The 72,089-nt window shown below is 38.5% G+C and overlaps 1 protein-coding gene across 3 annotated transcripts; it reads right to left on the bottom strand.

Moving 5' to 3' along the window:
* Window positions 1-37,141: 37,141 nt before the first annotated feature.
* pias2 (protein inhibitor of activated STAT, 2) lies at window positions 37,142-55,757 on the bottom strand. Of its 3 annotated transcripts, none has more exons than XM_083783897.1 (15): window positions 55,721-55,757; window positions 52,437-52,522; window positions 51,156-51,588; window positions 50,508-50,595; window positions 49,880-49,930; window positions 48,068-48,158; window positions 47,803-47,937; window positions 47,580-47,685; window positions 46,764-46,837; window positions 45,417-45,577; window positions 44,998-45,131; window positions 43,836-44,019; window positions 42,067-42,200; window positions 41,624-41,661; window positions 37,142-41,005 (listed from the first exon to the last, which is right to left on the bottom strand). In XM_083783897.1, the coding sequence occupies exons 3-15, from the start codon at window positions 51,583-51,585 to the stop codon at window positions 40,772-40,774; spliced, it is 1,860 nt and encodes a 619-aa protein (XP_083640023.1). In that variant the 5' UTR covers window positions 51,586-51,588; window positions 52,437-52,522; window positions 55,721-55,757; the 3' UTR covers window positions 37,142-40,771. The 3 variants fall into 3 exon arrangements, with proteins under 3 accessions (XP_083640023.1, XP_083640024.1, XP_083640022.1); XM_083783898.1 differs by lacking the exon at window positions 55,721-55,757 and adding an exon at window positions 55,302-55,685; XM_083783896.1 differs by lacking the exon at window positions 52,437-52,522.
* Between the last annotated feature and the right edge of the window lie 16,332 nt (window positions 55,758-72,089).

The following is a 72,089-nucleotide window of genomic DNA, read 5'->3' as shown; positions in this document are numbered from 1 at the left end:
TCGTTTTTTTCATTTTTTCATTTTTTTCAAATCCTCAAAAATTATGAAAAACGGCGTGCTATAGTATGCCGTACGATATGGGCTATAGGCCATGGTCCAAAATGATGAAAAACGAGGATTATTCTTTTTTCAAAAATTCAAAAAACTATGGGCTATAACCCATCGTTTTTTTTATTTTTTCATTTTTTTCAAATCCTCAAAAGTGATGAAAAACGGCGTGCTATATTATGCCGTACGATATGGGCTATAGCCCATGGTCCAAAATGATGAAAAACGAGGATATTTCTTTTTTCAAAAATTCAAAAAACGATGGGCTATAACCCATCGTTTTTTTCATTTTTTTTTTTTTTCCAAATCCTCAAAAATGATGAAAAATGGCGTGCTATAGTATGCCTACGATATGGGCTATAGCCCATGGTCCAAAATGATGAAAAACGAGGATAATTCTTTTTTCAAAAATTCAAAAGACGATGGGCTATAACCCATCGTTTTTTTCATTTTTTATTTTTTTTCAAATCCTCAAAAATGATGAAAAACGGCGTGCTATAGTATGCCGTACGATATGGGCGCCCATGGTCCAAAATGATGAAAAATGAGGATAAAAAAAAGATGGGCTATAACTCATCGTTTTTTTCATTTTTTCATTTTTTTCAAATTCTCAAAAATGATGAAAAACGGCGTGCTATAGTATGCCGTACGATATGGGCTATAGCCCATGGTCAAAAATGATGAAAAACGAGGATATTTTCCTTTCTTCAAAAACTAAAAAAACTATGGGCTATAACCCATCGTTTTTTCATTTTTTTCAAATCCTCAAAAATGATGAAAAACCGCGTGCTATAGTATGCCGTACGATATGGGCTATAGCCCATGGTCCAAAATGATGAAAAACGAGGATAATTTTTTTTTCAAAAATTCAAAAAACGATGGGCTATAACCCATCGTTTTTTTTCATTTTTTTTTTCATTTTCAAATCCTCAAAAATGATGAAAAACGGCGTGCTATAGTATGCCTACGATATGGGCTATAGCCCATGGTCCAAAATGATGAAAAATGAGGATAAAAAAAAAGATGGGCTATAACTCATCGTTTTTTTCATTTTTTCATTTTTTTCAAATTCTCAAAAATGATGAAAAACGGCGTGCTATAGTATGCCGTACGATATGGGCTATAGCCCATGGTCAAAAATGATGAAAAACGAGGATATTTTCCTTTCTTCAAAAACTAAAAAAAACGATGGGCTATAACCCATCGTTTTTTTCATTTTTTCATTTTTTTCAAATCCTCAAAAATGATGAAAAACCGCGTGCTATAGTATGCCGTACGATATGGGCTATAGCCCATGGTCCAAAATGATGAAAAACGAGGATATTTTTTTTTTCAAAAATTCAAAAAACGATGGGCTATAACCCATCGTTTTTTTTATTTTTTCATTTTTTTCAAATCCTCAAAAATGATGAAAAACGGCGTGCTATAGTATGCCGTACGATATAGGCTATAGCCCATGGTCCAAAATGATGAAAAATGAGGATAAAAAAAAAGATGGGCTATAACTCATCGTTTTTTTCATTTTTTCATTTTTTTCAAATTCTCAAAAATGATGAAAAACGGCGTGCTATAGTATGCCGTACGATATGGGCTATAGCCCATGGTCAAAAATGATGAAAAACGAGGATATTTTCCTTTCTTCAAAAACTAAAAAAAACGATGGGCTATAACCCATCGTTTTTTTCATTTTTTCATTTTTTTCAAATCCTCAAAAATGATGAAAAACCGCGTGCTATAGTATGCCGTACGATATGGGCTATAGCCCATGGTCCAAAATGATGAAAAACGAGGATATTTTTTTTTTCAAAAATTCAAAAAACGATGGGCTATAACCCATCGTTTTTTTCATTTTTTCATTTTTTTCAAATCCTCAAAAATTATGAAAAACGGCGTGCTATAGTATGCCGTACGATATGGGCTATAGGCCATGGTCCAAAATGATGAAAAACGAGGATAATTCTTTTTTCAAAAATTCAAAAAACTATGGGCTATAACCCATCGTTTTTTTCATTTTTTCATTTTTTTCAAATCCTCAAAAATGATGAAAAACGGCGTGCTATATTATGCCGTACGATATGGGCTATAGCCCATGGTCCAAAATGATGAAAAACAAGGATAATTATTTTTTCAAAAATTCAAAAAACGATGGGCTATAACCCATCGTTTTTTTCATTTTTTCATTTTTTCAAATCCTCAAAAATGATGAAAAACGGCGTGCTATATTATGCCGTACGATATGGGCTATAGCCCATGGTCCAAAATGATGAAAAACGAGGATATTGTTTTTTCAAAAATTCTAAAAACGATGGGCTGTAACCGATCGTTTTTTTCATTTTTTCATTTTTTTCAAATCCTCAAAAATGATGAAAAACGGCGTGCTATAGTATGCCGTACGATATGGGCTATAGCCCATGGTCCAAAATGATGAAAAACGAGGAAAATTATTTTTTCAAAAAATCAAAAAACGATGGGCTATAACCCATCGTTTTTTTCATTTTTTTCAAATCCTCAAAAATGATGAAAAACGGCGTGCTATAGTATGCCGTACGATATGGGCTATAGCCCATGGTCCAAAATGATGAAAAATGAGGATAAAAAAAAAGATGGGCTATAACTCATCGTTTTTTTCATTTTTTCATTTTTTTCAAATTCTCAAACATGATGAAAAACGGCGTGCTATAGTATGCCGTACGATATGGGCTATAGCCCATGGTCAAAAATGATGAAAAACGAGGGTATTTTCCTTTCTTCAAAAACAAAAAAAACGATGGGCTATAACCCATCGTTTTTTTCTTTTTTTCATTTTTTTCAAATCCTCAAAAATGATGAAAAACCGCGTGCTATAGTATGCCGTACGATATGGGCTATAGCCCATGGTCCAAAATGATGAAAAACGAGGATAATTATTTTTTCAAAACTTCAAAAAACGATGGGCTATAACCCATCGTTTTTTTAATTTTTTAATTTCTTTCAAATCCTCAAAAATGATGAAAAACGGCGTGCTATATTATGCCGTACGATATGGGCTATAGCCCATGGTCCAAAATGATGAAAAACGAGGATAATTTTTTTTTCAAAAATTAAAAAAACGATGGGCTATAACCCATCGTTTTTTTCATTTTTTCATTTTTTCCAAATCCTCAAAAATGATGAAAAACGGCGTGCTATAGTATGCCGTACGATATGGGCTATAGCCCATGGTCCAAAATGATGAAAAACGAGGATAATTATTTTTTCAAAACTTCAAAAAACGATGGGCTATAACCCATCGTTTTTTAAATTTTTAATTTTTTTTCAAATCCTCAAAAATTATGAAAAACGGCGTGCTATATTATGCCGTACGATATGGGCTATAGCCCATGGTCCAAAATGATGAAAAACGAGGATATTTTTTTTTTCAAAAATTAAAAAAACGATGGGCTATAACCCATCGTTTTTTCCATTTTTTCATTTTTTCCAAATCCTCAAAAATGATGAAAAACGGCGTGCTATAGTATGCCGTACGATATGGGCTATAGCCCATGGTCCAAAATGATGAAAAATGAGGATAATTATTTTTTAAAAAATTCAAAAAACGATGGGCTATAACCCATCGTTTTTTTAATTCTTTTCAAATCCTCAAAAATGATGAAAAACGGCGTGCTATAGTATGCCGTACGATATGGGCTATAGCCCATGGTCCAAAATGATGAAAAACGAGGATATTTTTTTTTTCAAAAATTCAAAAAACGATGGGCTATAACCCATCGTTTTTTTCATTTTTTCATTTTTTTCAAATCCTCAAAAATTATGAAAAACGGCGTGCTATAGTATGCCGTACGATATGGGCTATAGGCCATGGTCCAAAATGATGAAAAACGAGGATAATTCTTTTTTCAAAAATTCAAAAAACTATGGGCTATAACCCATCGTTTTTTTCATTTTTTCATTTTTTTCAAATCCTCAAAAATGATGAAAAACGGCGTGCTATATTATGCCGTACGATATGGGCTATAGCCCATGGTCCAAAATGATGAAAAACAAGGATAATTATTTTTTCAAAAATTCAAAAAACGATGGGCTATAACCCATCGTTTTTTTCATTTTTTCATTTTTTCAAATCCTCAAAAATGATGAAAAACGGCGTGCTATATTATGCCGTACGATATGGGCTATATCCCATGGTCCAAAATGATGAAAAACGAGGATATTGTTTTTTCAAAAATTCTAAAAACGATGGGCTGTAACCGATCGTTTTTTTCATTTTTTCATTTTTTTCAAATCCTCAAAAATGATGAAAAACGGCGTGCTATAGTATGCCGTACGATATGGGCTATAGCCCATGGTCCAAAATGATGAAAAACGAGGAAAATTATTTTTTCAAAAAATCAAAAAACGATGGGCTATAACCCATCGTTTTTTTCATTTTTTTCAAATCCTCAAAAATGATGAAAAACGGCGTGCTATAGTATGCCGTACGATATGGGCTATAGCCCATGGTCCAAAATGATGAAAAATGAGGATAAAAAAAAAGATGGGCTATAACTCATCGTTTTTTTTATTTTTTCATTTTTTTCAAATTCTCAAACATGATGAAAAACGGCGTGCTATAGTATGCCGTACGATATGGGCTATAGCCCATGGTCAAAAATGATGAAAAACGAGGGTATTTTCCTTTCTTCAAAAACAAAAAAAACGATGGGCTATAACCCATCGTTTTTTTCTTTTTTTCATTTTTTTCAAATCCTCAAAAATGATGAAAAACCGCGTGCTATAGTATGCCGTACGATATGGGCTATAGCCCATGGTCCAAAATGATGAAAAACGAGGATAATTATTTTTTCAAAACTTCAAAAAACGATGGGCTATAACCCATCGTTTTTTTAATTTTTTAATTTCTTTCAAATCCTCAAAAATGATGAAAAACGGCGTGCTATATTATGCCGTACGATATGGGCTATAGCCCATGGTCCAAAATGATGAAAAACGAGGATAATTTTTTTTTCAAAAATTAAAAAAACGATGGGCTATAACCCATCGTTTTTTTCATTTTTTCATTTTTTCCAAATCCTCAAAAATGATGAAAAACGGCGTGCTATAGTATGCCGTACGATATGGGCTATAGCCCATGGTCCAAAATGATGAAAAACGAGGATAATTATTTTTTCAAAACTTCAAAAAACGATGGGCTATAACCCATCGTTTTTTAAATTTTTACATTTTTTTCAAATCCTCAAAAATTATGAAAAACGGCGTGCTATATTATGCCGTACGATATGGGCTATAGCCCATGGTCCAAAATGATGAAAAACGAGGATATTTTTTTTTTCAAAAATTAAAAAAACGATGGGCTATAACCCATCGTTTTTTTCATTTTTTCCAAATCCTCAAAAATGATGAAAAACGGCGTGCTATAGTATGCCGTACGATATGGGCTATAGCCCATGGTCCAAAATGATGAAAAATGAGGATAATTATTTTTTCAAAAATTCAAAAAACGATGGGCTATAACCCATCGTTTTTTTAATTCTTTTCAAATCCTCAAAAATGATGAAAAACGGCGTGCTATAGTATGCCGTACGATATGCGCTATAGCCCATGGTACAAAATGAAGAAAAATGAGGATAAAAATAAATCAAAAATTAAAAAAAAGATGGGCTATAACTCATCGTTTTTTTCATTTTTTCCAAATTCTCAAAAATGATGAAAAACGGCGTGCTATAGTATGCCGTACGATATGGGCTATAGCCCATGGTCAAAAATGATGAAAAACGAGGATATTTTCTTTTCTTCAAAAATTAAAAAAACGATGGGCTATAACCCATCGTTTTTTTAATTCTTTTCAAATCCTCAAAAATGATGAAAAACGGCGTGCTATAGTATGCCGTACGATATGCGCTATAGCCCATGGTACAAAATGATGAAAAATGAGGATAATTTTTTTTTCAAAAATTCAAAAAACGATGGGCTATAACCCATCGTTTTTTTCATTTTTTCATTTTTTTCAAATCCTCAAAAATGATGAAAAACGGCGTGCTATAGTATGCCGTACGATATGGGCTATAGCCCATGGTCCAAAATGATGAAAAATGAGGATAATTATTTTTTCAAAAATTCAAAAAACGATGGGCTATAACCCATCGTTTTTTTCATGTTTTCATTTTTTTCAAATCCTAAAAAATGATGAAAAACGGCGTGCTATAGTATGCCGTACGATATGGGCTATAGCCCATGGTCCAAAATGATGAAAAACGAGGTTAATTCTTTTTTCAAAAATTCAAAAAAGGATGGGCTATAACCCATCGTTTTTTTCATTTTTTTCAAATCCTCAAAAATGATGAAAAACGGCGTGCTATAGTATGCCGTACGATATGGGCTATAGCCCATGGTCCAAAATGATGAAAAATGAGGATAAAAAAAAAGATGGGCTATAACTCATCGTTTTTTTCATTTTTTTCAAATTCTCAAAAATGATGAAAAACGGCGTGCTATAGTATGCCGTACGATATGGGCTATAGCCCATGGTCAAAAATGATGAAAAACGAGGATATTTTCCTTTCTTCAAAAACTAAAAAAAACGATGGGCTATAACCCATTGTTTTTCTCATTTTTTCATTTTTTTCAAATCCTCAAAAATGATGAAAAACCGCGTGCTATAGTATGCCGTACGATATGGGCTATAGCCCATGGTCCAAAATGATGAAAAACGAGGATAATTATTTTTTCAAAACTTCAAAAAACGATGGGCTATAACCCATCGTTTTTTTTAATTTTTACATTTTTTTCAAATCCTCAAAAATGATGAAAAACGGCGTGCTATAGTATGCCGTACGATATGGGCTATAGCCCATGGTCCAAAATGATGAAAAACGAGGATAATTCTTTTTTCAAAAATTCAAAAAACTATGGGCTATAACCCATTGTTTTTTTCATTTTTTTCAAATCCTCAAAAATGATGAAAAACGGCGTGCTATAGTATGCCGTACGATATGGGCTATAGCCCATGGTCCAAAATTATGAAAAATTAGGATAATTATTTTTTCAAAAATTCAAAAAACGATGGGCTATAACCCATCGTTTTTTTCATTTTTTCATTTTTTCCAAATCCTCAAAAATGATGAAAAACGGCGTGCTATAGTATGCCGTACGATATGGGCTATAGCCCATGGTCCAAAATGATGAAAAACGAGGATAATTCTTTTTTCAAAAATTCAAAAAACTATGGGCTATAACCCATTGTTTTTTTCATTTTTTTCAAATCCTCAAAAATGATGAAAAACGGCGTGCTATAGTATGCCGTACGATATGGGCTATAGCCCATGGTCCAAAATTATGAAAAATTAGGATAATTATTTTTTCAAAAATTCAAAAAACGATGGGCTATAACCCATCGTTTTTTTCATTTTTTCATTTTTTCCAAATCCTCAAAAATGATGAAAAACGGCGTGCTATAGTATGACGTACGATATGGGCTATAGCCCATGGTCCAAAATGATGAAAAACGAGGATAATTCTTTTTTCAAAAATTCAAAAAACTATGGGCTATAACCCATCGTTTTTTTCATTCTTTCATTTTTTTCAAATCCTCAAAAATGATGAAAAAAGGCGTGCTATAGTATGCCGTACGATATGGGCTATAACCCATGGTCCAAAATGATGAAAAATTAGGATAATTATCTTTTCAAAAATTCAAAAAACGATGGGCTATAACCCATCGTTTTTTTTCATTTTTTCATTTTTTTCAAATCCTCAAAAATGATGAAAAACAGCGTGCTATAGTATGCCGTACGATATGGGCTATAGCCCATGGTCCAAAATTATGAAAAATTAGGATAATTATTTTTTCAAAAATTCAAAAAACGATGGGCTATAACCCATCGTTTTTTTCATTTTTTCATTTTTTTCAAATCCTCAAAAATGATGAAAAACGGCGTGCTATAGTATGCCTTACGATATGGGCTATAGCCCATGGTCCAAAATGATGAAAAACGAGGATAATTCTTTTTTCAAAAATTCAAAAAACTATGGGCTATAACCCATCGTTTTTTTCATTCTTTCATTTTTTTCAAATCCTCAAAAATGATGAAAAAAGGCGTGCTATAGTATGCCGTACGATATGGGCTATAACCCATGGTCCAAAATGATGAAAAATTAGGATAATTATCTTTTCAAAAATTCAAAAAACGATGGGCTATAACCCATCGTTTTTTTTCATTTTTTCATTTTTTTCAAATCCTCAAAAATGATGAAAAACAGCGTGCTATAGTGTGCCGTACGATATGGGCTATAGCCCATGGTCCAAAATTATGAAAAATTAGGATAATTATTTTTTCAAAAATTCAAAAAACGATGGGCTATAACCCATCGTTTTTTTCATTTTTTCATTTTTTTCAAATCCTCAAAAATGATGAAAAACGGCGTGCTATAGTATGCCTTACGATATGGGCTATAGCCCATGGTCCAAAATGATGAAAAACGAGGATAATTCTTTTTTCAAAAATTCAAAAAACTATGGGCTATAACCCATCGTTTTTTTCATTTTTTCATTTTTTTCAAATCCTCAAAAATGATGAAAAACGGCGTGCTATAGTATGCCGTACGATATGGGCTATAGCCCATGGTCAAAAATGATGAAAAACGAGGATAATTCTTTTTCCAAAAATTCAAAAAACGATGGGCTATAACCCATCGTTTTTTTCATTTTTTCATTTTTTTCAAATCCTCAAAAATGATGAAAAACAGCGTGCTATAGTATGCCGTACGATATGGGCTATAGCCCATGGTCCAAAATTATGAAAAATGAGGATAATTATTTTTTCAAAAATTCAAAAAACGATGGGCTATAACCATAGACTGTAAAAAATATGGACAAAGCGTTCGCCGGGTCTAACATGGACGTAAAATGAAGCCTGTTATTCCTGCACTGTAAGTCGCCATCTTTCTAGATCCGTTTGGTACCAGCTGGCCATTGGCTGGCTCCGTTTTGGACCAGCTGGCCATTGGCTGCCCAGACAACGAGGCGGGACTTCCCCCCTTCTTCTCCGTTGGTTTTTATTTTGACTCGAGTGGGAGGGGAATCCCGATCATAGACTGTAACGGTAGCCACGCCCCTCAGAACATACGCGATGGTTTTTTTTCTTTATGGTCATTTTTTTAATTAATGGGACCATAATTTTCCAAAAAGAATATTATGACATTAGAAATGAGACTTTAAACTAGTGACTGGAAGAAGAAAGTATTCATGACCATGTTTATTAAGGTAATACAGTCTAGGTGAAGTTGGGCCAAAATACATGGGCCTCTATGGAGCTATGGGGCTTTTTGGGTCCAGTCCAGCGCCACAACAGGCCATTATAATGAACTACCGATTTCAAATGAGGCTTCACGAAATATCTGGCTGACTGCCCCCCTGGCTATAACCCATCGTTTTTTTCATTTTCTCATTTTTTTCAAATCCTCAAAAATGATGAAAAACGGCGTGCTATAGTATGCCGTACGATATGGGCTATAGCCCATGGTCAAAAATGATGAAAAACGAGGATACTTCTTTTTTCAAAAATTCAAAAAAACGATGGGCTATAACCCATCGTTTTTAAATTTTTTTTTTTTTTTTTTAATCCTCAAAAATGATGAAAAACGGCGTGCTATAGTATGCCGTACGATATGGGCTATAGCCCATGGTCCAAAATGATGAAAAACGAGGATAATTCTTTTTTCAAAAATTCAAAAAACTATGGGCTATAACCCATCGTTTTTTTCATTTTTTCATTTTTTTCAAATCCTCAAAAATGATGAAAAACGGCGTGCTATAGTATGCCGTACGATATGGGCTATAGCCCATGGTAAAAAATGATGAAAAACGAGGATATTTTCTTTTCTTCAAAAATTAAAAAAACGATTGGCTATAACCCATCGATTTTTTCATTTTTTCATTTTTTTCAAATCCTCAAAAATGATGAAAAACGGCGTGCTATAGTATGCCTTACGATATGGGCTATAGCCCATGGTCCAAAATGATGAAAAACGAGGATAATTCTTTTTTCAAAAATTCAAAAAACTATGGGCTATAACCCATCGTTTTTTTCATTTTTTCATTTTTTTCAAATCCTCAAAAATGATGAAAAACTGCGTGCTATAGTATGCCGTACGATATGGGCTATAGCCCATGGTCCAAAATGATGAAAAATGAGGATAATTATTTTTTCAAAAATTCAAAAAACGATGGGCTATAACCCATCGTTTTTTTCATTTTTTTCATTTTTTTCAAATCCTCAAAAATGATGAAAAACGGCGTGCTATAGTATGCCGTACGATATGGGCTATAGCCCATGGTCAAAAATGATGAAAAACGAGGATAATTCTTTTTCCAAAAATTCAAAAAACGATGGGCTATAACCCATCGTTTTTTTCATTTTTTAATTTTTTTCAAATCCTCAAAAATGATGAAACACGGCGTGCTATAGTATGCCGTACGATATGGGCTATAGCCCATGGTCCAAAATGATGAAAAACGAGGATAATTATTTTTTCAAAAATTCAAAAAACGATGGGCTATAACCCATCGTTTTTTTTTTTTTTTTTTTTCTTTTTAAATCCTCAAAAATGATGAAAAACTGCGTGCTATAGTATGCCGTACGATATGGGCTATAGCCCATGGTCCAAAATGATGAAAAACGAGGATAATTATTTTTGCAAAAATTAAAAAAACGATGGGCTATAACCCATCTTTTTTTTTTTTTTTTTTTTTTTTTAAATCCTCAAAAATGATGAAAAGCGGCGTGCTATAGTATGCCGTACGATATGGGCTATAGCCCATGGTCCAAAATGATGAAAAACAAGGATAATTCTTTTTTCAAAAATTCAAAAAACGATGGGCTATAACCCATCGTTTTTTTCATTTTTTTCAAATCCTCAAAAATGATGAAAAACGGCGTGCTATAGTATGCCGTACGATATGGGCTATAGCCCATGGTCAAAAATGATGAAAAACGAGGATAATTCTTTTTCCAAAAATTCAAAAAACGATGGGCTATAACCCATCGTTTTTTTAATTTTTTAATTTTTTTCAAATCCTCAAAAATGATGAAACACGGCGTGCTATAGTATGCCGTACGATATGGGCTATAGCCCATGGTCCAGAATGATGAAAAACGAGGATAATTATTTTTTCAAAAATTCAAAAAACGATGGGCTATAACCCATCGTTTTTTTTTTTTTTTTTTTTCTTTTTAAATCCTCAAAAATGATGAAAAACTGCGTGCTATAGTATGCCGTACGATATGGGCTATAGCCCATGGTCCAAAATGATGAAAAACGAGGATAATTATTTTTGCAAAAATTAAAAAAACGATGGGCTATAACCCATCTTTTTTTTTTTTTTTTTTTTTTTTTAAATCCTCAAAAATGATGAAAAGCGGCGTGCTATAGTATGCCGTACGATATGGGCTATAGCCCATGGTCCAAAATGATGAAAAACAAGGATAATTCTTTTTTCAAAAATTCAAAAAACGATGGGCTATAACCCATCGTTTTTTTCATTTTTTTCAAATCCTCAAAAATGATGAAAAACGGCGTGCTATAGTATGCCGTACGATATGGGCTATAGCCCATGGTCCAAAATGATGAAAAATGAGGATAAAAAAAAAATCTAAAATAAAAAAAAAGATGGGCTATAACTCATCGTTTTTTTTTCATTTTTTCATTTTTTTCAAATCCTCAAAAATGATGAAAAACGGCGTGCTATAGTATGCCGTACGATATGGGCTATAGCCCATGGTCCAAAATGATGAAAAATGAGGATAATTATTTTTTCAAAAATTCAAAAAACGATGGGCTATAACCCATCGTTTTTTTCATTTTTTCATTTTTTTCAAATCCTCAAAAATGATGAAAAACGGCGTGCTATAGTATGCCGTACGATATGGGCTATAGCCCATGGTCCAAAATGATGAAAAACGAGGATATTTTTTTTTCAAAAATTCTAAAAACGATGGGCTGTAACCCATCGTTTTTTTCATTTTTTCATTTTTTTCAAATCCTCAAAAATGATGAAAAACGGCGTGCTATAGTATGCCGTACGATATGGGCTATAGCCCATGGTCCAAAATGATGAAAAACGAGGAAAATTATTTTTTCAAAAAATCAAAAAACGATGGGCTATAACCCATCGTTTTTTTCATTTTTTTCAAATCCTCGAAAATGATGAAAAACGGCGTGCTATAGTATGCCGTACGATATGGGCTATAGCCCATGGTCCAAAATGATGAAAAATGAGGATAAAAAAAAAGATGGGCTATAACTCATCGTTTTTTTCATTTTTTCATTTTTTTCAAATTCTCAAACATGATGAAAAACGGCGTGCTATAGTATGCCGTACGATATGGGCTATAGCCCATGGTCAAAAATGATGAAAAACGAGGATATTTTCCTTTCTTCAAAAACAAAAAAAACGATGGGCTATAACCCATCGTTTTTTTCTTTTTTTCATTTTTTTCAAATCCTCAAAAATGATGAAAAACCGCGTGCTATAGTATGCCGTACGATATGGGCTATAGCCCATGGTCCAAAATGATGAAAAACGAGGATAATTATTTTTTCAAAACTTCAAAAAACGATGGGCTATAACCCATCGTTTTTTTAATTTTTTAATTTCTTTCAAATCCTCAAAAATGATGAAAAACGGCGTGCTATATTATGCCGTACGATATGGGCTATAGCCCATGGTCCAAAATGATGAAAAACGAGGATAATTTTTTTTTCAAAAATTAAAAAAACGATGGGCTATAACCCATCGTTTTTTTCATTTTTTCATTTTTTTCAAATCCTCAAAAATGATGAAAAACGGCGTGCTATAGTATGCCGTACGATATGGGCTATAGCCCATGGTCCAAAATGATGAAAAATGAGGATAATTATTTTTTCAAAAATTCAAAAAACGATGGGCTATAACCCATCGTTTTTTTCATGTTTTCATTTTTTTCAAATCCTAAAAAATGATGAAAAACGGCGTGCTATAGTATGCCGTACGATATGGGCTATAGCCCATGGTCCAAAATGATGAAAAACGAGGTTAATTCTTTTTTCAAAAATTCAAAAAAGGATGGGCTATAACCCATCGTTTTTTTCATTTTTTTCAAATCCTCAAAAATGATGAAAAACGGCGTGCTATAGTATGCCGTACGATATGGGCTATAGCCCATGGTCCAAAATGATGAAAAATGAGGATAAAAAAAAAGATGGGCTATAACTCATCGTTTTTTTCATTTTTTTCAAATTCTCAAAAATGATGAAAAACGGCGTGCTATAGTATGCCGTACGATATGGGCTATAGCCCATGGTCAAAAATGATGAAAAACGAGGATATTTTCCTTTCTTCAAAAACTAAAAAAAACGATGGGCTATAACCCATCGTTTTTCTCATTTTTTCATTTTTTTCAAATCCTCAAAAATGATGAAAAACCGCGTGCTATAGTATGCCGTACGATATGGGCTATAGCCCATGGTCCAAAATGATGAAAAACGAGGATAATTATTTTTTCAAAACTTCAAAAAACGATGGGCTATAACCCATCGTTTTTTTTAATTTTTACATTTTTTTCAAATCCTCAAAAATGATGAAAAACGGCGTGCTATAGTATGCCGTACGATATGGGCTATAGCCCATGGTCCAAAATGATGAAAAACGAGGATAATTCTTTTTTCAAAAATTCAAAAAACTATGGGCTATAACCCATTGTTTTTTTCATTTTTTTCAAATCCTCAAAAATGATGAAAAACTGCGTGCTATAGTATGCCGTACGATATGGGCTATAGCCCATGGTCCAAAATGATGAAAAACGAGGATAATTATTTTTGCAAAAATTAAAAAAACGATGGGCTATAACCCATCTTTTTTTTTTTTTTTTTTTTTTTTTAAATCCTCAAAAATGATGAAAAGCGGCGTGCTATAGTATGCCGTACGATATGGGCTATAGCCCATGGTCCAAAATGATGAAAAACAAGGATAATTCTTTTTTCAAAAATTCAAAAAACGATGGGCTATAACCCATCGTTTTTTTCATTTTTTTCAAATCCTCAAAAATGATGAAAAACGGCGTGCTATAGTATGCCGTACGATATGGGCTATAGCCCATGGTCCAAAATGATGAAAAATGAGGATAAAAAAAAAATCTAAAATAAAAAAAAAGATGGGCTATAACTCATCGTTTTTTTTCATTTTTTCATTTTTTTCAAATCCTCAAAAATGATGAAAAACGGCGTGCTATAGTATGCCGTACGATATGGGCTATAGCCCATGGTCCAAAATGATGAAAAATGAGGATAATTATTTTTTCAAAGATTCAAAAAACGATGGGCTATAACCCATCGTTTTTTTCATTTTTTCATTTTTTTCAAATCCTCAAAAATGATGAAAAACGGCGTGCTATAGTATGCCGTACGATATGGGCTATAGCCCATGGTCCAAAATGATGAAAAACGAGGATATTTTTTTTTCAAAAATTCTAAAAACGATGGGCTGTAACCCATCGTTTTTTTCATTTTTTCATTTTTTTCAAATCCTCAAAAATGATGAAAAACGGCGTGCTATAGTATGCCGTACGATATGGGCTATAGCCCATGGTCCAAAATGATGAAAAACGAGGAAAATTATTTTTTCAAAAAATCAAAAAACGATGGGCTATAACCCATCGTTTTTTTCATTTTTTTCAAATCCTCGAAAATGATGAAAAACGGCGTGCTATAGTATGCCGTACGATATGGGCTATAGCCCATGGTCCAAAATGATGAAAAATGAGGATAAAAAAAAAGATGGGCTATAACTCATCGTTTTTTTCATTTTTTCATTTTTTTCAAATTCTCAAACATGATGAAAAACGGCGTGCTATAGTATGCCGTACGATATGGGCTATAGCCCATGGTCCAAAATGATGAAATGGGCTATAACTATAGCCCATGGTCCAAAATGATGAAATGGGCTATAACTCATCGTTTTTTTCATTTTTTTCAAATTCTCAAAAATGATGAAAAACGGCGTGCTATAGTATGCCGTACGATATGGGCTATAGCCCATGGTCAAAAATGATGAAAAACGAGGATATTTTCCTTTCTTCAAAAACTAAAAAAAACGATGGGCTATAACCCATCGTTTTTCTCATTTTTTCATTTTTTTCAAATCCTCAAAAATGATGAAAAACCGCGTGCTATAGTATGCCGTACGATATGGGCTATAGCCCATGGTCCAAAATGATGAAAAACGAGGATAATTATTTTTTCAAAACTTCAAAAAACGATGGGCTATAACCCATCGTTTTTTTTAATTTTTACATTTTTTTCAAATCCTCAAAAATGATGAAAAACGGCGTGCTATAGTATGCCGTACGATATGGGCTATAGCCCATGGTCCAAAATGATGAAAAACGAGGATAATTCTTTTTTCAAAAATTCAAAAAACTATGGGCTATAACCCATTGTTTTTTTCATTTTTTTCAAATCCTCAAAAATGATGAAAAACGGCGTGCTATAGTATGCCGTACGATATGGGCTATAGCCCATGGTCCAAAATTATGAAAAATTAGGATAATTATTTTTTCAAAAATTCAAAAAACGATGGGCTATAACCCATCGTTTTTTTCATTTTTTCATTTTTTCCAAATCCTCAAAAATGATGAAAAACGGCGTGCTATAGTATGCCGTACGATATGGGCTATAGCCCATGGTCCAAAATGATGAAAAACGAGGATAATTCTTTTTTCAAAAATTCAAAAAACTATGGGCTATAACCCATTGTTTTTTTCATTTTTTTCAAATCCTCAAAAATGATGAAAAACGGCGTGCTATAGTATGCCGTACGATATGGGCTATAGCCCATGGTCCAAAATTATGAAAAATTAGGATAATTATTTTTTCAAAAATTCAAAAAACGATGGGCTATAACCCATCGTTTTTTTCATTTTTTCATTTTTTCCAAATCCTCAAAAATGATGAAAAACGGCGTGCTATAGTATGACGTACGATATGGGCTATAGCCCATGGTCCAAAATGATGAAAAACGAGGATAATTCTTTTTTCAAAAATTCAAAAAACTATGGGCTATAACCCATCGTTTTTTTCATTCTTTCATTTTTTTCAAATCCTCAAAAATGATGAAAAAAGGCGTGCTATAGTATGCCGTACGATATGGGCTATAACCCATGGTCCAAAATGATGAAAAATTAGGATAATTATCTTTTCAAAAATTCAAAAAACGATGGGCTATAACCCATCGTTTTTTTTCATTTTTTCATTTTTTTCAAATCCTCAAAAATGATGAAAAACAGCGTGCTATAGTATGCCGTACGATATGGGCTATAGCCCATGGTCCAAAATTATGAAAAATTAGGATAATTATTTTTTCAAAAATTCAAAAAACGATGGGCTATAACCCATCGTTTTTTTCATTTTTTCATTTTTTTCAAATCCTCAAAAATGATGAAAAACGGCGTGCTATAGTATGCCTTACGATATGGGCTATAGCCCATGGTCCAAAATGATGAAAAACGAGGATAATTCTTTTTTCAAAAATTCAAAAAACTATGGGCTATAACCCATCGTTTTTTTCATTTTTTCATTTTTTTCAAATCCTCAAAAATGATGAAAAACGGCGTGCTATAGTATGCCGTACGATATGGGCTATAGCCCATGGTCAAAAATGATGAAAAACGAGGATAATTCTTTTTCCAAAAATTCAAAAAACGATGGGCTATAACCCATCGTTTTTTTCATTTTTTCATTTTTTTCAAATCCTCAAAAATGATGAAAAACAGCGTGCTATAGTATGCCGTACGATATGGGCTATAGCCCATGGTCCAAAATTATGAAAAATGAGGATAATTATTTTTTCAAAAATTCAAAAAACGATGGGCTATAACCATAGACTGTAAAAAATATGGACAAAGCGTTCGCCGGGTCTAACATGGACGTAAAATGAAGCCTGTTATTCCTGCACTGTAAGTCGCCATCTTTCTAGATCCGTTTGGTACCAGCTGGCCATTGGCTGGCTCCGTTTTGGACCAGCTGGCCATTGGCTGCCCAGACAACGAGGCGGGACTTCCCCCCTTCTTCTCCGTTGGTTTTTATTTTGACTCGAGTGGGAGGGGAATCCCGATCATAGACTGTAACGGTAGCCACGCCCCTCAGAACATACGCGATGTTTTTTTTTCTTTATGGTCATTTTTTTAATTAATGGGACCATAATTTTCCAAAAAGAATATTATGACATTAGAAATGAGACTTTAAACTAGTGACTGGAAGAAGAAAGTATTCATGACCATGTTTATTAAGGTAATACAGTCTAGGTGAAGTTGGGCCAAAATACATGGGCCTCTATGGAGCTATGGGGCTTTTTGGGTCCAGTCCAGCGCCACAACAGGCCATTATAATGAACTACCGATTTCAAATGAGGCTTCACGAAATATCTGGCTGACTGCCCCCCTGGCTATAACCCATCGTTTTTTTCATTTTCTCATTTTTTTCAAATCCTCAAAAATGATGAAAAACGGCGTGCTATAGTATGCCGTACGATATGGGCTATAGCCCATGGTCAAAAATGATGAAAAACGAGGATACTTCTTTTTTCAAAAATTAAAAAAAACGATGGGCTATAACCCATCGTTTTTTTAATTTTTTTTTTTTTTTTTGAATCCTCAAAAATGATGAAAAACGGCGTGCTATAGTATGCCGTACGATATGGGCTATAGCCCATGGTCCAAAATGATGAAAAACGAGGATAATTCTTTTTTCAAAAATTCAAAAAACTATGGGCTATAACCCATCGTTTTTTTCATTTTTTCATTTTTTTCAAATCCTCAAAAATGATGAAAAACGGCGTGCTATAGTATGCCGTACGATATGGGCTATAGCCCATGGTAAAAAATGATGAAAAACGAGGATATTTTCTTTTCTTCAAAAATTAAAAAAACGATGGGCTATAACCCATCGTTTTTTTCATTTTTTCATTTTTTTCAAATCCTCAAAAATGATGAAAAACGGCGTGCTATAGTATGCCTTACGATATGGGCTATAGCCCATGGTCCAAAATGATGAAAAACGAGGATAATTCTTTTTTTAAAAATTCAAAAAACTATGGGCTATAACCCATCGTTTTTTTCATTCTTTCATTTTTTTCAAATCCTCAAAAATGATGAAAAACGGCGTGCTATAGTATGCCGTACGATATGGGCTATAGCCCATGGTCCAAAATTATGAAAAATGAGGATAATTATTTTTTCAAAAATTCAAAAAACGATGGGCTATAACCCATCGTTTTTTTTCATTCTTTCATTTTTTTCAAATCCTCAAAAATGATGAAAAACGGCGTGCTATAGTATGCCGTACGATATGGGCTATAGCCCATGGTCAAAAATGATGAAAAACGAGGATAATTCTTTTTTCAAAAATTCAAAAAACGATGGGCTATAACCCATCGTTTTTTTCATTTTTTCATTTTTTTCAAATCCTCAAAAATGATGAAAAACGGCGTGCTATAGTATGCCGTACGATATGGGCTATAGCCCATGGTCCAAAATGATGAAAAATGAGGATAATTATTTTTTCAAAAATTCAAAAAACGATGGGCTATAACCCATCGTTTTTTTCATTTTTTTCATTTTTTTCAAATCCTCAAAAATGATGAAAAACGGCGTGCTATAGTATGCCGTACGATATGGGCTATAGCCCATGGTCAAAAATGATGAAAAACGAGGATAATTCTTTTTCCAAAAATTCAAAAAACGATGGGCTATAACCCATCGTTTTTTTAATTTTTTAATTTTTTTCAAATCCTCAAAAATGATGAAACACGGCGTGCTATAGTATGCCGTACGATATGGGCTATAGCCCATGGTCCAAAATGATGAAAAACGAGGATAATTCTTTTTTCAAAAATTCAAAAAACGATGGGCTATAACCCATCGTTTTTTTTTTTTTTTTTTTTTTTTAAATCCTCAAAAATGATGAAAAACTGCGTGCTATAGTATGCCGTACGATATGGGCTATAGCCCATGGTCCAAAATGATGAAAAACGAGGATAATTATTTTTGCAAAAATTAAAAAAACGATGGGCTATAACCCATCTTTTTTTCTTTTTTTTTTTTTTTTTTTAAATCCTCAAAAATGATGAAAAGCGGCGTGCTATAGTATGCCGTACGATATGGGCTATAGCCCATGGTCCAAAATGATGAAAAACAAGGATAATTCTTTTTTCAAAAATTCAAAAAACGATGGGCTATAACCCATCGTTTTTTTCATTTTTTTCAAATCCTCAAAAATGATGAAAAACGGCGTGCTATAGTATGCCGTACGATATGGGCTATAGCCCATGGTCCAAAATGATGAAAAATGAGGATAAAAAAAAAATCTAAAATAAAAAAAAAGATGGGCTATAACTCATCGTTTTTTTTCATTTTTTCATTTTTTTCAAATCCTCAAAAATGATGAAAAACGGCGTGCTATAGTATGCCTTACGATATGGGCTATAGCCCATGGTCCAAAATGATGAAAAACAAGGATAATTCTTTTTTCAAAAATTCAAAAAACGATGGGCTATAACCCATCGTTTTTTTCATTTTTTTCAAATCCTCAAAAATGATGAAAAACGGCGTGCTATAGTATGCCGTACGATATGGGCTATAGCCCATGGTCCAAAATGATGAAAAATGAGGATAAAAAAAAATCTAAAATTAAAAAAAAGATGGGCTATAACTCATCGTTTTTTTTCATTTTTTCATTTTTTTCAAATCCTCAAAAATGATGAAAAACGGCGTGCTATAGTATGCCTTACGATATGGGCTATAGCCCATGGTCCAAAATGATGAAAAACGAGGATAATTCTTTTTTTAAAAATTAAAAAAACTATGGGCTATAACCCATCGTTTTTTTCATTCTTTCATTTTTTTCAAATCCTCAAAAATGATGAAAAACGGCGTGCTATAGTATGCCGTACGATATGGGCTATAGCCCATGGTCCAAAATTATGAAAAATGAGGATAATTATTTTTTCAAAAATTCAAAAAACGATGGGCTATAACCCATCGTTTTTTTTCATTCTTTCATTTTTTTCAAATCCTCAAAAATGATGAAAAACGGCGTGCTATAGTATGCCGTACGATATGGGCTATAGCCCATGGTCAAAAATGATGAAAAACGAGGATAATTCTTTTTTCAAAAATTCAAAAAACGATGGGCTATAACCCATCGTTTTTTTCATTTTTTCATTTTTTTCAAATCCTCAAAAATGATGAAAAACGGCGTGCTATAGTATGCCGTACGATATGGGCTATAGCCCATGGTCAAAAATGATGAAAAACGAGGATATTTTCTTTTCTTCAAAAATTAAAAAAACGATGGGCTATAACCCATCATTTTTTTCATTTTTTCATTTTTTTTAAAATCCTCAAAAATGATGAAAAACGGCGTGCTATAGTATGCCGTACGATATGGGCTATAGCCCATGGTCCAAAATGATGAAAAACAAGGATAATTCTTTTTTCAAAAATTCAAAAAACGATGGGCTATAACCCATCGTTTTTTTCATTTTTTTCAAATCCTCAAAAATGATGAAAAACGGCGTGCTATAGTATGCCGTACGATATGGGCTATAGCCCATGGTCCAAAATGATGAAAAATGAGGATTAAAAAAAAATCTAAAATTAAAAAAAAGATGGGCTATAACTCATCGTTTTTTTTTCATTTTTTCATTTTTTTCAAATCCTCAAAAATGATGAAAAACGGCGTGCTATAGTATGCCTTACGATATGGGCTATAGCCCATGGTCCAAAATGATGAAAAACAAGGATAATTCTTTTTTCAAAAATTCAAAAAACGATGGGCTATAACCCATCGTTTTTTTCATTTTTTTCAAATCCTCAAAAATGATGAAAAACGGCGTGCTATAGTATGCCTTACGATATGGGCTATAGCCCATGGTCCAAAATGATGAAAAACGAGGATAATTCTTTTTTCAAAAATTCAAAAAACTATGGGCTATAACCCATCGTTTTTTTCATTCTTTCATTTTTTTCAAATCCTCAAAAATGATGAAAAACGGCGTGCTATAGTATGCCGTACGATATGGGCTATAGCCCATGGTCAAAAATGATGAAAAACGAGGATATTTTCTTTTCTTCAAAAATTAAAAAAACGATGGGCTATAACCCATCGTTTTTTTTCATTCTTTCATTTTTTTCAAATCCTCAAAAATGATGAAAAACGGCGTGCTATAGTATGCCGTACGATATGGGCTATAGCCCATGGTCAAAAATGATGAAAAACGAGGATAATTCTTTTTTCAAAAATTCAAAAAACGATGGGCTATAACCCATCGTTTTTTTCATTTTTTTCAAATCCTCAAAAATGATGAAAAACGGCGTGCTATAGTATGCCGTACGATATGGGCTATAGCCCATGGTCCAAAATGATGAAAAATGAGGATAAAAAAAAATCTAAAATTAAAAAAAAGATGGGCTATAACTCATCGTTTTTTTTCATTTTTTCATTTTTTTCAAATCCTCAAAAATGATGAAAAACGGCGTGCTATAGTATGCCTTACGATATGGGCTATAGCCCATGGTCCAAAATGATGAAAAACGAGGATAATTCTTTTTTTAAAAATTCAAAAAACTATGGGCTATAACCCATCGTTTTTTTCATTCTTTCATTTTTTTCAAATCCTCAAAAATGATGAAAAACGGCGTGCTATAGTATGCCGTACGATATGGGCTATAGCCCATGGTCCAAAATTATGAAAAATGAGGATAATTATTTTTTCAAAAATTCAAAAAACGATGGGCTATAACCCATCGTTTTTTTTCATTCTTTCATTTTTTTCAAATCCTCAAAAATGATGAAAAACGGCGTGCTATAGTATGCCGTACGATATGGGCTATAGCCCATGGTCAAAAATGATGAAAAACGAGGATAATTCTTTTTTCAAAAATTCAAAAAACGATGGGCTATAACCCATCGTTTTTTTCATTTTTTCATTTTTTTCAAATCCTCAAAAATGATGAAAAACGGCGTGCTATAGTATGCCGTACGATATGGGCTATAGCCCATGGTCAAAAATGATGAAAAACGAGGATATTTTCTTTTCTTCAAAAATTAAAAAAACGATGGGCTATAACCCATCATTTTTTTCATTTTTTCATTTTTTTTAAAATCCTCAAAAATGATGAAAAACGGCGTGCTATAGTATGCCGTACGATATGGGCTATAGCCCATGGTCCAAAATGATGAAAAACAAGGATAATTCTTTTTTTTTAAATTCAAAAAACTATGGGCTATAACCCATCGTTTTTTTCATTCTTTCATTTTTTTCAAATCCTCAAAAATGATGAAAAACGGCGTGCTATAGTATGCCGTACGATATGGGCTATAGCCCATGGTCCAAAATTATGAAAAATGAGGATAATTATTTTTTCAAAAATTCTAAAAACGATGGGCTATAACCCATCGTTTTTTTTCATTCTTTCATTTTTTTCAAATCCTCAAAAATGATGAAAAACGGCGTGCTATAGTATGCCGTACGATATGGGCTATAGCCCATGGTCAAAAATGATGAAAAACGAGGATAATTCTTTTTTCAAAAATTCAAAAAACGATGGGCTATAACCCATCGTTTTTTTCATTTTTTCATTTTTTTCAAATCCTCAAAAATGATGAAAAACGGCGTGCTATAGTATGCCGTACGATATGGGCTATAGCCCATGGTCAAAAATGATGAAAAACGAGGATATTTTCTTTTCTTCAAAAATTAAAAAAACGATGGGCTATAACCCATCATTTTTTTCATTTTTTCATTTTTTTTAAAATCCTCAAAAATGATGAAAAACGGCGTGCTATAGTATGCCGTACGATATGGGCTATAGCCCATGGTCCAAAATGATGAAAAACAAGGATAATTCTTTTTTCAAAAATTCAAAAAACGATGGGCTATAACCCATCGTTTTTTTCATTTTTTTCAAATCCTCAAAAATGATGAAAAGCGGCGTGCTATAGTATGCCGTACGATATGGGCTATAGCCCATGGTCCAAAATGATGAAAAATGAGGATTAAAAAAAAATCTAAAATTAAAAAAAAGATGGGCTATAACTCATCGTTTTTTTTTCATTTTTTCATTTTTTTCAAATCCTCAAAAATGATGAAAAACGGCGTGCTATAGTATGCCGTACGATATGGGCTATAGCCCATGGTCCAAAATGATGAAAAATGAGGATAAAAAAAAAATCTAAAATAAAAAAAAAGATGGGCTATAACTCATCGTTTTTTTTCATTTTTTCATTTTTTTCAAATCCTCAAAAATGATGAAAAACGGCGTGCTATAGTATGCCTTACGATATGGGCTATAGCCCATGGTCCAAAATGATGAAAAACAAGGATAATTCTTTTTTCAAAAATTCAAAAAACGATGGGCTATAACCCATCGTTTTTTTCATTTTTTTCAAATCCTCAAAAATGATGAAAAACGGCGTGCTATAGTATGCCGTACGATATGGGCTATAGCCCATGGTCCAAAATGATGAAAAATGAGGATAAAAAAAAATCTAAAATTAAAAAAAAGATGGGCTATAACTCATCGTTTTTTTTCATTTTTTCATTTTTTTCAAATCCTCAAAAATGATGAAAAACGGCGTGCTATAGTATGCCTTACGATATGGGCTATAGCCCATGGTCCAAAATGATGAAAAACGAGGATAATTCTTTTTTTAAAAATTCAAAAAACTATGGGCTATAACCCATCGTTTTTTTCATTCTTTCATTTTTTTCAAATCCTCAAAAATGATGAAAAACGGCGTGCTATAGTATGCCGTACGATATGGGCTATAGCCCATGGTCCAAAATTATGAAAAATGAGGATAATTATTTTTTCAAAAATTCAAAAAACGATGGGCTATAACCCATCGTTTTTTTTCATTCTTTCATTTTTTTCAAATCCTCAAAAATGATGAAAAACGGCGTGCTATAGTATGCCGTACGATATGGGCTATAGCCCATGGTCAAAAATGATGAAAAACGAGGATAATTCTTTTTTCAAAAATTCAAAAAACGATGGGCTATAACCCATCGTTTTTTTCATTTTTTCATTTTTTTCAAATCCTCAAAAATGATGAAAAACGGCGTGCTATAGTATGCCGTACGATATGGGCTATAGCCCATGGTCAAAAATGATGAAAAACGAGGATATTTTCTTTTCTTCAAAAATTAAAAAAACGATGGGCTATAACCCATCATTTTTTTCATTTTTTCATTTTTTTTAAAATCCTCAAAAATGATGAAAAACGGCGTGCTATAGTATGCCGTACGATATGGGCTATAGCCCATGGTCCAAAATGATGAAAAACAAGGATAATTCTTTTTTCAAAAATTCAAAAAACGATGGGCTATAACCCATCGTTTTTTTCATTTTTTTCAAATCCTCAAAAATGATGAAAAACGGCGTGCTATAGTATGCCGTACGATATGGGCTATAGCCCATGGTCCAAAATGATGAAAAATGAGGATTAAAAAAAAATCTAAAATTAAAAAAAAGATGGGCTATAACTCATCGTTTTTTTTTCATTTTTTCATTTTTTTCAAATCCTCAAAAATGATGAAAAACGGCGTGCTATAGTATGCCTTACGATATGGGCTATAGCCCATGGTCCAAAATGATGAAAAACAAGGATAATTCTTTTTTCAAAAATTCAAAAAACGATGGGCTATAACCCATCGTTTTTTTCATTTTTTTCAAATCCTCAAAAATGATGAAAAACGGCGTGCTATAGTATGCCTTACGATATGGGCTATAGCCCATGGTCCAAAATGATGAAAAACGAGGATAATTCTTTTTTCAAAAATTCAAAAAACTATGGGCTATAACCCATCGTTTTTTTCATTCTTTCATTTTTTTCAAATCCTCAAAAATGATGAAAAACGGCGTGCTATAGTATGCCGTACGATATGGGCTATAGCCCATGGTCAAAAATGATGAAAAACGAGGATATTTTCTTTTCTTCAAAAATTAAAAAAACGATGGGCTATAACCCATCGTTTTTTTTCATTCTTTCATTTTTTTCAAATCCTCAAAAATGATGAAAAACGGCGTGCTATAGTATGCCGTACGATATGGGCTATAGCCCATGGTCAAAAATGATGAAAAACGAGGATAATTCTTTTTTCAAAAATTCAAAAAACGATGGGCTATAACCCATCGTTTTTTTCATTTTTTTCAAATCCTCAAAAATGATGAAAAACGGCGTGCTATAGTATGCCGTACGATATGGGCTATAGCCCATGGTCCAAAATGATGAAAAATGAGGATAAAAAAAAATCTAAAATTAAAAAAAAGATGGGCTATAACTCATCGTTTTTTTTCATTTTTTCATTTTTTTCAAATCCTCAAAAATGATGAAAAACGGCGTGCTATAGTATGCCTTACGATATGGGCTATAGCCCATGGTCCAAAATGATGAAAAACGAGGATAATTCTTTTTTTAAAAATTCAAAAAACTATGGGCTATAACCCATCGTTTTTTTCATTCTTTCATTTTTTTCAAATCCTCAAAAATGATGAAAAACGGCGTGCTATAGTATGCCGTACGATATGGGCTATAGCCCATGGTCCAAAATTATGAAAAATGAGGATAATTATTTTTTCAAAAATTCAAAAAACGATGGGCTATAACCCATCGTTTTTTTTCATTCTTTCATTTTTTTCAAATCCTCAAAAATGATGAAAAACGGCGTGCTATAGTATGCCGTACGATATGGGCTATAGCCCATGGTCAAAAATGATGAAAAACGAGGATAATTCTTTTTTCAAAAATTCAAAAAACGATGGGCTATAACCCATCGTTTTTTTCATTTTTTTCAAATCCTCAAAAATGATGAAAAACGGCGTGCTATAGTATGCCGTACGATATGGGCTATAGCCCATGGTCAAAAATGATGAAAAACGAGGATATTTTCTTTTCTTCAAAAATTAAAAAAACGATGGGCTATAACCCATCATTTTTTTCATTTTTTCATTTTTTTTAAAATCCTCAAAAATGATGAAAAACGGCGTGCTATAGTATGCCGTACGATATGGGCTATAGCCCATGGTCCAAAATGATGAAAAACAAGGATAATTCTTTTTTTTTAAATTCAAAAAACTATGGGCTATAACCCATCGTTTTTTTCATTCTTTCATTTTTTTCAAATCCTCAAAAATGATGAAAAACGGCGTGCTATAGTATGCCGTACGATATGGGCTATAGCCCATGGTCCAAAATTATGAAAAATGAGGATAATTATTTTTTCAAAAATTCTAAAAACGATGGGCTATAACCCATCGTTTTTTTTCATTCTTTCATTTTTTTCAAATCCTCAAAAATGATGAAAAACGGCGTGCTATAGTATGCCGTACGATATGGGCTATAGCCCATGGTCAAAAATGATGAAAAACGAGGATAATTCTTTTTTCAAAAATTCAAAAAACGATGGGCTATAACCCATCGTTTTTTTCATTTTTTCATTTTTTTCAAATCCTCAAAAATGATGAAAAACGGCGTGCTATAGTATGCCGTACGATATGGGCTATAGCCCATGGTCAAAAATGATGAAAAACGAGGATATTTTCTTTTCTTCAAAAATTAAAAAAACGATGGGCTATAACCCATCATTTTTTTCATTTTTTTTTAAAATCCTCAAAAATGATGAAAAACGGCGTGCTATAGTATGCCGTACGATATGGGCTATAGCCCATGGTCCAAAATGATGAAAAACAAGGATAATTCTTTTTTCAAAAATTCAAAAAACGATGGGCTATAACCCATCGTTTTTTTCATTTTTTTCAAATCCTCAAAAATGATGAAAAGCGGCGTGCTATAGTATGCCGTACGATATGGGCTATAGCCCATGGTCCAAAATGATGAAAAATGAGGATTAAAAAAAAATCTAAAATTAAAAAAAAGATGGGCTATAACTCATCGTTTTTTTTTCATTTTTTCATTTTTTTCAAATCCTCAAAAATGATGAAAAACGGCGTGCTATAGTATGCCTTACGATATGGGCTATAGCCCATGGTCCAAAATGATGAAAAACAAGGATAATTCTTTTTTCAAAAATTCAAAAAACGATGGGCTATAACCCATCGTTTTTTTCATTTTTTTCAAATCCTCAAAAATGATGAAAAACGGCGTGCTATAGTATGCCTTACGATATGGGCTATAGCCCATGGTCCAAAATGATGAAAAACGAGGATAATTCTTTTTTCAAAAATTCAAAAAACTATGGGCTATAACCCATCGTTTTTTTCATTCTTTCATTTTTTTCAAATCCTCAAAAATGATGAAAAACGGCGTGCTATAGTATGCCGTACGATATGGGCTATAGCCCATGGTCAAAAATGATGAAAAACGAGGATATTTTCTTTTCTTCAAAAATTAAAAAAACGATGGGCTATAACCCATCGTTTTTTTTCATTCTTTCATTTTTTTCAAATCCTCAAAAATGATGAAAAACGGCGTGCTATAGTATGCCGTACGATATGGGCTATAGCCCATGGTCAAAAATGATGAAAAACGAGGATAATTCTTTTTTCAAAAATTCAAAAAACGATGGGCTATAACCCATCGTTTTTTTCATTTTTTCATTTTTTTCAAATCCTCAAAAATGATGAAAAACGGCGTGCTATAGTATGCCGTACGATATGGGCTATAGCCCATGGTCAAAAATGATGAAAAACGAGGATATTTTCTTTTCTTCAAAAATTAAAAAAACGATGGGCTATAACCCATCATTTTTTTCATTTTTTTAAAATCCTCAAAAATGATGAAAAACGGCGTGCTATAGTATGCCGTACGATATGGGCTATAGCCCATGGTCCAAAATTATGAAAAATGAGGATAATTATTTTTTCAAAAATTCAAAAAACGATGGGCTATAACCCATCGTTTTTTTTAATTTTTTTAATTTTTTTCAAATCCTCAAAAATGATGAAAAACGGCGTGCTATAGTATGCCGTACGATATGGGCTATAGCCCATGGTCCAAAATGATGAAAAACAAGGATAATTTATATCTATATAGCCCATGGTCAAAAATGATGAAAAACGAGGATATTTTCTTTTCTTCAAAAATTAAAAAAACGATGGGCTATAACCCATCGTTTTTTTTCATTCTTTCATTTTTTTCAAATCCTCAAAAATGATGAAAAACGGCGTGCTATAGTATGCCGTACGATATGGGCTATAGCCCATGGTCAAAAATGATGAAAAACGAGGATAATTCTTTTTTCAAAAATTCAAAAAACGATGGGCTATAACCCATCGTTTTTTTCATTTTTTAATTTTTTTCAAATCCTCAAAAATGATGAAAAACGGCGTGCTATAGTATGCCGTACGATATGGGCTGTAGCCCATGGTCAAAAATGATGAAAAACGAGGATATTTTCTTTTCTTCAAAAATTAAAAAAACGATGGGCTATAACCCATCATTTTTTTCATTTTTTTAAAATCCTCAAAAATGATGAAAAACGGCGTGCTATAGTATGCCGTACGATATGGGCTATAGCCCATGGTCCAAAATGATGAAAAACGAGGATAATTTTTTTTTCAAAAATTCAAAAAACGATGGGCTATAACCCATCGTTTTTTTCATTTTTTCATTTTTTTCAAATCCTCAAAAATGATGAAAAACGGCGTGCTATAGTATGCCGTACGATATGGGCTATAGCCCATGGTCCAAAATTATGAAAAATGAGGATAATTATTTTTTCAAAAATTCAAAAAACGATGGGCTATAACCCATCGTTTTTTTTTAATTTTTTTAATTTTTTTCAAATCCTCAAAAATGATGAAAAACGGCGTGCTATAGTATGCCGTACGATATGGGCTATAGCCCATGGTCCAAAATTATGAAAAACAAGGATAATTCTTTTTTCAAAAATTCAAAAAACTATGGGCTATAACCCATCGTTTTTTTCATTTTTTTCAAATCCTCAAAAATGATGAAAAACGGCGTGCTATAGTATGCCGTACGATATGGGCTATAGCCCATGGTCCAAAATGATGAAAAATGAGGATAAAAAAAAAATCTAAAATTAAAAAAAGATGGGCTATAACTCATCGTTTTTTTCATTTTTTTCAATTTCTCAAAAATGATGAGAAACGGCGTGCTATAGTATGCCTTACGATATGGGCTATAGCCCATGGTCCAAAATGATGAAAAACAAGGATAATTCTTTTTTCAAAAATTCAAAAAACGATGGGCTATAACCCATCGTTTTTTTCATTTTTTTCAAATCCTCAAAAATGATGAAAAACGGCGTGCTATAGTATGCCTTACGATATGGGCTATAGCCCATGGTCCAAAATGATGAAAAACGAGGATAATTCTTTTTTCAAAAATTCAAAAAACTATGGGCTATAACCCATCGTTTTTTTCATTCTTTCATTTTTTTCAAATCCTCAAAAATGATGAAAAACGGCGTGCTATAGTATGCCGTACGATATGGGCTATAGCCCATGGTCAAAAATGATGAAAAACGAGGATATTTTCTTTTCTTCAAAAATTAAAAAAACGATGGGCTATAACCCATCGTTTTTTTTCATTCTTTCATTTTTTTCAAATCCTCAAAAATGATGAAAAACGGCGTGCTATAGTATGCCGTACGATATGGGCTATAGCCCATGGTCAAAAATGATGAAAAACGAGGATAATTCTTTTTTCAAAAATTCAAAAAACGATGGGCTATAACCCATCGTTTTTTTCATTTTTTCATTTTTTTCAAATCCTCAAAAATGATGAAAAACGGCGTGCTATAGTATGCCGTACGATATGGGCTATAGCCCATGGTCAAAAATGATGAAAAACGAGGATATTTTCTTTTCTTCAAAAATTAAAAAAACGATGGGCTATAACCCATCATTTTTTTCATTTTTTTAAAATCCTCAAAAATGATGAAAAACGGCGTGCTATAGTATGCCGTACGATATGGGCTATAGCCCATGGTCCAAAATGATGAAAAACGAGGATAATTTTTTTTTCAAAAATTCAAAAAACGATGGGCTATAACCCATCGTTTTTTTCATTTTTTCATTTTTTTCAAATCCTCAAAAATGATGAAAAACGGCGTGCTATAGTATGCCGTACGATATGGGCTATAGCCCATGGTCCAAAATTATGAAAAATGAGGATAATTATTTTTTCAAAAATTCAAAAAACGATGGGCTATAACCCATCGTTTTTTTAATTTTTTTAATTTTTTTCAAATCCTCAAAAATGATGAAAAACGGCGTGCTATAGTATGCCGTACGATATGGGCTATAGCCCATGGTCCAAAATGATGAAAAACAAGGATAATTTATATCTATATAGCCCATGGTCAAAAATGATGAAAAACGAGGATATTTTCTTTTCTTCAAAAATTAAAAAAACGATGGGCTATAACCCATCGTTTTTTTTCATTCTTTCATTTTTTTCAAATCCTCAAAAATGATGAAAAACGGCGTGCTATAGTATGCCGTACGATATGGGCTATAGCCCATGGTCAAAAATGATGAAAAACGAGGATAATTCTTTTTTCAAAAATTCAAAAAACGATGGGCTATAACCCATCGTTTTTTTCATTTTTTCATTTTTTTCAAATCCTCAAAAATGATGAAAAACGGCGTGCTATAGTATGCCGTACGATATGGGCTATAGCCCATGGTCAAAAATGATGAAAAACGAGGATATTTTCTTTTCTTCAAAAATTAAAAAAACGATGGGCTATAACCCATCATTTTTTTCATTTTTTTAAAATCCTCAAAAATGATGAAAAACGGCGTGCTATAGTATGCCGTACGATATGGGCTATAGCCCATGGTCCAAAATGATGAAAAACGAGGATAATTTTTTTTTCAAAAATTCAAAAAACGATGGGCTATAACCCATCGTTTTTTTCATTTTTTCATTTTTTTCAAATCCTCAAAAATGATGAAAAACGGCGTGCTATAGTATGCCGTACGATATGGGCTATAGCCCATGGTCCAAAATGATGAAAAACGAGGATAATTTTTTTTTCAAAAATTCAAAAAACGATGGGCTATAACCCATCGTTTTTTTCATTTTTTCATTTTTTTCAAATCCTCAAAAATGATGAAAAACGGCGTGCTATAGTATGCCGTACGATATGGGCTATAGCCCATGGTCCAAAATTATGAAAAATGAGGATAATTATTTTTTCAAAAATTCAAAAAACGATGGGCTATAACCCATCGTTTTTTTAATTTTTTAATTTTTTTTCAAATCCTCAAAAATGATGAAAAACGGCGTGCTATAGTATGCCGTACGATATGGGCTATAGCCCATGGTCCAAAATGATGAAGAACAAGGATAATTTATATCTATATAGCCCATGGTCAAAAATGATGAAAAACGAGGATATTTTCTTTTCTTCAAAAATTAAAAAAACGATGGGCTATAACCCATCGTTTTTTTTCATTCTTTCATTTTTTTCAAATCCTCAAAAATGATGAAAAACGGCGTGCTATAGTATGCCGTACGATATGGGCTATAGCCCATGGTCAAAAATGATGAAAAACGAGGATAATTCTTTTTTCAAAAATTCAAAAAACGATGGGCTATAACCCATCGTTTTTTTCATTTTTTCATTTTTTTCAAATCCTCAAAAATGATGAAAAACGGCGTGCTATAGTATGCCGTACGATATGGGCTATAGCCCATGGTCAAAAATGATGAAAAACGAGGATATTTTCTTTTCTTCAAAAATTAAAAAAACGATGGGCTATAACCCATCATTTTTTTCATTTTTTTAAAATCCTCAAAAATGATGAAAAACGGCGTGCTATAGTATGCCGTACGATATGGGCTATAGCCCATGGTCCAAAATGATGAAAAACGAGGATAATTTTTTTTTCAAAAATTCAAAAAACGATGGGCTATAACCCATCGTTTTTTTCATTTTTTCATTTTTTTCAAATCCTCAAAAATGATGAAAAACGGCGTGCTATAGTATGCCGTACGATATGGGCTATAGCCCATGGTCCAAAATGATGAAAAACGAGGATAATTTTTTTTTCAAAAATTCAAAAAACGATGGGCTATAACCCATCGTTTTTTTCATTTTTTCATTTTTTTCAAATCCTCAAAAATGATGAAAAACGGCGTGCTATAGTATGCCGTACGATATGGGCTATAGCCCATGGTCCAAAATTATGAAAAATGAGGATAATTATTTTTTCAAAAATTCAAAAAACGATGGGCTATAACCTATCGTTTTTTTAATTTTTTTAATTTTTTTCAAATCCTCAAAAATGATGAAAAACGGCGTGCTATAGTATGCCGTACGATATGGGCTATAGCCCATGGTCCAAAATGATGAAAAACAAGGATAATTTATATCTATATAGCCCATGGTCAAAAATGATGAAAAACGAGGATATTTTCTTTTCTTCAAAAATTAAAAAAACGATGGGCTATAACCCATCGTTTTTTTTCATTCTTTCATTTTTTTCAAATCCTCAAAAATGATGAAAAACGGCGTGCTATAGTATGCCGTACGATATGGGCTATAGCCCATGGTCAAAAATGATGAAAAACGAGGATAATTCTTTTTTCAAAAATTCAAAAAACGATGGGCTATAACCCATCGTTTTTTTCATTTTTTCATTTTTTTCAAATCCTCAAAAATGATGAAAAACGGCGTGCTATAGTATGCCGTACGATATGGGCTATAGCCCATGGTCAAAAATGATGAAAAACGAGGATATTTTCTTTTCTTCAAAAATTAAAAAAACGATGGGCTATAACCCATCATTTTTTTCATTTTTTTAAAATCCTCAAAAATGATGAAAAACGGCGTGCTATAGTATGCCGTACGATATGGGCTATAGCCCATGGTCCAAAATGATGAAAAACGAGGATAATTTTTTTTTCAAAAATTCAAAAAACGATGGGCTATAACCCATCGTTTTTTTCATTTTTTCATTTTTTTCAAATCCTCAAAAATGATGAAAAACGGCGTGCTATAGTATGCCGTACGATATGGGCTATAGCCCATGGTCCAAAATTATGAAAAATGAGGATAATTATTTTTTCAAAAATTCAAAAAACGATGGGCTATAACCCATCGTTTTTTTTAATTTTTTTCAAATCCTCAAAAATGATGAAAAACGGCGTGCTATAGTATGCCGTACGATATGGGCTATAGCCCATGGTCCAAAATGATGAAAAACAAGGATAATTCTTTTTTCAAAAATTCAAAAAACTATGGGCTATAACCCATCGTTTTTTTCATTTTTTTCAAATCCTCAAAAATGATGAAAAACGGCGTGCTATAGTATGCCGTACGATATGGGCTATAGCCCATGGTCCAAAATGATGAAAAATGAGGATAAAAAAAAAATCTAAAATTTAAAAAAGATGGGCTATAACTCATCGTTTTTTTCATTTTTTTCAATTTCTCAAAAATGATGAGAAACGGCGTGCTATAGTATGCCGTACGATATGGGCTATCGCCCATGGTCAAAAATGATGAAAAACGAGGATATTTTCTTTTCTTCAAAAATTAAAAAAAAACGATGGGCTATAACCCATCGTTTTTTTTTCATTTTTTCATTTTTTTCAAATCCTCAAAAATGATGAAAAACGGCGTGCTATAGTATGCCGTACGATATGGGCTATAGCCCATGGTCCAAAATGATGAAAAACGAGGATAATTCTTTTTTCAAAAATTCAAAAAACGATGGGCTATAACCCATCGTTTTTTTCATTTTTTCATTTTTTCATTTTTTTCAAATCCTCAAAAATGATGAAAAACGGCGTGCTATAGTATGCCGTACGATATGGGCTATAGCCCATGGTCAAAAATGATGAAAAACGAGGATATTTTCTTTTCTTCAAAAATAAAAAAAACAATGGGCTATATATAACCCATCGTTTTTTTCATTTTTTCATTTTTTTCAAATCCTCAAAAATGATGAAAAACGGCGTGCTATAGTATGCCTTACGATATGGGCTATAGCCCATGGTCCAAAATGATGAAAAACGAGGATAATTCTTTTTTCAAAAATTCAAAAAACGATGGGCTATAACCCATCGTTTTTTTCATTCTTTCATTTTTTTCAAATCCTCAAAAATGATGAAAAACGGCGTGCTATAGTATGCCGTACGATATGGGCTATAGCCCATGGTCCAAAATGATGAAAAACGAGGATAATGTTTTTTTCAAAAATTCAAAAAACGATGGGCTATAACCCATCGTTTTTTTCCCTTTTTTTATTATTTTTTTCAAATCCTCAAAAATGATGAAAAACGGCGTGCTATAGTATGCCGTACAATATGGGCTATAGCCCATGGTCAAAAATGATTAAAAACAAGGATTTATTTTCTTCAAAAATTCAAAAAACGATGGGCTATAACCCATGTTTTTCTTTTTTTTCAAATCCTCAAAAATGATGAAAAACGGCGTGCTATAGTATGCCGCACGATATGGGCTATAGCCCATGGTCAAAAATGATGAAAAACGAGGATAATTCTTTTTTCAAAAATTCAAAAAACCATGGGCTATAACCCATCGTTTTTTTCATTTTTAATTTTTTTTCAAATCCTCAAAAATGATGAAAAACGGCGTGCTATAGTATGCCGTACGATATGGGCTATAGCCCATGGTCCAAAATGATGAAAAACGAGGATAATTCTTTTTTCAAAAATTCAAAAAACGATGGGCTATAACCCATCGTTTTTTTTATTTTTTTATTTTTTTCAAATCCTCAAAAATGATGAAAAACTGCGTGCTATAGTATGCCGTACGATATGGGCTATAGCCCATGGTCCAAAATGATGAAAAACGAGGATAATTATTTTTTCAAAAATTCAAAAAACGATGGGCTATAACCCATCGTTTTTTTATTTTTTTCAAATCCTCAAAAATGATGAGAAACGGCGTGCTATAGTATGCCGTACGATATGGGCTATAGCCCATGGTCCAAAATGATGAAAAACAAGGATAATTCTTTTTTCAAAAATTCAAAAAACGATGGGCTATAACCCATCGTTTTTTTCATTTTTTTCAAATCCTCAAAAATGATGAAAAACGGCGTGCTATAGTATGCCGTATGATATGGGCTATAGCCCATGGTCCAAAATGATGAAAAATGAGGATAAAAAAAAAATCTAAAATTAAAAAAAGATGGGCTATAACTCATCGTTTTTTTTCATTTTTTCATCTTTTTTCAATTTCTCAAAAATGATGAGAAACGGCGTGCTATAGTATGCCGTACGATATGGGCTATCGCCCAAGGTCAAAAATGATGAAAAACGAGGATATTTTCTTTTCTTCAAAAATTAAAAAAACTATGGGCTATAACCCATCGTTTTTTTAATTTTTTAATTTTTTTCAAATCCTCAAAAATGATGAAAAACGGCGTGCTATAGTATGCCGTACGATATGGGCTATAGCCCATGGTCCAAAATGATGAAAAACGAGGATAATTCTTTTTTCAAAAATTCAAAAAACGATGGGCTATAACCCATCGTTTTTTTCATTTTTTCATTTTTTTCAAATCCTCAAAAATGATGAAAAACGGCGTGCTATAGTATGCCATACGGTATGGGCCATAGCCCATGGTCAAAAATGATAAAAAACAAGGATTAATTTTTTTTTCTAAAATTCCAAAAAACGATGGGCTATAACCCATGTTTTGTTTATTTTTCACTTTTTTTCAAATCCTCAAAAATGATGAAAAACGGCGTGCTATAGTATGCCTTACGGTATGGTCTATAGCCCATGGTCCAAAATGATGAAAAACGAGTTTAATTCTTTTTCCAAAATTTCTAAAAACGATGGGCTATAACCCATGTTTTTTTTTTTTTTCAAATCCTCAAAAATGATGAAAAACAGCGTGCTATAGTATGCCGTACGGTATGGGCTATAGCCCATGTTCAAAAATGATGAAAAACGAGGTTAATCTTTTTTTCAAAAATTCAAAAAACGATGGGCTATAACCCATCGCATGTCTAATAGCCGGCTTTTGCTCAGTGGGATGGTCAAAAATTTTGAAAAACGAGGATTCAAAAAAATATCAAAAAATCAAACAACGATGGGCTATAACCCATTGTTTAAAAAAAAAAAAACTCAAAAATGATGAAAAACGGCGTGCTATAGTATGCCGTACGGTATGGGCTATAGCCCATGGTCAAAAATTATGAAAAACCAGGATAAAAAACCTTTCGCGCAATGTGGCCCTTGCCCCAAAATGAGTTTGACACCCCTGGTTTAAAGGCTATGGAAGTGTTGCTGTGTACACATTTGTAAATAGAAAAGGTATACTGTATCTGTAATCTTAATGCATTCACAGGCTAGTAGGAGAGATTGGCCCATTTTCAGTTGTGGACCACAGTCACCGTCCCTTCCTGCAACCCAAATAAGGGACTCGACCCATAATTTTGCAGTTGCATAATATAAACTATACTACCTACACTTGAGCCACTGACTAAAGGGATAGTTAGTTCACGCAAAAACAACTTATTTTCTGCCAATTACACACCCCATGAAGCCTTGTATTGATGGAGTATCAGTTGTTGGAGCACTCATGCTCAGACTATGCCAGACTACTCCTCCCACAGCTGTCACAGTAGGGCTGGAGATATATAGAAACCAATAAGTATGAGCAATAACCACCTTAATCTTGCTCATGTAGGTTGATTGAATAATAGCCTTGGAGAATCGATTAACAACTTGACCCTGTAGTGCTATAATTCATTGGGCAATGGCGGCATATACAAATAGTCAATCTGCAAGGTGACAATGTATTGCATCGCGACACATTGCAAACTAACCTTGTAGATCTGCCATTTTCACCTTTTCTAAATTTTAAAAACAAAAGTAATCATGCATTAATTGCAATCGAGGCATAGGTTTGAAATAACGTCATATTGATTTGTTATATCACCCAGCCCTTCGTCAAAGTCAGTGCAGTTGCATTGAGCTTCATTTGTCAAAGGCAACATCTATTTTCGGCATCAGTCACCGTTGTATGACATGGTATAATTTGGGCTTCTGTGATTACTGGATGTCAGATGTCCATGAAGAAAAAAAGCAACAAGAGATGACATAGAATTTTAAAGATACTTTATAACAAAAGACGGTATCAAAACAAAAAGGTAACCAGGAGTTAAACTGAAACGGTACTGTGACATGTGTCAACACCACAGGCCAGGTCGCTACAACCAACATGCTAGCAACGGCTCGGCCACTTGATGGTGCACAGCAAATTAAAGTGTTCATTTTACAGAGAGGGTGGGCATCCGGGTGGTACAGGGGTAAACCTGCCCACCACCGTCGAGTCTGTGGTTCCATTCCTCCTCCATTTCCAAATATCAGTTTCAACAGAGCTCGGGTCCATTTCCCAGACGAACTACGTGGCATACATTCCGTTTTCCTGATATTTAATTTGATTGGCTCTGCAGTAGATTTGAACAGTAAACGCACAAAGGTGCGTTTCCCGTTCAAATCCGCTGCAAAGCCCATCAAACCAAAGCTATGGAACACTGAACTGGGATCAGGGAATGCGTGTGCCACCTTCTGGTAACCTGGGACTCACAGAGCCGACCGGCCGTGCTTCGTGTAGCTCGGATGCCAGACGGTGACTCAAAGCGGGGAGCAGAACTGGGAGGGATAGCATGTCCCTCCGCATGCGTTCACGTCCTCTGTGAAAAGCAGCAGCTGTTAACTCCATAGCCAGATCCCGATAGTCTCAAGTCTGCTTAGAGCAGTGGTTATCAAACCTTCTCCGTGTCAAGGACCCCCAAATTAACATTCCATTTGGCTACGGACAGCCATCTGAAAATATCTCGTACCAGCGTGACCCCCATAAAAGATTTGCGTTTGTTACAATGTTCACAAGAAATGTGTTGCAGTGACACGTTGTAGATCAGATCATTTTTCTAATTTTGAGAACCACTGCCATGCATTCCTAATCGGGACCCAGCTGATGGGACGGAGATCTTTCAAAGTGGCATCTGAGTCTAGCAAGTATATCCAAAATTAACTCCATCTAAACAACTTTGTTCAAGAGATGGTTAATCAGTTAAAATGTCACAATGATGATAATTGCATGATTAAAGGCTTTCTAAAGATTAGCCCCACATATTAACTTATATCTGACTTAAAAAGGAAAACAAAATAGAATTTAAAAGGTAGTGTAAGTGATATTAAGGTTATGCTCTATATTATAACAGTAATCATTGCTAGTCTATGTTCAGCAACAATAAACATCTATTTTACAGCATCCTGTAGGAGTCTTCTCTCCCAGGTAGACGTAATTGGTATACCGACTAGAAAATGCATGTTTACTAGCTGGAGAGACCCTTGCTCCTGAAAGAACTCTAGTCTACAGCGATGATTACCTTTAGAATATAGTTTCAACAGTTTTATTTTAACAAAACAAAATCACTCACAGCACCTTTAAGTTGCTTCAATTGCTTTCATTTGCACAATAAAAATTGAACAATACTCAAGGTTCTGATACCACAAAATGTCCTAAAGATAGCCAGCCCTAGATCAGGTGAATTAACCCATTCAAACTGGGAAAGGATCCGTGTGATTTTACATTTTTGCGTTGGCTATTCAAAAATAGCAGATATACAAGCTCACAGCGCGTCACATCGTGCCATGCTGGGAGCTTGCACATCTGCTATTTTCGATGCCGTGTAAAGCGTGAGAACTACTTGTTATGAAGGCATTTGTAGAATTGGCCTCGGGTCTTAATGGGTTTTAAGAAAAAGGAAAACATAAATAGATCTCTAGTTAATTAGTATAACAAATGAGCTGCCACGTGATTCGACTCAGTCAAAGGGGATCGATCGCCCGTTCGACTGACAGCCGCCGTCGTAGCCGATAACAAAACAAAAAAACCCCACAAAAGAAAACCACAAAATGTATCTTTCCTCGCCTCCCGCCCCATTTCTCTGGGTTAAAGGGCGAGGCAGAGAGTGGAGTGAGTTAAAAAGAACACCCGTCTGACTCTGTCCGTTACAGGGTGCACGACAGTACGGATGGATGGGTCCCGATCCACACAGGGTGGGTGTACAGTATCAACAGTTTGAAGAGGTGTTGCTTTGACAACAAGTCTGTTCGGGGGCAAAAGCAGAGAAGGGAGGGAGGGGGTTCACTGCTTCCGAACGTCGAGACCATCCTACAGACCAAGCGGACCCCACACACACACACACACATAACTTAACCGGCCCATTTGTTCCCACTTTGCACACACTCTTCAGTCTACGCTGGTGATTTTACAGTGTAGATTATTATTTCATGCCTACACGATTTTAGATGACTAAGATCGACAGGCTCGCACGACGATGCGCTGCAACACGTTGGGAGCTTGTTGATCTGCTATTTTCTGCCAAAGCTTTCCCTACCATGCAGATGCTGGGGTTTCAGTGGTTAAGTGATTCTCAGCCTTTTTTAATTTCAAGGACCCCCACAGCTCGTTATGCATTATAGGCCACGGACCCCCGATATATATATATATATATATATATATATACACACCATCGTTCATCCCTGGGTTTGATTTAAATCAGAAAGTGCATATCAATTTGTACACTCTCAACCAGAGTTAGAGCTGTAAGCCAGGGTCCATTTTTAACCCTTTGAGAACCAGTGATCGAGTGCCAATTTGACCACTTGATATGATTTGATAATCACTGCTTATTATTGAAACGAAATATTAATTACATCATTTCAATCACAGAAAACTTCAGTGTGGGAGCTTACTCTGTGGGAGCTAAATTGGCATGTTTGTTTATGCTCATTATTTAAATGTACTTCTGTACATACGTTTCTAAAACAATAACCAAGTACAGATACTCAAACAATGTACTTAAATAAAATACTAAAATAAATGAACTGAAAAGCAAAGGAAGACAGCACAAACAGCTTCTGCTCCAGTGACTACAACGGCGCTTGTTCATTTTATCATGACATTTTTGCCGAATGTTTCGCCTATTTCTTCTGCCGAAATTCCTCGTATTGTGCGCATTATTGAGCTCATAGCATGAGAATAAGGACACTCAGTGTTCATGTGGTTAAATTAACAGGATGACTTGCTGTGCGGATCACAAGGATCACCTGTCGGTAGTGGTGGGTGGGGGTCCGAGGTTGAGGTCTGTTGGGAGGTCTGCGGACCCCCGTTTTCATCTCTGGGATCCCCAATCCACACTGTAAAATCTTCTGTTCCAATAGGCTCTATGCACAGACGCCGTTTTGGAAAGAACTCCTTCCGGGCCGCTTCCCTACGTCCTTCACAGGCGTTACCGATGATAGCAATTAAGGCCCTGTTCCATTTAGTGTACAGTTGTTCTCAAACGTTTTAATTTCAAGGACCCCCATAACTCCAAGAGTGTACAAATGGACCCCAATAACTGAGTGTACAAATGGTTCAATTTGTACACTCAGAGTTACAGAACCATACAGGGCCATTTGGAACAAACTCAAGGACACTTTGAGACCCACTGGTGTAGCAGAGTGTTTCCAGTGAGCCAACACGCACAATAGCAGCACCCTGACTCTGTTTGACCAGAATGGAACAGAGCCTTAATTAGTCATCAGTGACACCTGTGAAGGAAGTAGGGAAGGGGTCCGGAAGTAGGAAGAGTTATTGACTTAGTGTGCACATAGAGCCTATTTAACTTGGAGTGTACAAGGCCCTCTGAATCCCCCCTCAAAGACCCTCGTGGCCTCTCAGTCCAGCGAGATGATGTCCGAAATGCCGCCGGAGCCGCCACTGCCGCCCAGTGGCTGGCCGGCCCCGCCCCCCGTGATGACGCGGGTCTCGTGGTGGGTGGAGCTGGTGGCGACGTGGGCGGAGCTCTCGTAGTGGCTGGTGGAGGAGGAGACCAGCGCCGAGCTGGTGGAGGAGGCCGAGCTCTGCAGGCTGCTGCTCAGGTTGTCCAGGAACATGGGAGCACGGTAATGCTGGAAATACATGGACATATAATGCATAAAGTGATGATAATATAAGGACATATTCAAGTATTTGTATAAAGTCACTGTATCAACTTTGATGAGGGAGTATCGTTTCTTTGGACAATTATTTCAGCATTACCATTAGCATATCTCTGCTGTCTGGCACTAATGCTGAAATATTTTTAATAAAACTCATAAGTTCAATAATAGTCGTCATGGTTCATAGTGCACTTTAAATTTGAAACAAAACTTCAAGTGACACAGTACATCAACTGGTTATTCAACAAACAACTAAGCAGCAGTAAATAGAATGCAGGGTGTTTTTGCACCATCTCCTGGAAATTATGTGCAAGTGCCCATGCGCTTGTCTCATGACACAGATGATATTCAATTATTCCACATCACGGCACATTTCTGCCTACATGTCTATTGTTAGACTTAGCTTGTTGTGTAAAGCTGACACAGTTTCTGATATAGAGCTAGTTACAGGGATTTTATAACCTTCCTGTGTCTAATTTATAGTCCTCTGTTAGTGTAACTAACAATACCAACCCTGGACTGGAAATTACCAACACAATCTTAGGTTAAATAATGACAACGTTCTAAATTCAAGACAAAGATTAATACCTGAGAATCTGCTTGAAGAAAAGAAAGCAGATCCAGACCTAAGAGAAACCAAAACAGACATTATGAAATGTTACTCAAGGATTATAAAAAATCATTTGCAAACAGTAGCAGATGTGAACCAGCGACCCAAGGACTTAATGCCCATCTTGTGCCGCATTCTGTACAGCAGTGGTTCTCAAAGTGGGATCCAGGGACTCACAGGGGTCCTTGAGGGAGTTCCAGTGGCAACTCGGCAAGAGAATTGAGCACCCCTGGTATAGAGGGTGTTAAAGTGGTAACTGAAGATACCGGTATATTAATAAAATTCCAAATATTATCAGAGCATTCTGCGGTGCCGCTGGACTTTGACACCCACTTTGAGAACCACTGGCATAGAGGGTCATATTTACTCCTTATTTCTGGGGAGACATGCAGTCAGCACATGAGGTTACGTTGCCACTCACTCTGCATGTCAGCAGGTATGGTAGCCAGGGTGGAGTGGTGGAAAGGGTAGTCTGACAGCGAGGACGTCAGGTAGGGCGTGTCCAAAGTCTGGACGTTTGGCACTCGCACCGTGGAGGGCTGGTAGGTCAGCACCCTGGAGAGACAGACAAACAATAAGATATGTTGTGGGTAGACATGGCCCGATTGAATCATCCATTGTTTATGCACTGTGGATTGCACAGACTTATACTGGTCTCAGCCAATTTTAGCTCAGACATCTAATAGTAGAAATAAAGGAAATTATTTAGTATGCATGTAACTCGTATGCAACGAGTTTGGCTCAACATCACCAAATCCTTTACAACTGGTATAACTGTATAAAAAGAAGCACATCGTATAAACCGATTAAACACCTGGGGAAATTGGCCCTAGAATGTGTGTTGTGTGTTGCGTGGAGTTTCTTAATCTTAATATTTTGGAATCTCTGTGTGAAACCTGCAATTCCAGGGGGCGGATTAACAAAAATGCCGCTGGTGATAAACCCGCCGGAACATTGCCCCACACAATTTTGGGGGCAGCTAAATCTAATCACAGAGCGGCGACAGACTAAAGCCCAAACCACACCAAAGGGTCAGGTCGGGACAAAATGTTTTTTTTTTAAGGTAGACCACACCAATGCAACTCGACAGACTAAAGCCCAAACCACACCAAAGGGTCAGGTCGGGACAAAATGTTTTTTTTTAAGGTAGACCACACCAATGCAACTCGACAGACTAACACCCAAACAACACCAAAGGGTCAGGTCGGGACAAAATGTTTTTTTAAGGTAGACCACACCAATGCAACTCATTCAACTCAATGAGTTGTATTGTTGTTGTTTAACCTTAAAAACCATTTTGTCCCGACCTGACCCTTTGGTGTGGCTTGGGCGTAATTCTTCCATGGGCCATTTTTGTTTTTGCACCGGCAGTTTTGTCTAGTTTCCAGGCCAACTAGCTAGTGCAGCCTGAGCCTATAGATGGGGTGTGGAAGTGGTTGATTACTACAACAGCTACAACTACAACAGTGTGACTCTGCGGTCTGTTTCTGTATAGCATGCCAACAGACCATATTCCCAAATTTCAGATGGCGGCCATATTGCCATCAAGTTAATAGTAGGGATGCCACCGATCCCTAATCGTCGGGGCCTCCGATTTTGTTGTTGTTGAGCAAAGCCACTCTTTTCTGCCCCTCTCTCTAACGGACACAGTTAACGATCGCTTGTCAAGTGCCTGCCAGACAGCCAATCAGATGAAATGAAGGCAGTTGTAGAGTGTAGACTAGTGAACTGAACGTTCTCTGTTTATATCAAGTACTTCATACCAGCCCCTTATATGAAACTACTTCTCCAAATGGATTTCATTTTCCATCCTAAATGGCAGTAACTAGCATACAATGAGAACTGAGAAGGTCTCCACAAAGGTTTACTCATCAAAGCTGATTATAAAACTGTAACCATCAAAGCATGCATTCAACATATAATGGTTATGTGACCATGGCATGTGCATAATATATATATATATTTTTTTTTTGGGGGGGTTCAATTAATCGATTATTAATCAGCAGAGCTGTCGATTATTCGATTGGGCCGATGGTCACTTTCTGGCATCCCTAGTTAATAGCAGGGTGGCGAGTTGCCAACTTGCCACCCTGCTATTAACTTAATGGCAAGATGGCCGCTGTGTGAATACGGTCTATATTGCCTGTTTGTGTCAGACCTGATCTGAGACAAACGATGCACACCACTGACCCCTTGCTGTGGATCTCCTCCGTCTTGGTCATGTACACACAGCGCTTCTTCATGGGCGGGTCGGGCTCCTCGTCCTCCTCCTCCGACGAGCTCTCTAGCGTCAGGTCGATGACGTCGGCCTTCTTGGCGGAGCCGGACTCGCCCGCGGGCAGCGCCACCGCACACTGTCGCACGGGAGTGGACGCTGTGGGGTGATGGAGTGAGGTATGGGACCCATTAAGGCCCGAGACCAGATTCTACAAATGCCTTCTAAATCGTGACAGTTCTCTGAAAGACCCATGTTCCTATTCTCAGTGGTGATAAAAACTATTTCATGTCAAGGACCCCGAAAATGATATGGATTCGGCCGCCATTTCAACATATGTTGTTCCAGGGACTCCCCAGAAGCAAGTGAAAGAATATAAATTCAAAGATTTGCTCACATTTTCACGATTGTTCAAAAATAGCGGAGCTACAAGCTTGTAGATCTGTTATTTTTCAACAGACAGTGTGCGGGACCCTTTTCTTCTCAACAGCTAAAGTATAAAATAATGGTTCATGTGGTCACTAAGGTGATACAGATGCGTTCCAGGTCTTAGTGGGTTAAGACAACTATGACTAAAGTTTCCATGGACGAGAGCAAAGTAAAATCTCACGACGCGATAGTATTAGCCAAATTTTATATTTGGCTAATACAAGTCTTTAGTCTGCGATTTGTGAAACCGTGTGAAAGGAGACCCTACCCCCACACATTAGTGCTCCCGTTTCATAAACAATGAGCACAATATGTCGTATGTAGCCATGCAACCAACCAAATGCAGACTGTGGCCTTAAACCTTCACCACATCAAATAGTCTTATGTAAAAATAACTAATAACTGGAGCACCGCTGGGCTAGCGGTTAAGGCGCATACCACATATATAGGTTCTAAAGCAGCATGATAGCGAGTCGCAGGTGCGATTTCCGGGCCCGACGACCATGGCTGTGTGCTACTCTATCTGTCCCAGTTTCCTGTCTCTCTCTACTATCAACACAGATAGAAAAGAACAAAAAGCACACACTAACCCAAGATAGGCCATCTTGTAGATAGCAGAATTTCAGTGTGTGAGGCGCCTTCTAGGGAATGGCCACTGAGAATTTTAATCTGTGAGTTTCAACAAAACACAAATAAAGTTGTACTTGCGCTCAAGTTTTGGAATGGACTGGGAGGACACCTTGACCGACTCTTTCTTGGGTCTCATGGGACACCAGCTGCCATCCTCCTGGAACTTGATTTCATCCACATCCGAGCACTCATTCAGAATCTCCATGAATAAGCTGAAGACAGACAGACAGTTACATCAATCACCTAATGCATAATTATAATCGATAATCATTTAACCGGGGGGGTTCAGAGTAAAATCGGCCATGTCTTTCCGGCACCCCAGAGCTTCTATTTTGAAGAAATCCCGGCACGGATTGTGTTAATAGAACTGGTGGTGAATAATCATTAATTTCATAAAGTCTTTTGTCTATTTTTGCCTAATGTTCGGAATCAGGGACGCTAAGTTTCAAAATGGCCACCACAACAAAGCTTGTAAACGAGTAAACGAGCCCACTGACCCGTCGATGATGAGGCTCTCGTACGCTGCCTTTTTGTCGCAGACGGGACATATCCACGTTGGCTTCTTCTCGTTCATCTGCAGGTAGAGGGCGGCGTCGAAGCACTGCAGGTGAGAGCAGGTGACCGCTCTGCATGGCACCGTCAGACGCATCTTACCCAGCTGGACCGGACAAACAAAAAAACATCACTTACAGCAGTGGTTTTCAACCTTTTCAGGCTGCGAGACCCCAACATAATCATATATTTGAACTGGGGACAGCCCAAAATGATCATATTTGAACTGGGGACAGCCCAAAATGATCATATTTGAACTGGGGACAGCCCAAATGGTCATATTTGAACTGGGGACAGCCCAACATGATCATATTTGAACTGGGGACAGCCCAACATGATCATATTTGAACTGGGGACAGCCCAAAATGATCATATTTGAACTGGGGACCGCCCCAAAATGATTATATTTATAGTGCACATTTAAACATTTGAACAACAATCACTTGGAAATGTGGGACATTACATTGTCTCAGTCCCACGGATAAATATGTTGAAAATAGCTTGCAAGCTATGTTCCCCCCAAGGTGCACATGGCCAAATGCTCTCGCGAACAACTGAAATCTGTCGCGCACAGGACGCTGGTGTAAAAAATGTAAAGGTGTCGTCCGTTCGTCCGTCTGTCTGTCTGTCTGTCGTCCGTCTGTATTTATCTGTGGAACCATGCTGTTGCTTGTCTAGGTGGAGGGTCCCCAGTTCAAATATGATTATTTTAGGGGGTCACAGCCTGAAAAGGTAGAGAACCAGTGATATAGACTAACTGAATATTCCTAAAGTTGCTAGCCTACCACCTTGATATAAAATAAAAATGTTGTAACTTGCGTAACCTTATGTAACTATTCATTGATTCACTCGTATACCAAAACCAATTTGGAAAAAAATCACACCTGTGTGAAGTGAGGGGCGCTCAATTCACATTATCTAACGTTTGGATAGTTGGTGTCAAGGTGACGTATGTTTGCTCAGTAGTTGCTGATCAGGAGGTTTGAGTGTTTGCTCAGACCGAAAAAACATTAGAGGGAACATTTCTTGCAAGGCTAGGGGTTGCGACTGTGAGCTTGTAGATCAGCAATTTTCTTAGATTACTTGACAATTTGGTCATGTTTGACCAGTTTTTATAGTATAATCTGTTGATTGCTTTTGATGTAGTAATGGTCTTATTACTTTTCTTTCTTTCATTATAAAGGCCTTAAATTGTGACTTCACTGTCATCTGGGGTCCCCCCCCCCCAGAAAATTCAACCTATAGGTTGAGAACCGCTTACATTTGTAGAGAATGTGATATAATTGTCTTACCGGGCACATAAGCGACACCCTTAGACTGGTCGTAGCAATCTCACTGTCTGGGTCTGCAGTAAGCTTCTCTTTAACTGAAACACAAAGTGAACTGAATTGAAAATACACTTTAGGAAAAACATGAGATCGGTAGAGGTAGGATTTTGTTCAGTGATCAGAGTAACCAAATGCAACTGAAAACTCTGTCACCATTGTGGTTCATGGTTAGTCAAAAATTAAAAACGGCCATTCATTCTATCTAGACCCAATATTAGACAATACAATATTACATATAAAAACGTTTTTTCGTCTTTCTAAACAATAGCTAGAGCAACAAGCTTGTGAGCTTGTAGTTTGGCTAGTCTAAAAAAAAGTATATAGGGCATATCCACTTATGCATTCTTTGCATTTTACCTCTACACCAAATCTCATTTCCAAAAACGTTTAATTATGGAAAAAGATATGTAACAACTTCCATTTTAAAGTGAAAACTGAATTTGAATTGAAATATCCTTCATTTATATAATTTTCCATCCTTTCTAACCCATTTTAGGCGGGAACCCGTTTTTGTGTTAGCATTATGTTATGCTTTAGCTATTGAAAAACAGCAGATCTACAAGCTCATAGCGCGCCACCGAGTGGCACGCTACGAGCTTGTAGGTCTGCTATTTTAGAAAAATCAAAGTGCGACTGACATAGAAGACATTTTTAGAATCTGATCTCAGGTCAGAATGAAAACTGTCAGGATGTAGAAGACATTTTTTGAATCTGATCTCAGGTCAGAATGGGCTAACTGGCCTCCCTGGCGGCGGTGGCCTCACATTGAAGAGCACTTACTCAGTGCTCTGGAGTGATCAGGGTTTCTGATGCCCTTCATTCGCAGTCTTTGTAGAAGCAGCGGTGACGTCAGCTGTCTCACCAGATATACAGACATGGAGTACGTCTGCAGGAAATAAAACACACTACATTCTCAACGCTGTGTGAGCATGTAGACTGGCCATTTCCCCTACTTTTACCCGAAACTGTAGAAGAATTGATTTTATGAGTGGTTAGTATTTACTTTTCCAATTTCAGGTGCCCACGTAACCGAAATCTGATTGGGTACGGCAGACGACAGTCTGACCAATGAGGTGATGTTCAGAGGTCTTCCCGGCCTCTTCTGTTCCACTCCGTTTTTAGGTGGCGGTGCATAACCCTACACACACACACACACACACACACACACACACACACAGACACACACATTTATGTCCCCAGTGTTAGTATGCTTATGCATGAAAAATTACTTTGAATTAAGTCCAATCTTTGCCAATGTGAGCACTTACTGGCAAAGGAAAGAGTTTCCCATTGACTTTTATACACAGACTGTTTGGGTAATTGTCCTCCTGAGGACAACTCGTCTCAGACAGGCAAAATCTAAAAATAGAAGAGAAATGTGCTGAAACTTTAAGCAGGTCAAGCAAACAAACAACTCAACCACATAAACCCCACCCGTCGTAGACCCATACTAGGCCATTCCCCTCGACACCAAATGTTTTCCCTGAACACCGGAAGTGAAGTATGGGAACGCAGTTCTTAGAATCGTAATATCTCGGATTCTTCTTTTTGGATCAAAGGCTTGAATTGCGTCTCATTTCTTTAAAGTCTGAACGATATGAATCGCCGGTTACAAAATGTATGTTTTTGGGTGAGTTAAATAACATCCGCGGGACATAATACATAGCGATTATTCACTTCCTGATTCTCGGTTTCCGAGTGAAACGGCTTTCAAAATAATAGGGTCCCAAATAGAGAGAATGAACTAGGCGTGGTGGTCCTGGAGTATACAATTAAGCCACCAGATGAGGTGATGGCGGCGGGTGAGTTAAAAGTATTTAGAAATCATTACAAATCGGTAGCCGCAATTTGCAACTCTAGATTTTTTTATAATGAGATGAATCTAGAGTTGCAATACCCTCCATTGACTCCCCACTCATCCAATTTGGTTTGCGATCTGCTTGTCTTAAACGACGTTAAACTCACCAACATTGCAGCTGTAGTCCAAGCTTGAATTATCCTCTTTCAATCTGCCAAGCTTTTTTTCCATAAAAATCCCCCGTAGACATGTTATGAGCTACTTTCTGTCAAGACATCCTCTGCAGGTGATTCTTTTTCCAAGTGTTGCAGTTTGGAAGCACTCGTTTTTGTTAACGGGTCGCGCTGCTGCATTATGTGCGAATTCGAAGCAGGGCCGTTCAGTAACATAAGACGAGTGCTTCCAAACTCCAGCACTTAGAAAACAAATCACCTGCACAGAATTTCTTGACAGAAAGTAGCTCATAACTACGGTGGATTTTGATGAAAAACAAGCTCGGCAGATTGAAAGAGGATAATTCAAGCTTGGACTACAGCTGCAATGTTGGAGAGTTTAACGTTGTTTAAGACAAGCAGATCGCAAACCAAATTGGATGAGTGGGGAGTCAATGGAGGGTATTGCAACTCCCATTATAAAATAATCACACCCGTGTGAACCGAGTGGTGCAACTCCCCTCTCCTCTCTCTCATTAGCAGGCAACAGTGCAGCACTAATACTATCTCTCTCTCTCTCTGTGTTTCTGGCAAACAGCGCCCCTACTGGTACTAATAGTCATATACTGGTGCTCATGGCCACATAGGTGAACACGGACATTGCTGTTCCTTGGAGTGGTTGCACCACTCAAAAACTCTAGAGTTGCAAAATGCGGCTAACAAATCGCATTTGTTAGCCGCATTTGTTGGCTGCATAATTGCGGACACAGATGTCAAATAATGGCCGATATGTCACTCAGCCAAACCCAAAATGCTGCTGCCATCAGTCACCCCCATTCTGGCCTCCTTGAACTGGCTCCCAATACATTTTAGTATCAAGTTCAAGGTTCTAGAAATGTTAGAAATGTGAACTGTCAAGGCTTGTGAAAGGAGCTCTACAAATCCATGGTACGTACTTACATGGATCTGGCTGTAATGCATATAATGTCAGTTTCAAGACGACAACAACGTCAAATCCCCATTATGCAAATATTACGAACACAAACCTGGTGGCCTGTGAACAACTATGAATGTTTTTAAGGCTGGTGACCGAGGATATGTACAGCAGTCAACATTTAACAAATTCTTACCTCATTTGAATTTGAACCATGTAGTCCCTCCTGCCACCTGGTAGGAAGTCCCTGAAAAAAGAAAGGAAAGATACATTTCAGACTTACCATACCCTTACCGGTTAGTAAGTAAACCATCCCGGTCACGTGAATTCACTGTATCATTGTTTTCTGCAGACCGGTTTTCTGACCCCAAGTGCTGGGTGGGCATTTTTACAGAAACCAAAAAGTGGAAGATCCAGTCAGCGTACGTCAATCACAGGGCAGTGAGCGCAGATGCCGATTGGCTACTTATCCAAATAACAATAGCGATTATTTGATCAATTACTTTATCAATTAATATATTTTTGGGGAGATTGTTTTCTTTGTCTAATAGTGAAACAACGCAGAAAGATTGGAATGGATATTTCATAATTTATTGACTATGTAGACCACCTAGTCTAAACACTTACGACCCATTTCATATATCTTTGGACAAGGCTGTGAGAAAAAGCATATCTATAAGCACACAACAGGTCGAATCATGATGAGTTGTGAGCTTGTAGATTGGCTATTTTTTATAATCAATTATTTGATTAGTTCAATTGGCTGTTGCATGTCTAGTAATGACATAGATTAGATGATTAGGTAGTAAGTGGTGTGAATATACCTGGATATGCATACTTCTCGGACTTGTTGCGGCGTCAATGCAAAGATGAAGTACTTTTCTTGGTGGTATCTCTGAACTTGGCTTGCTCCTGAAAAACAGCCTAAGTTACAATCACACCTTGACCAGTTCTGCAGGTTTCACTCCATTGAGCGTCAACGTCTCAGAAATGTCGTTTCTCTATGACATAGCACAAATTTACTGAGAACATTCACCTTGGTTTTCCAAAATTATACACAATCATGCATTTTCTCGTTTGGAACAGATTAAGCTCAATCCTTGTATGATTGCAGGAAATCAGCCATTAATATAAAGCTCCAGTTTGTTCAAAAGGTGACAAGATTGGTGATTTGTTTATGCTTAAATCACTTGAAGAAAAGAAAAAAAAGCTCACAATTCTATTTTGACCAAATGTTTGCCCCCAGAATAGGCTCTGTGCGTAATTGTAGCCTCAGGTTTGTAGAAGCTTAGTTTCATTGGCTCGGCAGCAGATTTGAATGTGAAACAGCGTTTAATTTTGAACATAAACACCAAAAACATACAACTCAAATCTGCCCCTGGTACAGAATCGTTCGGTGTCCGTGGCAAAATACACATCACTTGGGGATGGGGAGGACCCTGCTGCAACAAGCCTAAAACAAGAAAACCGACCTAGGCTCGAAGGTTTGATGAGAACATCCAGGACGTCATAAAAGGGGAGCGACTTCATCTGGACATCCGGGTGGACCGGGGGGATGAGGGGCGCGGGCTGCTGCAGATTCATGCTGAATTTGGACTCGTGGAAGACGAGCGGTCTCCCACTTCGAGAAGGGACGTCAGAGTTCGCCACACTTCCGCCGGCACCCTCCGCAGCGGCGAACAACAGCGACTTGATGGTGGCCAAGTCGGGGATGCAGGCGTCCAGGATCCTGGGGTAGCGGTGGCGATACAGTTCCCTGATTTTGCCTCGCACCGCAGGGCTGCAGTCGCTCTTCAACAAATGCAGCGCCCTCACCTGGAGCTCCTCCTTACGCCCGCTTTTGTTGTGGCCGGCGAAGCCCAGTAACACTTGTAATTCAGACACTCTGAAACTTGATACCATACTCTGGGAGAAGAAAAAAAACCGCAACAGAATTATTAGGTACAGCAAAAATGTGCGGCAAGTGTATATTAAAAAGAACTGTTGAATACTACAGAAATGTGCAAAAAGCTACAGCAACAACACAAAAACGCTTCAGCAGCACCCAGACCAAGTTAAAGGTTTAGTCCAAGCTTACTTTGTAGAATGTGCCCAAATAATCAGGTTATGTTAGCAAGCCAATTAAGAAGCTACAAATCAATTGCAAAAAAGAATATAACAACCCGATACATTGGTCATGCAGAAACCTTGTATGTCCAGTACTGGAGAAAATCTGGCTTAGTGTCATATATATTGGATTAGCCTTGGTGTAATGACACTTTCTAAAAGCAAATTTGTATGTTGCTTCTATCGTTTTGTTACTTGCTGCTAGTTCATGTCATCTTTGGCACACCTAGCGAGAGGATCACCAGATCGCCTAAAAATATACAATAAACAAAAATAGCAGCGTTACAGAACCAATACAAACTGCAAACACATTGGGGTAGATTTTTTGTGTGTGTGTATTTTGCCATCCAAGCCCATTCAATGTCATTTGATTACCCCAGATGTATCAGTAAGGATATCTCTGACTAGGTGAGAGACTATCGCTTGGATTGGAAAAGAAAAGTATGCAACAAATAAGGTTTCTGCAGGACAGCAATGACTGATGAACTGATAAAGAAAACAATGCCAATTAACCTTAAATTATATGAATTAGCAAGAGTTAAGCAAAACCGCTCGTGCAATTTTATGTACCAAGCAATATTTGATCAAGTCAACAACCTCCCACAGAGTGACCAACCCCAGAGAAAGGTAAGAAAACCCCTACTGACCCTTCATTATATGGTCCATGCTGGATTGGTCTTACGTGAATATCCTTTTCTCTTACAAATCCTTAACATATGTGCCCGTTACGAATCTAAAATGTTGAGAATAATTTCGAGACCCATTAGATAAAAATAAAAAAAACATGGAGCATGAGACAAGGCAGATAAATGACAAGCAGTGGAGCAGCTTAAGTTGGGGGTGAAAAAAAGACAGGTATTATAGTTATAAGCAACAAGAAACGGGCACAGTATGTAACTTTGCCTTGCGTTACACACACACACACACATTTATATATACTAGTCCTTACCCGTTGTGAGATATTTGCCCCCCCTTGTGGCCGTGAAGGGTACTGCGCCCGGGTGCGTTTGTAATTGACTAATTATTAATTAATAATCATTAATGTGTCAAATCGAAAAAAGGGCTTCGTTACGCCCTCCATATTCATATGGTCAATGCCTGTGTGATGGAGTGATTGGTGCAGGCAGTAAGGAGCTAAGGCAGTGTTTCTGACACACAGACACACACTCAGACATTGTTAGAATTATAGTATGATGATGATGATGATATATATATATATATATATATATATATATAAAACTAATTGTTTCCCTCTCCTCTATACCAGCCAGTTATCAGCCAGTTGTAGTGTGGTGTGGCGGTGTTAAAACCCATTTTGGGCAGGAACCCCTTTTGGCGTTAGCATTGTTATGCTTTAGCTATTGAAAAATAGCAGATCTACATTAAGCTCATAGCATGCCACCGAGTAGCGCGCTACGAGCTTGTAGGTCTTCTATTTTTGAAAAATCAAAAAGCTTTTTCAGAAAACTGTCAGGATGTAGAAGACATGTTTAGAATCTGATCTCAGGTCAAAATGGGTTTTAACCTGCACAAACACATTGCCGTCTCTCTGTGTTTTGGTGTTTTCACTGTTTTGGTAGACAGGGGGCTACCACAACAAACAGTGAAAACTAAGACCAAAAGTTAACACTGCAGGTTAACACCGCACACTACTCCAGTGGCTTCTGACTGCTGGCATAGAGGGAAACTAATGGGTAAAAAAGTATTTATTGTTTTATTATGCAAGCAGAGTAACACAGGGCAAAGTACTAAATTAAATACTACGCCGTTAAAAACAGAGTGTATAGATGGAATCGTATTATGGGGTCTGCAAAGGTTTCCAGAGCTAGAATCATAATATAAACTGTGCATAGAAAAGGGGAATTACCACACGAGTGACACGACTGAATGTTCATGAAACTAATGATGGTTTAAGTCTTAAAGACTAATAACTCAATATCTGTGAACCTGGGAACTTCCTGAAAGAGGGGGGGGGAAAGCACTTCAACCTTTGCCCCATACAATGTTTGAGTTTAGGCCCAAGCTAAGTTTAATATAGCCAGCAGCTATATAGATTTGAATCTGTGGTTTCTGACTTTAGGAAATTAGACATTAACGTAGTATTTAAGACAAGTGTTGATTAAAGCTTTGTGTTGTTAGCAGCAACGTTTAATATCATATGGCAGCAGTTAGCTTAAGGTCAATACTCAATATGGATATAATAAATAAGGATAACTCAGTGATGTCCTAATTGCATTGTCAATAGTCTGGGCAGAGCCATTGAGTTATGCAGAAAGCAGTGCTCGAGTGCTCATGCAGCCCTGGAGTGACAAGCTGGAGTTTGAAATACATTGTTTTTAACGAGGGCGGTGCGAATATCAGCAATTTTAGGCATGTGAGACAGGCAACTGGCAATAGTTTTAGAGTATTGTACAGTAACAACAAAATCCCTCGTAATGTTTATGTTGTACTATTACTAAAAAACGATCTAAAATAAAGGGATTTGAGATCATTAAAGCTGGGCTGTTTCCTGAGTCCAGCGCATTCTGCCAACTTCCGGTCCAGAACTTTGTCACTCTTCGCAATGCTCTTCGCCAATGGAAGACTATGTAGACTCTGTCGTCTTCAATGGCTTTTGATTGATCGATTGGCTGAGTCTGGGAGTCCTTTAGGTAGGTCCTTTAGGGGGTTTGAACTTCCATGGGGTCCCAGCTAATTCTGGAATAGTTTTATTGCTGTATCTATTAATTCTGTACCTAGCCCAAACATTTAGATTCTCGTAGAGGGTTTGTTTCGATTCTGGCGAATCTCTCTACGAGAGTCTAAAAGATAACCCTGCCCCTAACGTCGAAAAGGAACGTTTGTGCCTCAAAATCACTCTTACCTTGTACAAATGCAAAATCTAAGCTGCTTTAAATGTTGCCCCACTTGTTTGTGAGGTGTTCGCAATCAGATAAAACACCGCACATGCTTATTTTTCAATAAAAAAGGTATTTTAATCAACTCTGTCTCGGAATCTGGCGGCCATCTTGCTTTTCTCTCCATTGTAAATGCGCAAGAGAACCCTGGCCGCTAGGGGCGCGGGCAATATTCTGTTGCGCCGTTTACCGCATTTACAATGGAAGATTCAGAAACAGTGTGGATTAAAATACCTTTTTTATTGAAAAATAAGCATGTGCGGTGTTTAATCTGATTGCGAACACCTCACAAACAAGTGGGGCAACATTTAAAGCAGCTTAGACTTTGCATTTGTACAAGGTAAGAGTGATTTTGAGGCACAAACGTTCCTTTTCGACGTTAGGGGCGGGGTTATCTTTTAGACTCTCGTAGAGAGATTCGTCAGAATCGAAAAAAACCTCTACGAGAATCTAAATGTTTGGGCTAATTCTGTACCTATTCATTCTTGTTCTCCAATTATATGCCCAAGACAGGGACACCAGCATGTTGAGTTGAACATTTTCGGACTAAAACTAAATGGTGTGCAAGACAAAAAAATAGAATTTGCTGTCAAAATTTGAAATACTCCCGCTTACAGATGACGCTTGGTTGTGACATCACTGTCGCATATCCTTCTCCTCCACTTTTCAACATCTCTGCAACTCAAGTTACGCAACTGTAGCCTGCTAGCCTATACTCTGCAACGACGTTAACTAGGTTTAGTTAAATGGCACATACACAAGTGCAAATACAGCAACAACAAACATCGTCAGCTCGGTAACTAGCTAGCAGGTTAGCCGCTGGTGAACCTATAACAGGAATATTGTTAGCACAACAGCTAGGCGGCTAGCTAGCGGTCGTCTGGGCTGAGCGTGCGTTTACTTTACATGAACGTTGGCTCGTCGAAAATGTCACACGTTGTTGTCGTGCCGCGCGTTACGTTATCTGGCACAATGTCCGTGTTTTTTAGGGGATCGGAACGGCCCGGCAGTGTTGTGTTGTTCTTTTCGCCTACCCGAAGCTCCTCACGATCCGCCATCTTCTCGTCGCGGTCATCATCGTTGAGTGTCGCGCGCGTGCGCAGTGCGTCCCTTGTTGTACAAGTAACACAGGGTATTTTTTGACCTTTGACAACAAGCTCAGCAGGTTTTGCCAGATGTAGGCCAGTCAATATATAGATTTGACCCAAAATAAATTGCAATTCTTCATATTCAGACCGCAGCCATCTTGCCAGCAAGGTGATACCTAGCCCTAGAACGGCTCTTGTTGTTACATACAGTATGTACAGTATTTCACATACAGAGCCATAGAACACACAGGTTAATTTTGTCCGGGTTCTAAATGGGCGGCCTAAATGTGATGAATGCTCCGTTTGTACTCACCCATTAAATTATTCCAAAGACGTGGTGTGAAAAATGGTCCTCTAGTTTTATATCCATGTGAAAGTTCTGGCACAAAACGCGTATTTAGTGAATTATCTCCACTTTTTCAAGAGATGCACACGGACATCTTTCTCTCCGGGCGAGGGGGGCCGGTACAATCGATTAACTGATTTTACAACGTCCTGTTTACCGCAGACGTCATCACCAATTGACATGGGAAACACAAAAGTTTGCGGTCACACAATTGGCAGGTGCTTTGCGATAGGTGCTCAGTCACACCACCTGCCAATTGTGTGACTGAAAACTTTTGTGTTTCCCTGGTCAATTGGTGATGACGTCTGCGGTAAACAGGACGTATTTGTAAAATCAGTTCATCGATCATTCCGGCCCCCCCTCGCCCGGAGAGAAAGATGTCCGTGTGCATCTCTTGAAAAAGTGGAGATAATTGACTAAATACACGTTTTGTGCCAGAACTTTCACATAGATATAAAACTAGAGGACCATATTTCACTCCACGTCTTTGGAATAATTTAATGGGTGAGTACAAACGGAGCATTTATCACATTTATGCCGCACATTTTCAATTCGACCAGGACCCGGTGCAAGCCATCTATGCCTGAGATACATGAAAATTTACGAAGTATAATTAAATTATCTCAGGCATTCTAGGTCTAGGTGATACCTAGGTGACACACCATAGAGAGTCAAGTGCCCTTGAGCAAGGCATTGAACCCCTACCATGAAATGTTCTATGAGCAGGGCCTGGCTGTAAACAAGTTCTTGAGCTTAGTCCAGTTACCTTGGGTAAACATGGTAACTTTGCTTTGCTTACCTCTCTAATTATATTAAAGGAGAATTCCATGCTAGAATGCTTTCTTATCTTTCTTACCTTTCTTTGTAGTTGTTACGTCCCCATCAAAGAGGTCCAGGTGTTTTTTTTGTGCAAAAGCTCCTTATTGGCTATTTTCTCTACCATAAGCCCTCAATGAATTGCATTGCATTGAATGGGAATTGAATGGGGCTATGGGGTGTTATGCTAGTTCGCTTATTTCCATCGAAAGAAGTAGTAAAGTGTGCCGCTTGGGTTATTATTTACATTATGAAGAGAGGATATATAAAAAGAAATTATAATTTTGAGCAATGGAAATAAGCGAATTAGCACAACACCCCATAGCCCCATTCAATTCCCATTCAATTCAATGCAATTCATGTAGGGCTTATGGTAGGGGAAATATTCAATAAGGAGCTTTTGCACAAAATAACACCTGGACCTCTTTGGTGGGGACGTAACAACTACAAAGAAAGGTAAGAAAGCCTTTTAGTATGGAATTCTCCTTTAAACAACGTCAAAATCACTAACATTACAGCTGTAGGGAAAGCTTGAATTATTCTCTTTCAATCTGTAAAGTTATTGTATAATAAAGATCCACCGTAGACATTTTATGAGCTACTTCCTGTCAAGAAATTCCTTGCAGATTCTTCTTTTTCTAAGTATCAGAGCATGGAAGCGCTTGTTATCAGTAAAGCAACCTCCTGCTGCCTCCTGCATTATGTGCATTCAAAACAGGCATGGGCCGTTGAGTGACAGTCAACAAGCACTTCCAAACTCCAGCACCCGTGTCACACCCGTGTGAACTGAGTTGTGCAACTCCCCTCTCTCCCCTCCCCTCTCTCTCTCTCTCTCTCTCTCTCTCTCTCTCTCTCTCTCTCTCATTAGCAGCCAAAGTGCAGCACTATCTCTCTCTCTGTTTCTGGCAAAGAGCGCCCCTACTGGTACTAATTGTCATACTCGTACTCACAGTCACATAGGTGCATGGGTGGGTGGGTGGGTTAACGTCACGGACATTGCTGTTCCTTGGAGTGGTTGCACCACTCAAAAAATAATCTGCAAGGAATTTCTAGCAGAACATGTCTGCCTCCAAATTTAGCACAACAACATATGCAACCATGTGAATCTCTGGCTTTTCTTTCCAAAAGTGGCCTGAAGTTACGTTCATTCGTTCATTCATTCATTCATTCATTCATTCATTCATTCATTAAATCAATCACTCATACACATAGGAATGTGTCTGGGGTGGCATAAATGTGACAGTTTAGCAAAGTGCAGGTGTGGAACAAGGCAACATTTATGGAAGTGACGATTTGTCAATAAAGTCCTCAGTAGAGGAACAAACACGTCTCAGACTTGATGAGACTTGATGAGAGCAGGGGGGTGATTACTAGTGGCCAATAATAGAGTATTTCGATCAGTTTCTTTCTGATATAGGGTGGTCGACAGATTGCCATCGTTTAACTTTATCCACATATCTAAAAAATGTACCCGGGACTGACTACATTCCATAGTGAACTTTAGATTGGAGTCAAAGCCATTTAGTAATGTCACAAAGTGTTGGACTTCATCTGAATTACCTTTAAAGACACAGGAAATATCTTCAACAAATCGATACCATTTAATAATGTTTTGTTGGTAGGCCTATATGTCCTTTGCAGAGTTGTAAACACAGTTTTCTTCAAAATGCCCCATAAACAGGTTAGCAAAATTTTAACCCATAGATGTACCAGATACTTGCAAATAAAATTTGTTGTCAAAACTAAAGTAGTTGTACTTCAAGACATATGAAGCTAAATCCATGATAAATTCATCAGGTGGTATAGACTCTTATCAAAATAAACTTCTTGAACCAGCAAGTGGCGGTGTGCGGGTCTCTCCTCCTTCCTGCATAAAATGTGCAGCCAAATAAGTTATATTTCTGTATTTTGTATATATATATATATATATATATATATGCAAATCAAATTCGACACACACGTTCCACACCACCGCAGGGGGTGCAGTGCCCAGTGTCGAGTTGGTCAGACCCACAGTTGTCCAGAACCGCCCCAAAAAGGCCTCTGCCCGGGGCCTTTTCAGGGTGTCCATATATGGAGCTGGCCTGTTCTGACACGGAGCTGGCCTGTTCTGACACGGAGCTGGCCTGTTCTGACACGGAGCTGTCCTGTTCTGACACGAAGCTGGCCTGTTCTGACATGGAGCTGGCCTGTTCTGACATCATTCTGACGTCTGCATAGACTCCATATTTGGGCATGCAAAGAACTTGCATCGTTCCAAGTAGGCCAGTGCCCCACGGGCACCGCTGTAGAGGCTCCAACTCATAATATCGGGGTGGGGTATGCATTTCCAACTTACATCGTTCCAAATAGGCCAGTGCCCAATAGGCACAGCTGTAGAGGCCCCACCATGGGCACAGGTCTATACATAATGTATAAATGCACCATGTCTCTATCTGTCTGCAGTAAACCATGTAACTCGAGAACCGTTCGTATGAGTCGACATGAACAGTCAGTGACTGAACAGTGAATTCATTATCTGTCATCTGTGAGTCACTGGAGATGGACAGACTGCGCTTTGACATTTATTATATTTATTGATAGACTATATGTTAACTCAGTCTGAGCCAGTATGCAAGGCAATTTTATAGCACCTTTCATTACACATTCAAAGTAGCCTACAAAGTACAGCTCATTTAAAGCCCAGGCAAGACCTATTGATAGACATCATTGTGAGTAGGCCTAATAGTCCAGGCAATCTAGCCCATTTTAGACCCAAAAATCAGACTAATTAAAATAGTTTTTTTTTCAACAGATATCATTTCTATGAGGTGTCTAGAATAACATACTAAAAGTCCTAAGAAATCCTAGATGCGGAAATATGTTGAATTCTCATCAATTCAAGATGTGTGCTAATACCTCGAGAAAACTAAACACCCTAATGGGCTTTTTTTTTTCTTTTGTCCTATCACAATGAAACTTTCCACAATGAATCTTAACATGAAAACTAAACTTTTTTGTATTACAAGTTTCTCTGAAAATTAATTTGCAAATATGCAAATTAGCTTAACAGTTTGACTGCGGAAAACGATTTATCGGACTTTTAATCAACCCCCCTTCACTGCCGAGATTGTTGTATTACCTTTAGAGCATACGCTGAATTATTTGGGCTTTTAATCCGCGAAAATCCAGCAAAAAAAGCTCCCGTGGTTTGTTATGATTCGATCGTATCATCCACCATCTTGGTGCACCCGGAAGACTCACACAAGACTCGTCTCAATGAGGCGTTGCACCCCATGCATTTCCATTGGCCTCAATTTCCCAGAAGCCCTAGCAGCCCACAGCATGTGACGATTTCCGGTTTTTTTATCACAACAGATGCGCCTACTCTCTTTCTCCGCGGCGAAGAAGAATTTTATTTTTTTTGTTTACATTACGGCGGATTAAACACATAAAACAAAACTTGCGTATGTCCGATATGGCAGCGACATTAACCTGGAGTAATCCATTCAAAGCACGGAAACTGTTAATATATATTGAATATGCCCACATTTGCATATCACGAAAATTACTTTCCCCCAAAATGTATAATATTTACATTGTTGTTTGTTAATGATATCAAACACACTGATCAGACTTTCATGAACCATTTCATCGAAATATTGTGACTTCATAGAATAACACCATTCTGTATGTATGACAAATACATAAATCCGTCAAATCTTCCTCCAACCGTCCTACTGCTAATGGTTGATGGCAATGCTGCTTTTGGACTGGCCTCTAACCTGAAACCTGCCGGGCTTGGTTGTACCTACCGGGGGCATAACCCCCACCGGTATAGTCCTCAGGGTCACAGAGGCACACAAGCCTCCCCACCACGACAAGGGAGCAACAACAGGGGAGGTTCCCCTGCTAACGTGGCCCAGGAAAGAGAAGTCTGGAACTCTCTGCAACCCGACTTCGGATGAGCGGATGAAGATGAATGGATGGATGAATTTGCAACACATTAAAGGGATTGTGACATTAAAAATAAATGAATTAATGTCACATGTGAAACCTTTAAGGAGTAGGAAACACACAACATAATTGTAGCGACAGAGCTGTGTGATGGAGTCTACCTGGAGGAGACAGAGCTGTGTGATGGAGTCTACCTGGAGGTGACAGAGCTGTGTGATGGAGTCTACCTGGAGGTGACAGAGCTGTGTGATGGAGTCTACCTGGAGGTGGGAGAGGTGTGATGGAGTCTACCTGGAGGTGGGAGAGCTGTGTGATGGAGTCTACCTGGAGGTGACAGAGCTGTGTGATGGAGTCTACCTGGACCTGGAGGTGACAGAGCTGTGTGATGGAGTCTACCTGGAGGTGGAAGAGCTGTGTGATGGAGTCTACCTGGAGGAGACAGAGCTGTGTGATGGAGTCTACCTGGAGGTGGCAGAGCTGTGTGATGGAGTCTACCTGGAGGTGGGAGAGCTGTGTGATGGAGTCTACCTGGAGGAGACAGAGCTGTGTGATGGAGTCTACCTGGAGGTGACAGAGCTGTGTGATGGAGTCTACCTGGAGGTGGGAGAGCTGTGTGATGGAGTCTACCTGGAGGAGACAGAGCTGTGTGATGGAGTCTACCTGGAGGTGACAGAGCTGTGTGATGGAGTCTACCTGGAGGTGGGAGATGGCCTGCAACAGCTTCAGGCGCGTCTGCAGAGTACAGGAACAAGAAGACTGGGATGGACTGAGACACTGCTGCAGCCAGGGGATATCCTCCCAGAGGTAGGTCACCTGGCCTCTGTGACCCTGAGGACTATACCGGTGGGGGTTATGCCCCCGGTAGGTACAACCAAGCCCGGCAGGTTTCAGGTTAGAGGCCAGTCCAAAAGCAGCATTGCCATCAACCATTAGCAGTAGGATGGTTGGAGGAAGATTTGACGGATTTATGCATTTGTCATACATAAATTTGTCATACATATGAATGGTGTTTTTGATGTTATTCTATGAAGTCACAATATTTCGATGAAATGGTTCATGAAAGTCTGATCATTAACAAACAACAATGTAAATATTATACATTTTGGGGAAAAGTAATTTTCGTGATATGCAAATGTGGGCATATTCAATATATATTAAGCTAATTTGCATATTCAAATTAAGTTTCAGAGAAACTTGTAATACAAAAAAGTTTAGTTTTCATGTTAAGATTCATTGTGGAAAGTTTCATTGTGATAGGACAAAAGAAAAAATAATGCCCATTAGGGTGTTTAGTTTTCTCGAGGTATTAGCACACATCTTCCTTTGATGAGAATTAAACATATTTCCGCATCTAGGATTTCTTAGGACTTTTAGTATGTTGTTCTAGACACCTCATAGAGATGATCTATGGTGAAAAAAATTCTATTTTAATTAGTCTGTCTGGAAATGCTACTTTGCCTGGACTCAATCTCTCTGGCCCGGCCAGATCTGGTCGTGCCTGGTTGGGCCTGGTCGGGTTCGGGCAGAGTTTGAGAACTCTAGTCTACGTATGTTGGTATTGTGTTAATTAGGAATAATTAATGCAGTTCATGCTTAGCTTGATATTGCTTGATATCAAATGTTTTTTTCTCTCTCTCTCCAGTGGTGAGCATCTTCCTCTCCTGTGGACTCAGTGAAAGTGAGGATTAATTCATTATCTTGTGTCTTATTCACTCAGTAAAGACCATATTTACACCTGTCACACACTTCAACCTCTCAATTATTACATACAGTGTGGTGGACACTGAATGGGGATCTCACCTCAGATTGAGCACCATTGCACTGGGTGGTAACGGGAGGATGTAGGAAGTGATATAGGGAAGTGATGTACCTGTGTATGTTGGTTGTTTGTTGGAAGTAAAGTTCAGAGACTCACATTCTCCGTCTGCTCGTCTCATTCCTCAACTTCCACAGTGGTGACCTTGACGTTTGTAATTTAATTAATATGGATGCTGTTGCGCCGGCTCCCGCTGTGTATGCGGCGACAGTTAAACTGCCAGAGTTTTGGCAGCACGATCCAGGCCCGTGGTTCCAGCATATCGAGGCACAGTTTCACCTCAGAGGGATCACGGTAGATGAGACGAAATATTATCATGTCGTCGCGGCTTTGGATTCCACCACCACCCGCCGAATGATGGGACTTCTGAGGGACCCTCCAGCGGCCGGCAAATACGCGGCTATCAAAGATAAACTCTTACAGTTGTTTCAGCTATCCGACGAAGAGCGCGCAGAGCGCCTACTGTCTCTGAATGGATTAGGAGACAGTAAACCCACGGAACTAATGGAGAATATGCTGGCACTGATCGGTACAGGTGACACTACATTCCTGTTCATCCAACTTTTCCTGCGGCAGCTTCCCACCCCAGTGCGCACGGCTTTGGCCACCTCTCCACTGGTGCGCACCAAGGATTATCGCGCGTTAGCAGAAGAGGCGGACCGAGTACTACTGGCGTCCCGCGACTCACGACAATACGTGGCGGCGGCGGTGCCTCAGCCTGGACGTCGGAGGGATGGTAATAGTAGCGAACTGTGTTATTATCATCGCCGTTTTGGCAACAAGGCGAAGCGGTGCATTCAGCCATGCTCTTGGGCAGAGCCGAAGAGTTATGATAATCCTCATGGGGGCCCCCCGCAGCCCCGCCTCCCCCCCCCCCCCCCCCCCCCCCCCCCCCCCCCAGCGGTGGAAAAAAATAAGTTGTTTTTTTGCCTGGTAGGCCTACTTTTATTTACAGATTGGTAATAAACACAGCGGTACGATTTCAGAACACATGATTCACTCATCTTGTTTCAACATTTCAGCATGCAATGTTCAACAGTAAATAATTAAATTGTTTCAACATTTTCAATGATCAATAGTAAAGATTTAAATTGTTTCAGCAACAAGTGTTTCTCCTTACCGCACAGCGGTCAATGAACTCGTTGGCTATGTCAGACACGTCCAATTTATTTACTAAATTCTTGTAACAGAGTAACATCTCAGCACACGAGGAAAGTGTTTCTCCTTACCGCACAGCGGTCAATGAACTCGTTGGCTATGTCAGACACGTCCAATTTATTTACTAAATTCTTGTAACAGAGTAACGCCAGGGCTCCACTGGGGCGCGTCTGCAGCGCGTCTGCGTCGCGTCTCCGTCAGCGTCGGGAATGTGCTCTTTTAATCAATGGAGGGTAGCTCCACTGCCCGCGTTGCGTCGCGTCTCCGTCACCATAAAATTGAACCGGTTCGTTTTTTGACGCACGCACGCGTGACGCACGCGTGACGCAACGCGCCCAGTGGAGCCCTGGCGTAAGGTGATTGAGTCTCGCTTGCAGCATTGTGGATCGCAGATAGGTCTTAAGTCTCTTCAGCCCTGAAAATGATCTTTCTGAGCTGCTTGATGTGACAGGAATAGTCAGTAGAACTTGAACCAGTCTCACGACTTGTGGTAACGTAGATCTGGTTGTGGTTGCGTCGGCCCCGTCACCTTTCAGGATCTCCACGACATCATGGAAAGTAGACAGTATCTCTCTCTGCTGGTTACTGCTGCAGGAATTATTGGCTCTTAAAAGAACCGTTTGGACTCGGAGTAGCGGCGGGTTTAAGCGGCGACAGGCAGTGGCGGCGAACAGTATCTCTCTCTGCTGGTTACTGCTGCAGGAATTATTGGCTCTTAAAAGAACCGTTGGACTAGCTGCTTCGGCGCCGTCGGCGGTAGGTTTAAGCGGCGACAGGCTGGCATCACTGGCGAACTGTAGCTTTCTCTGGACGAAGCAACCCTTAACCCTTCTTAGCTTGTGGTGGTTTCATTGTGAATGAAAAGTGCAGGCACTGTACTGTAGGCATATTTATACCTCCCTGGCTAGGTGAAAACAAAAGAAACCCAATTTGCATTTAAGTACTTGGCGGCCGCACCCAACCCTTTTAACACCTCTGAACAGCCAGGCGGAGAGGATGTGTAAATAGCATGCTCTGACTGTAACAGAGTCACAGAGGGTCAATAATTCCCAGGAAATCTGTAATGTAAATATAAAATATCCACGGAAATCTTCATGGGGGCCGAAAGGGGCCCTAGGATTCTTCATGGGGGCCATGGCCCCGTGGCCCCCACAGACTCTACGTCGCTGCTCTTGGGTGGAGCAGGGAAACGCACAAGCCAGCGCTCATTAACAGCTTCGAGCGCTGGCGCCAGCAACAACAAGCTGTTGTTCATTGAGGACACGTTGTCGGGTAGGCGCCTGCTTGTGGATTCTGGCGCCCAGCTGAGTATCCTGCCTGCATCATCAGCGGACGTGTTGGGAGACAGACAGGGACCGACGTTGCTAACGGCACTCCTATTCGCACGTTTTGCACTAGGGATGTAACAGTGTGTTTTCATGGACGTAAGTTTTGCTGGGACTTTGTCATTGCCTCTGTGTCAGTGCCTATACTGGGTGCTGATTTTTTGTGTGCTCACATGCTATTGGTGGACATTTCCAACCAGAGCCGAAGAGTTTGATCAATCCTCAAGGCCCCCCCCCCCGCAGCCCCGCCTCCCCGCAAAAAAAGAAGTTGTTGTTTTCGCTGGTACTTTTAAAGCAGCTTCTATAGGCCAATGTCCAAGCCAAGGTGAGGACTTTCAGGACTATATATGAGAGAGAGAGAGAGAGAGAGAGAGAGAGAGAGAGAATAGGCGGCGGGTGCGTTTTACCTTTGGGTAGGCTACAGAATTGCGACTGTCGTGGCCGAGCGAAGCGAGGCCGCCGCCGCAGATTTATTTATTTATTTCCCAAATGGTCTAAAAATGAGTTATTTTAGCATACTTTTACCAATGAATTAGCCTATACACAGACAACGACTGATCAGCCTATTTTGGACGATATGGGTCTTTTCTCGAGTCAGTGTGTAGTCTCACTAGTCTGTGTAGGGTTAGGTCTCTTTGGTGAATTGTCGTGAATATGTCACGACTACCATGAAATTCTGACAAGCATTGATGTTGTGGACATCTGGCTAGGTGAAAACAAAAGAAACCCGATTAGCATGAGAGTACTTTTTAACACCTCTTGGACGGCCGGCGGAGTAGTCTCTCAAGACAATTGAGGAACAACAGGGGAGGCGCTGTTTTCCCGAATATTTGACGATGGGATTCTCATATTGCCGGCGGAGAGGTCCAAAATGTTTGGAATTCCCAGAAAATATGTAATGTAAATGTAAAATGTCCACGAAAATCTTCATGGGGGCTTAAGGGGCCCTGTTAGTCTTCATGGGGGCCGTGGCCCCGTGGCCCCCACAGACTCTACGTCGTTGTTTCCAACTGTCGGCTGATTGACGCTGTTTCCTTTGCCACCTATCCATGCACACTGGGGGGGCCAGGGCCGCTTGCCCTGGCCAACTTGCTCGCCACGGGGGACGTGTACCAGCGCCTCCTCGCTGAGTTCCCTGCCCTGACGGTGCCCACCTTCTCGGCTGCCGTCGCTAAGCATGGTGTGGAGCATTACATCCCCACAGTTGGGCCACCCGTTTTTGCACGAGCGCGCCGTCTTGATGCTGCCAAGTTGGCAATAGCCAAGGAGGAGTTCTCTACAATGGAGCGGCTCGGGATTGTGCGCCGATCTAACAGCCCATGGGCCTCTCCTCTGCACATGGTCCCCAAGGCAGATGGGAATTGGCGGCCGTGTGGTGATTTCCGCCGCTTCAATAACATTACCACACATGACCGTTACCCAGTCCCACACATACAGGATTTCTCTACCCACCTGGCGGGGGCCACCATTTTTTCTAAGGTGGATTTGGTGCGTGGCTACCACCAGGTGCCGGTCCATCCGGTGGACGTGGCTAAGACTGCTGTCATCACTCCGTTTGGGCTGTTTGAATTTTTACGGATGCCATTCGGCCTTAAAGGGGCAGCGCAGACATTCCAGCGGCTGATGGACTCTGTGCTGCGCGGCATGTCATTTCTATTCACGTATTTGGATGACATTCTGGTGGCTAGCGGGTCGGCACACCAGCACCAGGCACATCTCCGGCAGCTTTTTGAGCGACTCAACGAGCACGGGCTGATCGTGAATCCGGCTAAATGCCACTTCGGCCTGCTGGCTATAGACTTCCTCGGCCACCACGTTTCCCCCCAGGGGGCTGTGCCGTTGCCCACCAAGGTGGAGGCCATTGCTGTTTTCCCCCGCCCCCTCACAGTCAAGCCTTTGCAGGAGTACCTGGGCATGGTGAACTTTTATAATCGGTTCATACCACACGCTGCCCACCTCATGCATCCTTTGTACGAGGCGTTGAAGGGGAAGAAGGACAATGAGGATGTGGGCTGGTCCCCGGAGCGGGTCCAGGCATTTGAGGGCAGTAAGGTGGCCCTCGCCAAAGCTGCCATGCTAGCACACCCGTCCCCTGCTGCTCCTATAGCCCTGACCACCGACGCTTCCGATTACGCAGTAGGAGCGGTTTGTGAGCAGTGGGTGGCCGGTGCATGGCAGCCCCTCGCTTTTTTCAGCAAGAAGCTCCGGGACACAGAGAGGAAGTACAGCACGTTTGATAGGGAGCTGCTGGCCCTTTTCCTCGCTGTACGGCACTTCCGATTCCTGCTGGAGGGAAGAGAGTTCACCGCGTTTGTGGACCATAAGCCCCTGACTTTTGCCATGGCCAAGACTACGGAGCCGTGGTCAGGGCGGCAGCAGCGCCAACTCTCTGCCATCTCAGAGTTCACAACGGACATTCAGCATGTGGCCGGTAAAGACAACCGGCAACTGGATCGACCGGTTGCCATGGGTCATGTTGGGCCTGCGTTCGGCCCCCAAAGAAGACCTGCAGTCCTCGTCAGCCGAGCTGGTTTTTGGGCAGCCGCTGAGGGTCCCGGGGGAGTTCCTCGCTGAGCCTTCTGCCCCTTGGTCCGCTGCAGCTCATCATTCTGCCGGTCGGGACGCGGGAAGAGCTTTTGCCCCTGTTCCTGCACATCACTGCCTTCCCCGCTCCTACATCCCAAAGGACCTGATGGCGGCCCGGTATGTGTTCATCCGTCACGATGCCCACCGCTCTCCACTGCAGGCTCCTTATGACGGGCCCTTCCAAGTCCTCGAGGCGGGGGCCAAGTACTTTGTGGTAGACATGGGGGGCAATAAAGAGCAGATTTCAGTGGATCGTCTTAAACCTGCTCATGTGGTTCCGGACGAGCCGGTGGAGCTGGCGCAGCCCCCACGCCGGGGTCGTCCACCAAAGTCTGCCCCTGTCCCGCCCCCCCCCCCCATCCGTGGCTACGCCTGCTGTTCCGCCGACGAAGCCTCGTCGTCGGCGTGGACGACCGCCTGCCCATGCCACTACCCCTGCCCCTTCCACATTCCCTGGGACGGCGAAATACAGCCGGTATGGCCGCATGGTCAGACCTCCTGAAAGACACTAGAGACACTGTGTTTGGGGCGTTGTACAATGATGTTTTGCACTGCATGTCAATTCTGAAGGTTCTGGGGGGGCCTGTGTGGTGGACACTGAATGGGGACCTCACCTCAGATTGAGCACCATTGCACTGGGTGGTAACGGGAGGATGTAGGAAGTGATATAGGGAAGTGATGTACCTGTGTATGTTGGTTGTTTGTTGGAAGTAAAGTTCAGAGACTCACATTCTCCGTCTGCTCGTCTCATTCCTCAACTTCCACAACAGTATATTTATGTCAGTTTTGACATTAAATCACGTTTGTACCATTTGGTTTCTACTTGTGTGTTTGAGTGTTTCTGTTTGTGTATACAACAGAAGCTGTTCTGAGTGTGCAGCCCAACCCGGCATTCACTGGAGGGACTGTTACATTCATAGGCTATGTGACAAGGAAGGAGAGGACGAAGGCTGGAACTTATACAAAGATGGAAACTATACCAGCTCCACTGATCAGAATAGTTTTGTAATGCAAGCAGAGCGAGATGGTCAGAGCCGGATTAACCATTGGGCTAGGGTGGGCTGAAGCCCGGGGGCCCACAGCTAGGGGGGCCCCCGAAAAATATTAAAGAAATAATATATATATTAAATATTATATATATATATATTTTTTTTTAAATAAAATTGTAAAGTATTGAAATCCAATTCAAGTGAAATGTGTGAAACTTTATTTCTATTTACTTTACAGTTTATTTTGATTACACAGTCGAGGCGACAGACAGGTCTCCTCCCCTCCTTTTTTTACTCTTTGGTTTCCTCTCCTCTCCTCTTGTGTATGACTGCGCCGTATGTGTGGCGACTCTGGCGAGTTCTGTAGATAGAGGTGGAGAGTCTGGAGACAGCAGAGCAGGCAGCAGTGCTGCAGCAGTGGCAGTGCAGTCCGTGTTAATGAAACCCCAAGAACCAGATAAGATCGCGTTGCGCCTTGGACCCGTGCGTTGATGGGACATTTAGATTTAAAACGTGAACGGATGGAAGTGTGGATAAAAAACACCAACGAGAGGGGAACTAACGTTAGCGTCGCATTAGCTGGATAGCTAACGTGGTTATCACTACAGCACAATAAGCCTCCAGTCCGGTTTACTTGTGAATGAAACAACACGTGGAAGCTAACATTAATCTCTAGCGGTCTAGTCCCATATGGAACCTCTTTGTAATTCTCCAATCTGTTAATACATCTTTCTTCAATCGACAATCAAACCCTCTGCTATGAAGAGCTACTGATAATAGTAGCCCATAGCTGGCGTAGTAGGGGCCATAAGGGGCTGCTGACGTTCGACAATCTGAGAAACTAGGAGTTCAAAGACACACCAAAAGAACTTGTCTTAGTGTGTATGTGTGTATTACGTTTTCTCATGTAATGCACAATTGAGTATTCATATATCAGTCGTTCTCAACCTGTGGGTCCCCACATGATTTGGGGGTGGGGGGGAGGACCCCAGATGACAGTGAAAGTGACAATTTAAGGACTTTTAAGACTTCTATAATAGCCTACCTCAAAGGCTCTAAAAGAAAAATATCATTACTGCATCAAAAGTAATCAGCAAACCATGCATGCTATAAAAACTGGTCAAACATTGGCCAGATTATTAAATAATAAAGAAAGAGGCAACAGTTGTGCAAATAGCCGATCTACAAGTTCACAACGAGTTTGTAGATCGGCTATTTTCACAATATTTATCTGTGGAACCATTCTGTTGCTTGTCTGGGTGGGGGGTCCCCAGTTAAATGATTACTGTGGGGGACCACAGCCTGAAAAGGTTGAGAACCACTGATATGTAGACTAACTGAATATTCCTAAAATTGCTAGCCTACCACCTTGATATAAAATAAAAATGTTGTAACTTGCTTATGTAACTATTCACTCGTATACCAAAATCCATTTGGAAAAAAGAAAAAAATCACACCTGTGTGAAGTGAGGGTCGCTCATTTCGCATTATCTAACGTTTGGATAGTTGTTGTCAAGGTGATGTATGATTGCTCAGTAGTTGCTGATGTCTGCTCAGGAGGTTTGAGTGTTTGCTCAGACCGATTTTTTTTAGAGGGAACATTGGGCCTGCAGGGTACCCTAAAATGAAAACAAAATAGCCCAAAAAATGTTCGGCCTCGCGGCTACGCCGCTCGGTCGAATCGCGATATGCAGGGCTACGCTGCGCGCCCCAAGGGGGGGCCCCTCAAATTTGGTCCAGCCCGGGGGCCCTCAGCAGGATTAATCCGGCTCTGGAGATGGTCAAAATGCATACCAGTGTCACAGTCACCGTAAAACAGCTCAAGAGGATCAACGAGACAGCAATATAGTATATTTGATTGTATCATCAGGTAAGTCACGGAAATGAGTCAAATATTAAATTATGGTTTTAAACGTCTTGTTATTACCCGTAACAAAGTGATATTTCAGTGACAAACCATGAACAAACTAACAAAAACAAACAAAAAATGTATGTTGTGGAGACCGTGGGCCCTATTTTGCACCCTGCAAGGATTGTGGGATTTAACATTGCAAATGGCCGAGTTGCTATCTTGCGACACAGGTTTTTCCCCTAAAACACCTGCCCTACTCCTTACAGTTTACAATTTAGAAATGATTGCATTGAATTGAATCAATGTTTGCATTTAGCATCGTAGGTAAACCAAGAACGTACTGGTCTAAACAGTATAAAAAAAAAATATATATATATATATACAAAAGAAAACTGTAGGTTGCCACTGGTCAACAAATGAACCTGGTCTCATGTCTACATAACATAGATGTGCAAAATGGGAATTGATAATCAGCGTCTCAACTTTGTGTAGTGATTTTCTTTTGTGGGAGTTTATGTGGTGCATGCATGTCTATTATTATTGATGTAGGAATCACGCGTGCGCGTTAGCCCGACCCGTTGCTGCTCGATGAGCGGAGCCCTACTTCTCTGGGGCGCAGCTCTGCGAGCCTTGCGAGGTATAGCAGCTGTGTGAAGTTGTGCGATTCTATAACCTGTGTTATGGAGGGGACGGGAGGTAACTGAATTCGATAGGCAACCAACTGTGCTGTAACTGCGCACATGCGCAGTGACGGCAAAAACTTTGGTGTGGAGTTAAATGGAGTTGGACAAAAACGCTAATAAACAGCGATATTTGAAAAACAAGGGCCCTGTTAAGACCACGTATGTAATGGGCAACAATCAGGGGGGCAGTCAGCCAGATATTTCGTGAAGCCTCATTTGAAATCGGTAGTTCATATAATGGCCTGTTGTGGCGCTGGGCTGGACCCAAAAAGCCCCATAGCTCCATAGAGGCCCATGTATTTTGGCCCAACTTCACCTAGACTGTATTACCTTAATAAACATGGTCATGAATACTTTCTTCTTCCAGTCACTAGTTTAAAGTCTCATTTCTAATGTCATAATATTCTTTTTGGAAAATTATGGTCCCATTAATTAAAAAAATGACCATAAAGAAAAAAAACCATCGCGTATGTTCTGAGGGGCGTGGCTACCGTTACAGTCTATGATCGGGATTCCCCTCCCACTCGAGTCAAAATAAAAACCAACGCAGAAGAAGGGGGGAAGTCCCGCCTCGTTGTCTGGGCAGCCAATGGCCAGCTGGTCCAAAACGGAGCCAGCCAATGGCCAGCTGGTACCAAACGGATCTAGAAAGATGGCGATTTACAATGAAGCGATTTCAGGCTTCATTTTACGTTCATGTTAGACCCGGAGAACGCTTTGTCCATATTTTTTACAGTCTATTGCAACAATGCCTGTGTGCAAATTCAGAGCCATTGGTGCAGCCAGTGAGGTGCAGCGACATTGCCTC

Source organism: Protomyctophum parallelum (assembly GCF_964188405.1).
Source record: "Protomyctophum parallelum genome assembly, chromosome: 15".
Taxonomy (NCBI): domain Eukaryota; kingdom Metazoa; phylum Chordata; class Actinopteri; order Myctophiformes; family Myctophidae; genus Protomyctophum; species Protomyctophum parallelum.
The sequence above is the reverse complement of the archived record's forward strand: the minus strand, read 5'-3'. Positions and strand labels throughout refer to the sequence as shown.

Coding starts and splice junctions, on each gene's coding strand:
- pias2 (XM_083783896.1), bottom strand. CDS start 55,744: ATGGCGGATCGTGAGGAGCTTCGG. Junction 49,931..50,507: donor CGAGAAGTATGCATATCCAG/GTATATTCACAC, acceptor TTCTTTTTTCAG/GGACTTCCTACCAGGTGGCA. Junction 48,159..49,879: donor ATGGTTCAAATTCAAATGAG/GTAAGAATTTGT, acceptor TTCTATTTTTAG/ATTTTGCCTGTCTGAGACGA.